Source organism: Talpa europaea, assembly GCF_964194135.1.
Source record: "Talpa europaea genome assembly, chromosome: 12".
In the NCBI taxonomy this organism is placed as follows: domain Eukaryota; kingdom Metazoa; phylum Chordata; class Mammalia; order Eulipotyphla; family Talpidae; genus Talpa; species Talpa europaea.
The window spans coordinates 937,892-1,005,733 of NC_140079.1; the positions used below are offsets into that span (position 1 = coordinate 937,892).

General features: G+C 70.2%; 2 protein-coding genes across 2 annotated transcripts; both read right to left on the reverse strand.

Moving 5' to 3' along the window:
* Nucleotides 1-11,901: 11,901 nt before the first annotated feature.
* On the reverse strand, nt 11,902-23,399 carry PANX1 (pannexin 1; the record flags this gene model as incomplete). The annotated part of the gene is made up of 5 exons (XM_084250429.1): nt 11,902-12,379; nt 16,064-16,701; nt 16,970-17,181; nt 20,033-20,172; nt 23,219-23,399. The coding sequence occupies 5 exons, from the start codon at nt 23,397-23,399 to the stop codon at nt 12,309-12,311; spliced, it is 1,242 nt and encodes a 413-aa protein (XP_084106555.1). The 3' UTR covers nt 11,902-12,308.
* Nucleotides 23,400-26,882: 3,483 nt separating this feature from the next.
* HEPHL1 (hephaestin like 1) lies at nt 26,883-55,533 on the reverse strand (the record flags this gene model as incomplete). Its single annotated transcript, XM_084248515.1, has 20 exons — nt 26,883-27,100; nt 27,205-27,276; nt 27,953-28,115; nt 29,946-30,085; nt 31,088-31,310; nt 31,863-31,969; nt 33,148-33,288; nt 34,427-34,566; nt 36,860-37,073; nt 38,277-38,489; nt 40,079-40,229; nt 41,061-41,272; nt 41,881-42,012; nt 42,109-42,248; nt 43,754-43,922; nt 44,399-44,653; nt 46,829-47,008; nt 47,778-47,990; nt 48,689-48,933; nt 55,364-55,533. 20 exons carry the CDS (start codon nt 55,531-55,533, stop codon nt 26,883-26,885), a joined length of 3,498 nt encoding a protein of 1,165 aa, XP_084104641.1.
* Nucleotides 55,534-67,842: the final 12,309 nt, after the last annotated feature.

Below are 67,842 nucleotides of genomic sequence, written 5' to 3' on the forward strand. Positions count from 1 at the left end.
TGCAGGCCCCGCCGGCAGAGCCGGATCCTGGAGCGGAAGCTGGGGGCGCAGACCACGAGGGAGCAGCCAGCACAGTCCCGCAGGGCACGGCCACCCAGGCTGCGGGGCCACCCCCCGGGCATGCTGCCCCCCTCGCTGTGCCTTCTGCCTACGCACCGGCCTTGGCACCCCCAGCCCAGGCCCGGCCTTCGGTCCTTGTATCCAGCTGCCTTTCGTGGTTTCCATGGAAATGGAGGGTCTGGCCGGGCCGTCCATTCCCATGGAAACTTTGAGCTGAGCAGACACCACTGCCAGATTCTGTTTCTCTCGCACTTTCTGGTTTGATAAAAACTCACGGTTCCGGCTCTCCTCAGCCTGCTGCCTGGGAGGGCGCGTCCTGCCCGCCAGCCTGGGGTGCAGAGCCCTGGAGGCCCACAGCTGAGCCGTCCCGCTGGCCGAGCGTGGGGGAAGGGCGCATCTCCGCGTGCCTGCTGCTCGCGCCGGCCCTGCCCTCCCGGGCCACCTGTGCCCCCACAGCCCCCACCCAAAGCCGGAGGGTGGGCAGCAGCCAGGCGGGCAGGACCCTGCGGGTGGTGGAGGGCCTGGGCACAGGGATGCCAAGGGGCCCTGCCTTGTGTCGCTCCCCCAGGCCTGGAAACGAATTACCCAGAACATACTGGCTCGGGGCTCCTGGAGGGTCTGGTGCTTCTTCCTGGGGTCTGACTCCAGCCGTCACCGGCGTGGAGCACGGCCTGGGGCACCGCTGTGCAGCCACCCGGCCACTGCAAGCCTCGGCTGCCCCTTGAGGGTGTGTGGCTCTGAGGGACCGGCTGACCCTGCAGCTGAGCCAGGTCCCCAGAGCAGCTGCGCCGCCGGGCGCCCCCGAGGCCATGTCGTCCTGAAGCTGACGTCAGGGGTGGCCCCTGTCACCTCGGCCCATTGTCCTGGCCAGGGGGCTGGAGCCCGGGCGCAGGTACCAGTGGCCACCCGCGCTGCCCGGGCATGAGCATCACAGTGAGTCACGGCGGCCTCCTCCTGCCTCTGCTGCTCTGCTGCCTCGCTCGGGGAGGCAGGCGGCACCGTCTCTGGAGCTGCTGGACGGCCCCTCCCAGGGCGCCCGGGCCCCATCAGAGTCAGCTGCCCGCTGTGGGCATCACAGAGGGGACTCGCCTCTGGTGTTTGCTCCTTGCGCTATTGCTTCTCCCGCGCGGGTCCCTGCAGGCCCGGAGCTGGGCCGTCTTCAGGCACCGCCGGCCTCGTCCCGCCCGGCAGGCCCTCTGCGTCGTCTGCAGCCCTGCAAGCGGCGGCATGTGCGTCTGGAGTCAGCGCACGGCCCTCGTAGGAGAGTTCAATGCCTGGAAGTCAGGCTGACCCACTTGCCGGAGGGCCGCGCAGACGGGTCTCGGCGTCTCTGCGAGGGGGCGGGTGCCTGTGGCCTCCGGTGCAGGGGTGTTTATGAACTTCGCGGACGTGCGGATCACATCCTGCTCCAAGAGGGGCTTGAGAGGACGCGTGCAAAGTGCCGGCAGGATCTGGAACCCAGCAAGGCCCTCGACGAGGAGCTGCTGCGGGCTGCACGGAAACCCGGGCATCGTGACTGCGGGCGGCGCGCGTGGCCAACGGCCGAAGGAACCGAGCGCCCAGAGCTCCCGAGTGGTGACCAGATCCGTGAGGACGGCTGCCCGGCCCCGTGACCCCCGCTCGGGAGGAGCACCTCGACTGGATGCAGGGCCGGTCGTGACGAGCGTGTCGTGTCAGCGAGACCCCGGGGCAGCGCCCCTGCGTCATCCCGAGTCCTGAGGGGACGTCTCGGCCACAGCCCAGCGGGGTGGGGCTGCTCCAGGGGGCTCCCCTGCGGGGCGGGGCCGTCCACGCCGCGCTGGGGACTGCGGCCCGGGTGGGCCGGGACACGGTCGCCCCTGGCCGGGGGCGGCACAGACCTTGCTTGGGAGGCACCAGGCGCTGGAGGCTTCAAGGACACGTGGAGGACAGGGCTGACCCGCGCGGGTGGAGGCGCGTCCACAGTGAGGGCTGGGCACGTGGGTCTGTCCATGGGCTGCACCAGCTGCTGAGGGTTTGGCCGTCTCCCCGCAATCCCTGCCAACCTGGCCTTTTCCTTTCAATTTTTAAAAATGATGTGTTTTTATGGTGGTAGCGGTGGCGTGAAACACGGCTCGGGGTCCAGGTTCACGCCGCTTCCGAGATGCCATCCGCCAGCCAAGCCCCCGCAGCCCCCCCGGCCCCTCCCCCTCACACCCCACCCACCCGCCCTCCAGTAGCCTCAGCTCTGAGGCCAGGTTTCAGGGTGTGCTGGGGTGATCTGTGTGTTCCTTTCCTCCTGCCAGGACACCGGCCGGCGTTTGTTTTTCTTTCTGATGTGTTTTGCCCGGCCTGCCCCCAGCGTCATCCACGGTGTCACAAAACGGCGGTTTCGTCCTCTGCATCGCGCCGGGCAGGTGGGACGAGCGCGGAGCCCGCGTCTCCGTAGGCTGCCCCCGGGCTGGGCGCGGGGCCGGCGGGGTGGCGGGAGCTGCGCGCAAGCTCGGCGGGCACAGGCGCGGGCTGGCGAGGCGGGGCTCTGCCTCCTCTGGGCCGGCACCTGCGGGGGAGCTGCCCATCGCCTCATCCGTCTGTTTCTGATAATCTGAGAAACCCGCTCGCTGGTTCCCGAGGCGGGGCCCGCCCGCACCCCCCGACAGCGCGCCAGGCTCCGTTTCGCCCCCTCCTTGCCGGCACCTGCTGGTTCCGGTCTCGTTGAAACTGGGCCCGCTGGGCCGTTCTCGGGGGGTGAGGCGGCACCTCACGCGGCTTGGGGGCGTTTCCCTGGCCACGGTGGCGAGCAGCTTTCCTGTGCCCGCGGCGTCTGAGCGGTTGGGGACCCGAGTAGCTTTCCTTCCCGCGCTTGGCTGGGGGGTGTGCTGTGCTGCTGAGCCGGAGGAGTTCTTCGCGGATCCGCCCCTTGTCAGACGTGCGGCCTTTCTTTTCTGCTGGTCTTGGCGCCATGACTGACCTGTGTCATTAGACTGGTGCCGCCGAGCTCCGCTGGGACCCGGCCCGAGCTCTGCCGTACCCGAGGGCGCGTCTGGCTGCACCTGCAGAAACCCGCTCCCCTGGCACGTCCCTGCTGGACCCACAGTCTACACTGTGGTCACTGAGGGTGGAGGGACAAAGCACAGAGGGTGGCTGCACTGGGCCAGGGGAGCGGCTGCCGTGGCCCCGCGAGTCCTCTGAGCGCCCGAGGGAGGGAACCGAGCGCCGGGGCCGGCGAGGCTAGGTCTGCCGGAGTGACTGACACCTCGAGACTGAGCTCAGGGCCCCGCAGAGTGGGCTGCGGAGCACCTGTCTCGCCGGCGCCCCGTCCTGTGGTCACTGATGAGAGACAAGGAAGCCACCGTCCCTACAAGGGTGACCGGCGTGGCAGCGTCCGGAGCGAGACCCACAGAGGCCAAGCAGCTGGGAATGCCCTAAGCTGCTGCCCTCCGAGCCCTCTGGAGCCCCGATAGCCTGGGGCGCGGGGCAGCCATCGCCGAGAGGACGGGTGTCCTGCAACGCCCTGGCCATCAGGGGCAAGAGCACCCACCCAGCGCGGGCAGGCCTTCGGGCAGAGCACAAGTGGACAGACGGGGGTGCTTGTGTGAACATCTGCGGCAGCCGCCGGGGCAGGCTTTGGAATGCTGGGTTCTCTCTTGGCATTTCAAAACTACTGTTATTTTCCTATTTGGAGGGAGACGGGAGGTAAACACCCCTGTGGTTTCGTGCAGCAGCACCGCTGTGGGGCGGACCCCGGGCTGCGGGGGCGCGTGCTCACCTGCTTCCTCTGCGCTGCTCACCGGGTGCTCCTCCTGACCCCGGCCCCCTGGTGCGGAGCAGGGAGGAGCAAGCAGGGTGTGGGGGGCTTCGCCGCACTAAGCTGTGAGGCGCCCCAGGGCGTGTGGGCCTGTGGCTGAGATGGGGGGGCAGGTAGCACGCTTTGGGGGCTTCAAGTCTGTGGACAAACTGTCATTGCTCCCCAGGCCCCCTCATCCTGCAGTGACCCCCCCCACCCCTCCCATCCTGCTCATCCTGCAGTAACAAATTATCTCCACGTCGCCCGTGCCACGGCAACCATCCAGAGTCTCCTGGACGGCGCTCTTGCTGCCTGTCCCCTGCGGCGGTGGCCGCGGTGCAGGGTCCAGGACAGCGGCCCCGTACGGACAGTGTGGGCTGCGGGCAGGAGCCCCCATGGGCTCCCGCTGGTCGAGGTCACGTGGCCCCGCGGCTCCGAGGGCCGGGCAGCTGCAGCCCTGGGCTGTGCGGCCGGCACCGCTGCTCAGAGGCAGGAACGCGCCGCCCTGGGAGCCGGGAGCCAGGACCTGCCCCAGAGGCGCTGTGGGGTGTGGGCCTTGGTGGGTCTGTCTGCCCTGGAGGCCGAGGGGCTGGGGTCACCGCGGGCCACTCACCAAGGGCAACAGTTTGGCGGCTGTGGCCCCGACACATCCAGCCAGATCCCTGGGAGAACGTGTTCATCTGACCCTCTTGTGTCTCATTTCCAGACAGAACCCTCAGGTCGCGGAATGAATATTTTCTAGAATTGCTGTAATCAGCGTGCATTGTACTTGCTGTCCTTGCACCGCTCCGCGGCCTGCTGGGGCCCACGCTGACGCTCCTCCCTGGGCACGGACTGCGGCTTCGCCCTCACTCTCCACGGAAGGCCCCGGGCAGCTGCTGGCCTGCCCTGGCGAGGTCGCCGTGGGTGGCCAGGCCCCACTGGCGAGTCCGAGGGGCCAGGAGCTGTGTCCTCCGCCCCCAGGGGCCCCTGAGACCCAGAAGCCATGCGAGGCAGAGCGGGCCGCGGCAGGTCTCGGACGTGCGGTGAAGGCCTGATGAGACGCACGTCCAGCGGTGGCGTCTGGGGTCTCCTGTCTGCGGCCGGGGATTCCAGGTCCCGCCTGCCTGGGCCGCCCTGTGACGCAGCGACTGAGGTGGACGGGGTGGGGGCGGGGGGCACTGTCCTGGGGGCTCGGCTCGCCGGGTGTGGAGGTCGTGCCGGGGTCATGCTCGGGCAGCCGGCCTGGGAGCGGCTGCAGCCTTGTGTCTCTGCCTCGCCTGATTTATTTTTGCAGCGAGTGAGTAATCACGAGGAACCGCATGATCTGTGCTCTCCAGCTCAAAAACACAGGGAGAAGGAGAAGGGGGCGCAGCAGCCGAGAGGGCGGCCTGCGGGGCGTGTCCCGTCACCGGCGTCCCTGGCGCCCGGGGCTGTGGCGGCGGCCCCCGCACAGGCCTGTGTGAGCCTGCCCGCCTCTGAGTCCCGCCCCCGGCCATCTGCTCCCGGGCTGAGCAGGACGGTCCTGGGCGTCTGTCTCGCTGTCGCTCTCCCGTCACCGCCGCCAGCTGGGTCCGGCGGCCGCGCAGGGGCCCGAGGATGGGCGTCCGGCGGCCCTTGAGGAGGTGGCAGCTTCCTGTATCACCGGCGTCCACCACTGCCCAGCCCAGCCCTGCCCAAGGGGCTGCCGGGCGCCAGGGCCGAGCCCCTCGTGCGGTGCGGGGGCGTGGACTTGGGGGCTCCGTGGCGCTGTCCCGGGCCCCTGCGGTGGGCATGTGGCCCCCGTGACTCTCCACGCCCAGAGGCAGCTTGGCACGGAGGAGGCTCGCCGAGGGCCTCCCACAGCCCGCCTCGCGAGCATTAGCGCCGAGACGCCCGTCGGACCTTCAGATCGGAACCCAAATTGAGTTTCTCGCTGCGCCAAATTGCCTGTTCGGTGGCAACAGCTCGAAACTGTCTCATCTTCAAACAGGGGCTATTTGGTGGCCACAGAAATCGCTGGAGACTGCAGGAAACGGACGGCGTGTTTTCGCTGGGGGCGCCCTGCGTCCGAGCCGTGATTCGGTTTCTCCTCCAGGCCTCGCTAAGGCCCCTGACTGTGGTGGGCGAGGGGGGCCGCCGGCCACATCACCAGGGCTGCCTCGCGCCCCCCCAGCCGTCTGCCCAGCCTGAGGGCAGGTGAGCCGGGGTGCTCCTTCTGGGGGGGTGGCACAGGGCGGGGGAGGAGTCCTGTCAGTGGCACAGGCGTCGCCCGCTGTGGAGGCTGTGCAGGGCCCCAAGATGCGTGTCCGCATGTGCAGGGCTTGGGGGAGCGGAGGCGCGTGGCCACTCACCGACAGGGACAGACGGACACGCGGCTCAGGGCCCACGGCCAAGAGCACAAGGACAGTGTCGTGGCCCCGGCGTTTTGAAACGAAAGGGCTTCTCTGCAAGCTGACCGCCAAGAAGACGGGCGAAAAACTCAAATCTGTGTGGCTGCCCCGGAAGGGGGAGGGTTTATATTGATTTTGGGGGAGTGAAAGTCCAGGGGGTGGGGGGAGGCCAGGGCGAAGGGATGCAGACCCAGTTTCAGGCCCTCACGTCTGCCTGCGGCCCCTGCGCGCCTTCTCCCCCGGCTTCTTGGCTCCGGGTCAGGCCGCCCTTGGCCCTGCGGCCGGGTTTCAGGGCCGTGACGTGCGTGCGCGGGGTGTGTCCCCACAGTCCAGCTGGCGTCACGGTCGGTTGCTTCCAGGAAGACAGGCGGAAGGGATGGTCGAGCAGCTCGGCCCTCGCGGCCGTGGTGGGTCCTCCTGCCCGACGGCGGCCACTCCGGTCAGGGCCGCGGCCGTCCAAGCGCGGACACAGGCCCTGCAGGCTCTGTGGCCCCAGCCCACGGGCTCCTGAGCCCCTACACAGGGTTGGTCGGGAAGGAGAGGAGCTCTACGTGCAGGGCACACCTGGACATACCTGGACATACCTGGACGCACCTGGACGCACCTGGAATGCCGGTCAGGGCCGGGAAACACGATGCCGCGCCCCTCTGACCGTGGTCACGGCTGACAGTGGCGTGTGGAGACGGCTGGTGAAGTCAGGAACGTCGCCTGGCATGTGCCCCCTTAGGTGGCCGCCGGGTATCTCCCCTCGTCTGGACCACCTGGCTCCGTCTGCTGCGGCCCCCGCAGCCAGAGCTCCAGGCAGTACTTTCCTCTCTTCTTAGATGCAGGTTGGCTTGTCCCAGGGGCGACGCGGTTCCCACGGACTCTGGCAGACCCTCGGGGCCCCTCGCGGCACCCCCTGTGCGGCAGGAGCTTCGGTGTTCGAAATGAGCAGATGAGAGCGAAGGGAGGATGGAGACGGCTCCCGCGTCCGGAATGACGACGACAGCGTCTTTGCAGCCTCAGGCCTCCGCGGGACCTGGCTGCCTGGGCTCTGGGGTGATTTGGGGTGCGGCAGTGCTGGCTCTTGCCCTCCTGCGTCTGAGCGCACACGCGGAGAGCCCGACGGGCTCCGGGGCGGCTCTGTGTCCTGGCCAAGGGGCGGCCTGGCCCTCCCCGGTCTGAGCCCGAGGGCACCTCCTGCCTCTCACCTGCCAGCTCAGAGCACGGGCGCCTCCAAGAGGGAGGGGTGTACGTTGGCCGTTCTCGTCTGCACCTCCGTTCTGTGTCAGGCTGTCAGGAGGGGCCCCTGGGTCACCCCATCCTCATCCCCGCCACTGTCTGGGGGCACCCAGAGTGCGCCCTCTCCTGGCCAGGCATTGCAGGGCAGGGCGGAGACCGTCCTGCCGCAGCGGGTGCAGGAGCCAAGCACACAGCAAGGCCCTGGGCCAGGCCTGCAGGAGCCTGACCCCGGAAGATGGGCCGAGGCCGCCAGACCGAAGGAGCAGATGGACAGACCCCAGGGCGTCCCTGGGTGTTCAGGAAGCCCCAGGCGTGGCCTCCATCCCTGACACAGGGGTGGAGGCTGGCATCAGGCAGCATGGAGGGGTGTGGGGGCCCGATGACCTCCTGGGGGGCCCTCCCTTCTAATGGGTGATCTCCCCCACCCTGGGCCTTCTGAAGATTGTCCTGGGGGCGGGAGGGTGCAGGCCGCCAAGACCAAGGATGCACATGGCGCCGAGCCCTGCAAGCCCGGGCTGGGAAGGGTGAGGGCTGGGAAGGGCTCAGCAGGAGACGGGAGCCCCACACGCAGCTCTGTCCCCCGAAGGTGGGGCGGGGCTGGGGGCACAGGAAGCGGTGCACATGCGTGTGGCACTATGCACGTGTGCACATGTAAACTCCTGCGCCCTGCACCACCGCCCTAGCGGCCTCCCGTTCAGTTCAAGCTCACGCCGCTGGACGGTGTCAGGCCGCCAGAGGCCGGGGTCACAGTGTCCCCACATCACAGAAATCCCGAGAGCTGCGTGCGAGCAAGACCCTTCCGTTTGGAGCCGGGGACAGCTGGGAACGGCTTCTGTCCACCCCGGCTGGTGGCACGCGCTGGCTTGGCCTGGTGGCTGACCATCGGGGCAGCTGGCAGCGCCGACAGGGGCTGCGTGGGGTCAGGCCGAGGCCGGCGCTAAGTGCCGCAAAGGCGCAGACTCTGGTGCAGCTCAGGGCCCGCTGGAGACAGTAGCCCAGGGGACGCGCTTCCATCAGGAAGCGGCTGCGGGGATGGGCCCCGGGCGCGGCGGGCAGGAGGCAGCGGTGCGGGCAGGCGTGGTGTGGGTGGGTGTGGGGCTGGCGGGGAGGAAGCGGCCGTGTGGGCAGGCGCAGGCGCGGGTGTGCGGGTGGGCGTGTGCGGGTGGGCGTGTGCGGGTGGGCGCAGGCGCGGGTGGGCGTGTGCGGGCGCTTCACTGTGGCCTGGAGCCGAGGAGGGGCCCCGGCTCCTGCGGTGAGTGCGACTGTCCTGGTCCTGCGTGGGGCTCCGGCCCCAAGGCCGCGGGCACGGCTGGGCACGGCTGGGCTGGAGGCGTTTCGGCGCGGCCTGGCTGTGCGGGCGAGGAGGCCGTGGGCGCCGCCATCTTAGCGCGTCCTGGGGCTGAAACGTGGGCCGGGCCGGGCCGGGGCCCTTCTGACTCTCCTCGGGGGGTGGAAGCGAATTCACAGTGAGCTGCTGCAAGGGCTGCTGTGCTGGAGGCCGCGGAGCCGCCCGCTGACCCGCCCCGGGAGGAGGCGCCGTCCTGGCGCACAGGCCTTAGCCCCGTGGAGGTCTCAGGGGTGCGGGCAGGCGCTGCGCTGGCGGCTCGGGCAGCCGGGGCTCCCGCACGGAAGGGCTTTGCGGGCAGGAAGCTGCTCCCTCCGGCCCTGTCACCTCCCGGTGGGTGAACGTGACCCGCTGCGGGGGATGGGCCGGGGACGGGCCGGGGAGGGGTCGGGTGGGCAGGAGCCGAGGCCTGCGGGGCCGGGGGTGAAGGCACAGCGCGGCCGGGCCGGGACGGCCTGACTTCCCGGGAGTGACTCCCGCCCTGCGGACAGGCTTCGCGACGCCGGCGTCTGCCCAGAGCCGGCCAGCACGGACGTGGGGCCTGGACGCAGGAGAGGCGCGAGGCGGGGGCTGCAGGTGAGGTGGACGCGGCTTGTTCTCGCAGGTATTGTGGGAAGCAAAGGGCAGAAGTTGCTGCTGGGCCCGCGACCCCGGCGGGAGTGCTCTGGAGGGCCGTGGGCTGAGGCCTCTGCGTGGGGCGCCCCGATTTTTCAGTTCCTAAGGCCAATGGCTGATGTTCAGTCCGTCAGACGGCGCCGGCGTGGCTGCAGGGCGAGGAGCTGGTTCCCGCCGGAGCTCGCCGCGGAGCTGCGGAAGAAGCGGCCTCCAGCCACCGGGTGTGCGGTTCTTTGTCACCAGCTGGGCGGAACCGCCCACCTCAGGTAGTGGTCAGCACCGGGGGTGGGGGCGGCGGGCTCAGCGGCAGGAGGCGGGGCGGAGGGGGCGGCCAGGGTCAGTGGCCGGACGGCTCCTCCTAAAAGCCCCGGGGGCGGCCACGTTGCAGGGTCGCGGCCCTGCTCGGCCCCTCCCGGGGCCTCCCCTCCCGCCCGGCCCACCCGGGGGCCGTGATTCTGCGCTGGGACCTGCGGCTTCTTCGTCCCGCTTCCTCCCGTGCGTCCCGCCGGCTGGGTGCCAGCAGGAGCCCGGAGCCCGGGCAGGCCTGGACTGCCGGGGCTGCGCTGCAGCCGACCAGGACGCGCCGTCCCCTGGGCGGGCAGGCAGCCGGACGCGCCGGGGGGCAGACGCTGCTCAGGGGACGCGCTCGAGCCGCCCGGCCGCGCCCCCTCAAGGGCCGTTTAGCCTCCGCAGTCAGTTCTGCCAGCCCCGCCCGTGCCCAGGCCGCCCCCTCCCCCGCGGCCCCGCAGCGCGTTCCTCTCTGAGAGCCCGGAGGAGACGTGGCCACAGCCGCGTCTGGGCTCCCTGCACCACCCCTGGCCGGGCCGCTGGGCGCAGGGCGGGCACTCAGAGCAGCAGCTTCCAGGGTGCGAATTCCTGCTCCTCAAGTGGGGCTCCCGGCGGCAGCGCCCCAGGCGGAGGACGGCGGGCACGGGCGGCCTTGCGTGGAGCAGGCGGGCGCGTCCTGGGCCGGCGTCCGGGCTCCGCCACCCTGGGCACCGCGCCTCTTCCAGAGCGTCCGCTCCACGCGGGGCCCAGACGCCGCCGCAGCCGCGCAGCCAGTGCAGCCCGCGCCGCCTCAGACGAGCCTGGGTGCGCGGGGATCGCACATTTCAGTCCGGCCGAGCTTGTCCCGGGAAATCACCCGGATCCGGCCTTCCGGGCCCCGCGCCCCCCGGGGAGGGTCAGCACGAGCCGGGTGGCCGCTCACTCCGGCGACCTGTCCTTGCAGAGACGCTGCTCGCCGCGGAGGCGCGTTTGCCTTTTGAAACCCCGGCGTGGGCGGCGCAGCGGGCCCGGAGCAGGGGGTGCCCGTCACACCGCGCAGCCGCCGCCAGCGCCCCGCCGGACCCACCTCAGGGAGGCAGCTGGGCCCCAGGTAGGGGCGGCGGCCTCACCTGTGCAGGGGCTGGGGACGGGCGTCTCACACGGGGGTGGGGGGTGGGACCCCTTGGCCTTCTCGCCCAGCCCCCCACTCCCCAGCGCAGGGGGGCGGGCGGGGCAGAGCAGGGGGTGCCGGGCTGGCCGGGGAGCGGGTGGGCGGCAGGGCTGAGGTGGCCGCTAAGGCCCCAGGCGCTGAGCGGGGTGGGGGGGGGCGCAGGTGTCTGGGGGCCGGGGGGCCAGAGCGTCCACCCCAGGAACATGCGAGGGGCCCCGAGAAGGGCCTCTGCCCTGGAGGCCACGGCTGCGTGGGGAGGGGAGCCCCGGGGCGGCGGGCATTGCTTCAGGGGATCCAGCCGCCCCCAGCCGCAGCGCTGGGGCCACAGGGGCTCGGGGCAGCCTGCTCCTGCTCGCTGACTTCGGTCAGTAACCCCCACGGTCCCCGGGCTGGGCGTCGCCTTTACAGTCACCCACCCCCTGCAAGCTGCTCCCCAGAGGGGCCCTCCGCCGACCCACAGGACGTCATGCTCCCTGGCTGCCCCCCACGGTGCCAGAACGGCGGCCAGCACCCCGCCAGGTCTGCTGAGGGGTCCCCAGCTGCCTCAGCCCCCTATTGTCCTGTCCTAGCTCAAGTCTAGGGGATTTTCCCCTAAAGAAGCTGAAGAGGGACAGCTGGGCCAGGGATGGCCGGGATGACCAGGACAACGGGGGACACCAGGACGGCGGGGGACACAGGAGGACGGCGGGGGACACCAGGACGGCGGGGGACACAGGACAACGGGGGACACCAGGACGGCGGGGGACACAGGAGGACGGGGGACACCAGGACGGCGGGGGACACAGGAGGACGGGGGACACCTGGACAGCGGGGGACACAGGAGGACGGGGGACACCTGGACGGCGGGGGACACAGGACGACGGGGGACACCTGGACGGCGGGGGACACAGGAGGACGGGGGACACCAGGACGGCGGGGGACACAGGAGGACGGGGGACACCTGGACGGCGGGGGACACAGGAGGACAACGCGGGACGCCCAGCACGTCAGGCCTGCCGCCGCCGCCGGGGAAAGGACGGCCCGTGTGTCCGGGGTGCGGCGCCGGCGCCCACCTGCGGCAGCTGCACGGGCCGGGGCGCAGGGGGCAGCAGAGCCCGGCCACGCGTGTTCTCCACCGTCTTTATTTATCACAAAAAGAAACCGCGCGCACGAGAGCGAAGGGCCCCCCAGAGGCGGCCAGGCCGACCCCTCAGGCCGCCGCCCTCTGACCCGCCGCGTCCCCCGTCGGTGCCCCCAGTGTCCCGCGAGGCCCGCGGCGGCAGCACGGGCAGCTCCGGCCTTCCCGGCCAGCCCCGGGCTCGGGCGCCCCGGCGGGCAGAGGCCCAGGGCCCGAGGGCGCCGCGGGCAGCTCCGCCAGCGTCCCGGGCCCGAGGGAGGCGGCGTGTCCCCAGCGGCTCCACGTCTTCCAGACGCGCCCGGAGCCCGTTGGTGTGTCCGGCGGCCGCAGGCCCGACAGCCGGGGCGCGCGGGGGGGCCCGTCCAGCAGGAGGGCCCGTCGTGGGCGGCGCCCCAGAAGCTCCCGGCGGCGGGTCAGGTCGGGGTGAGCAGCCGCTGCCGGGCGCCGTTTTCCTCGCTGGTGCCCCCGCCCGGCACGTGCAGCTCTGCGGGGAGACGGGGCGTCACAGCAGGCCCCCCGCCCACCCGGCCCCCGAGACCCTTGGGGGACCAAGACTGACACACGGGGAGACCCCCATCCCGACACCGCACCCCCCGCACCCCACGGAAGCGCCCCGGGGGCGGGAGGCGGAGGGAGGGGAGGACCGGGAGGGGGGGGAGGGGCAGGAGATGGGGGGAGGGCGAGAGGGAGGGGAGATGAGGGATTTGGGTGCGGCAGGAGGAGGAAAGGTGGGGGGACGGGAGGGTTGGGGGGACGGGAGGGGTTAGGGGGACGGGAGGGTTAGGGGGGACGGGAGGGGTTGGGGGACGGGAGGGGTTAGGGGAACGGGAGGGTTAGGGGGGACGGGAGGGGTTAGCGGGATGGAAGGGTTAGGGGGACGGGAGGGGTTGGGGACGGGGGGTTAGGGGGACGGGAGGGGTTAGGGGGACGGGGGGGTTAGGGGGACGGGAGGGGTTGGGGGACGGGGGGGTTAGGGGGATGGGCGGGTTAGGGGGACGGGGGGTTAGGGGGACGGGGGGTTAGGGGGACGGGAGGGGTTGGGGGGACGGGAGGGGTTAGGGGGACAGGGGTGTTAGGGGCACGGGAGGGGTTAGGGGGACGGGAGTGGTTGGGGGGACAGGAGGGGTTAGGGGGACGGGAGTGGTTGGGGGGACAGGAGGGGTTGGGGGGACGGGAGGGGTTGGGGGGACGGGAGGGTTAGGGGGGACGGGAGGGGTTAGCGGGATGGAAGGGTTAGGGGGACGGGAGGGGTTGGGGACGGGGGGTTAGGGGGACGGGAGGGGTTAGGGGGACGGGGGGGGTTAGGGGGACGGGAGGGGTTGGGGGACGGGGGGGTTAGGGGGATGGGCGGGTTAGGGGGACGGGGGGTTAGGGGGACGGGGGGTTAGGGGGACGGGAGGGGTTGGGGGGACGGGAGGGGTTAGGGGCACGGGAGGGGTTAGGGGGACGGGAGTGGTTGGGGGGACAGGAGGGGTTGGGGGGACGGGAGGGGTTGGGGGGACGGGAGGAGTTAGGGGGACGGGGGGTTAGGGGATGGGAGGGGTTGGGGGGACGGGAGGGGTTAGGGGGATGGGGGTGTTAGGGGGATGGGAGGGTGTTAGGGGGACGGGGGGGGGTTAGAGGGACGGGAGGGGTTAGGGGGACGGGAGGGATTAGGAGGGACGGGAGGGGTTAGGGGGGATGGGAGGGGTTGGGGGACGGGGGGGGGTCAGGGGGACGGGGGGTTAGTGGGACGGGAGGGGTTGGGGGGACGGGAGGGGTTGGGGGACGGGGGTGTTAGGGGGACGGGAGGGTGTTAGGGGGACGGGGGGGGGGTTAGAGGGACGGGAGGGGCTAGGGGGACGGGAGGGATTAGGAGGGACGGGAGGGGTTAGGGGGGATGGGAGGGGTTGGGGGACGGGGGGGGGGTTAGGGGGACGGGGGGTTAGGGGGACGGGAGGGGTTGGGGGGACGGGAGGGGTTAGGGGGACGGGGGTGTTAGGGGGACGGGAGGGTGTTAGGGGGACAGGGGGTTAGTGGGATGGGAGGGGTTAGGGGGACGGGGGGTTAGGGGGACGGGAAGCGTTAGGGGGACGGGAGGGGTTAGGGGGGACGGGAGGGGTTAGGGGGACGGGAGGGGTTAGGGGGATGGAGGGGTTGGGGGGAAGGGGGTTTAGGGGGACGGGAGGGCTTAGGGGGACGGGGGGGTTAGGGGGTTAGGGGGATGTGGGGGTTAGGGGGACGGGGGTTAGGGGGAAGTGGGGGTTAGGGGGCCGGGCGGTTAGGGGACGGGAGGGGTTAGAGGGACGGGGGGGGGTTAGGGGGACGGGGGGGGGATGGGGGGTTAGGAGACGGGGTGGTTAGGGGAATGGGGGGTTAGGGGGACGGGAGGGGTTAGAGGGACGGGGGGTTAGGGGGACGGGAGGGGTTAGGGGGACGGGAGGGGTTGGGGGACGGGGGGGTTAGAGGGACGTGGGAGTTAGCGGGACGGGAGGGTTAGGGGGACGGGGGGTTAGGGGGACGGGAGGGGTTAGGGGGACGGGAGGGATTAGGGGGGACGGGAGGGGTTAGGGGGACGGGAGGGTTAGGGGGACGGGGGGTTAGTGGGATGGGAGGGGTTAGGGGGACGGGAGGGATTAGGGGGGACGGGAGGGGTTGGGGGACGGGAGGGTTGGGGGGACGGGAGGGGTTAGGGGGACGGGGGGGTTAGAGGGACGTGGGAGTTAGGGGGACGGGAGGGTTAGGGGGACGGGAGGGGTTAGGGGGACAGGGGGTTTAGGGGGACGGGGGGGTTAGGGGGACGGGAGGGGTTGGGGGGACGGGAGGGGTTAGGGGGATGGGGGTTAGGGGGATGTGGAGGGGTTAGGGGGACGGGGGTTAGGGGGATGTGGAGGGGTTAGGGGGCCGGGCGGTTAGGGGACGGGAGGGGTTAGAGGGATGGGGGGGAGGTTAGGGGGACGGGAGGGGTTAGGGGGATGGGGGGTTTAGGGGGACGGGGGGGTTAGGGGGACGGGAGGGGTTGGGGGGACGGGAGGGGTTAGGGGGATGGGGGGTTGGGGGACGGGGTGGTTAGGGGAATGGGGGGTTAGGGGGACGGGAGGGGTTAGAGGGACGGGGGAGTTAGGGGGATGGGAGTGGTTAGGGGGATGGGAGGGGTTGGGCGGACGGGAGGGGTTAGGGGGATGGGAGGGGTTGGGGGGACAGGAGGGGTTAGGGGGATGGGGGTGTTAGGGGGACGGGGGCGTTGGGGGACGGGAGAGGTTGGGGGGACGGGAGGGGTTAGGAGGAGGGATGGGTTGGGGGACGGGGGGGTTAGCGGGACAGGAGGGTTAGGGGGACGGGGGGGTTAGAGGGACGTGGGAGTTAGGGGGACGGGAGGGTTAGGGGGACGGGTGGGTTAGGGGGACGGGGGTGTTAGGGGGATGGGAGGGATTAGGGGTGACGGGAGGGGTTGGGGGGACGAGAGGGGTTGGGGGAGGGGTTAGTGGGATGGGGCGTTCGCGGGACTGGAGGGATTAGGGGGGACGGGAGGATTAGGGGGCCGGGAGGGATTGGTGTGACAAGAGGGGTAGGGGGGACGGGAGGGGTTAGGGGGACGGAAGGTTAGGGGGACGGGGGGTTAGGGGGATGAGAGGGGTTAGGGGGGACTGGGGGGGTTAGGGGGACGGGAGGGATTAGGGGGGATGGGAGGGGTTAGGTGGCCGGGAGGGATTGGCGTGACAAGAGGGGTAGGGGGGACGGGAGGGGTAGGGGGGACGGGAGGGGTAGGGGTACAGGAGTGGTTGGGGGTCTGGAGGGTTAGTGGGGATATGAGGGTCGTGGGGGATGGCGGGTGGGGAGCGGGGTGCAGGAGGGTGGCGGGCGAGGGTGAGGGTATGCAGGGGGGCAGGTGGTGAGGTTGAGGGTGACGGGAAAGCGGTGCGGGGTGGGTGGGTGGTGCAGGGGGCAGGTGGGGGCAGGTGTGGGGAGCCGGCCGGGTCAGGATGAGAAGGTGGGTGGAGGGCAGGGGTGGGGCAGCGGAGGGGCGGGAAGGTGAAGGGGGACGGGAGAGGCAGGGTGGGGTGCCGTGGGTGGCAGAAGGGAGGGGAGGGCCCGGGAGGGGTGAAGCGGGAGGGGCGGGGGAGGGGTCGGGGCCGGCGGCCCCAAGGGGGGGCGGGCAGGGGCATCTCCCTCCGCGCCGGCAGCCCACCTTGCAGCTCCGTGGCCTGGGGCTCCTTGGGGGGCGCGCCGGGGGGCTTGCGGGCGCGGCCGTCCACGGCGTCCGTCCTGACGGTGCCCAGGCTGGCCAGCAGCTGCAGGGCCGGGGCGCCGCCCGCGATGCTCTCCAGCACCTGCAGGCACTTGTGGGACTTGAGCTCGCCCACGTTCTCCTCCAGGAACAGCCCGTAGAGGCTCAGGTCGTCGTAGCCGCGCGAGTGGAAGTAGCGGGTGTCCAGGGCGGGCAGCGCGCGGTACACGCCCAGCACGTCGGTGCGCCGGCGCGCGGGCACGAGCAGCGTGTAGAGCAGCACGGGCACCAGCAGCAGGTACACGGCCAGGTTGACCAGGCCGAGCAGCCGGAAGATGCCCGCGGCCACCAGCTTGCACTGCACGCGCGCGGGCACCGCGCTGTCGTTGCGCAGGACGCCGAAGCGCAGGCCGCACACGAACTCGTCGGAGCGCGGCGCCAGGCTGCAGTAGTAGCCCAGGAAGGCGCTGGCCAGCGCCACGGTGCCCAGCGTGAGCAGCCGGCAGCCCAGGTACTTGAGCATCAGGCCGCGGGACGCCCGCTTGGTCTTCAGGTACTGCTCCACGATGGGCGCCTGCACGTGGCTCTCGGGCGGCTCCCTGGGGGGCGGGGGGCGGAGGGTGAGCCCTGGCCGCCCCAGTGGGGACCCCGCCGCCCCGAGGCCCCCGGGGGAGGAGGGAGCCCCGCCGCCCCGGGTTGGCGCCGCTCAGGCCGGTCCCGAGCACCGAGAGGTTTCCCACCCGGAAGCGGGGCCCCCTCCCACGCGTGACTGCGCTCCAGCGCGAGGGAGCCCCGGCCCCGCCGTGACCCCGCGAGGGTCCCCCCACGTGCGCCTCCCCGGACCCCGAGCGGGCGGCGCGGGCTCACCTCTGGCCCCCGTTCTCAGTCACGCCCGGCGCCAGGCAGGCCGCGTCCTCCTGCGCGCTCTTGGCGGCCTTGATGGCGCGGTTGTAGGCCTTGTCCAGCTCCTCCATGATGAACTTGAGGTCCGCGCAGAGGTGCGGGGCGGCCGAGAAGCGCCAGAAGAGCGAGGGCAGGTACAGCAGGATGGCCACCAGCAGCAGGATGTAGGGGAAGAACTGGGGGGGGCGGCTGGGTGAGGCCACCGCGGCGGGTCCCCGGGGGACCCCCGCCCCACGGGCTGGGCCTGTGCCCGCTGACCCGGCCCTCCCCGGCGGCAGCGAGTCCCCTCTCGTCGGAGGGGGGACAGCGGCACGGCCCGCCACGCCGGGCCCGGACAGCGGCTGCGGGGCCGCAGGGGCACGCGTGACCCGGAGCCCAGGGAATCGCACCCTCAATCCTGTGGCGGGGGCAACGCGGGGCAACGCGGGCGCTGCGCCCCAGTTCCCGCTCCGAGACGGTCTCCCAGGCGGCCTGGGGAGGGCCGGCTGGTGTCCGCAGGGAGCAGCGCAAAACCCAGCGGCTAAGCCACAGGGGCTCCCGCAGGCGCAGAGCGGGGCCTGACACCGAGGGGAGGCCTGGCCGCTGCCCGGGGCTGCCCACGAGCCTGCACGCCCGGCTCCCGCGCCCCGGACCTGGCGCCGAGCGGGAGCCGGGCCTCAGCGCGCCTCCCGCCGCCGTGCTGTCCGGCGCCTGCTCCCCGGTGTCACCCGCGGGCACCTGCCAGCCCACGCCGGCCCGTGACCGTCCCGCCTCGCCTTTCCTGGCGAGGACTGTGCTCCGTGGCCAGCGCGAGCGCACGGCGGCCCCGGGGGCGTGCCAGGCTCCGCAGCACCGGCCACGCCGCCCGCGGTGGAGCCCACCAGCCCCTCCGGCTGAGGCAGAAGGCAGCGCCCGCGGCCGCACCGCCCCGCGTCCAGCTGGGGAGAAGCCTGCGGCCACCACGCTGGGGTCTCCCGGCCCCGCGCCCGCTGGCGGTGCTGTTGTCTCAGCCTGACCGAGGGTGGGGCTTCCGGGCGGAGACTCCCCGGGCACAAACCGGGGCCTGCCGCGGCTTCCCCTCCCGCGTGGTCCACGGAAGGGCACAGGCCGCCCCCCCACGAGAGCACCCTAATAAACCCTAAAGGGCAGAACCCTGCAGAGTCCTGTATGGCCACACACACACAGGGGCTCGGGCGGGGAGGCCAGCGCCCCAGGGACTCGCTCCCTCCCTGCAGCGAGACCATCCCGGGAACCCCCTCACACACAGGCCCGCGGGCCCCCCCAGCTGAGGCGGAGCCAAGGCCAGGGCTTGGGGAGCGAAGGGGGGGCCCCAGGGTGGGCCCAGCTCAGGCTCCGGGGCCGCGGGCGGGGCTGGGAGGGGGCGCTGGTGCCGCCAGAACAGGACGCGGTGACAGCGGGGTAGGACGCGGCAAGGCCGGGGCAGGGCACATCCCAGACGGGACGGGGTGGCCTCTGCGGGCCAGGGCAGGGCGAGGGTGCGAGGACAGGGGCAACCCGGGCCTGGGCGGGGCCCCCTCCTGTTTGGGGGGCCGGAAGGACAGCGTGGACCGGACAGAAGAGGAGGCCGGGGCGCGGGCAGAGCGAGAACAGGGTGCGCGTGCCAAGGAGAGGACGCGGGCCGGGCCTGGCTGTGTGTCCCCGCAGGCGCCCCGGGTCACGGCCTGCCCCCTGCGCCGCGTCCTCAGTCAGGGCCGCACGGACGGTGGCACACGAGGGAAGCTGGGACGCAGAGGGTGAGCTGAGAGCAAGAGGAGTGGGTCCTCCCAGGGACGAACCCAGGAGGGCAACGTGTCCTTCGGGAAGGCCGGGCCCTGTGCCGGCCGTAGGGCGTCCACAGCGGGAGCAGCCGGCCCGCTCGGAGGGGGCGCTGTCTGCCCCAGGCCATGGCGTGAGGCCCCATCCCAGGACACCCTCCAGACCGCGGCAGATGACCCGGGGCTGACACGTGGGGCGCCCCAGCAGCCCAGGGACGGAGGATGGGCTGTGCCATCCGCTCTGCACCTGAGGGAGGCACCCAAAGGAGGACTGGGTGCCGCGGGCGCTGGGGGTGCAGGAGAGCCGCGCAGGAGAGGCCCCGCCGCAGGAGAGGCCCCAGCTTGCGGCCGAGCCCGCTGGGAGGCGATGCTGACCGTGGACAGGAGCCCTCTGCAGCCGCCCGTGGGCCCAGCGCTCCAGCTCGGGGCCGGGAGGTCAGCTCGTGGTCGGCCGGTGGCCTCAGCCGCAGAGGCAGAAAGCGGGCCGGGCCCCGGTCAGCACGCAGGCCGGGCCGTGCCTCTCACTGTCCGCGCCAGCCAGTGACCACTGGGTCACTGCCCCACGGCCCCGGGCCTGCCTGTCGGACAGCAGCCCAGAGCCGCCGCCGAGGCCTCGGTGTCCGGGGCCTGCGGGATGGGAGCCGTGACGTCAGCAAGAGGCCCCGGGAGCCTGCGGCTAGTGGCCACGCTGGAGCCCACATCGGGCAGCAGCTTCGGGCTCTCCCCCCACACGCTCACTGCGCGGGGCCCCCGGGTCGGACACAGGCTGCTGTCCGGGCCCCGCCATGCGACGCGCTGGGCTGCCCCCCGTGTCTCTGCTCAAGGAAATGACAGAGACCGAGACGGTGACGGGGAACGGTCAGAGGGGAGCGGGAGCAGAGGGCCGGGTCAGGGCCGAGCAGGACGCGGGGCCCGGGGAGGAGCCCCTGGAGGAGGCAGAACGGCGGGGCTGATGGACAGGGCGACGTGGAGGAGCTCCCGGCACTGGGACTTCTGGCTGACGAGCCGGGGCGCCGGCGTCACCCGCCGAGTGAGAGGTCGGGGCTGGGCTGGGCGATGTGACCCTCCAAAGTCATTCGAGGTCCCTCTGGCCCCCAAGGACACGCCAGCGCCCTGGTCCTCTCCCAGAAGGCGCCGTGTCCCACCCTGACCCCCCACCCCGACATCACCGGGCTTCGCCGACCCTGATGCAGCCGGCCACGGGCGAGCAGGAGGCCTCAGGCTCCAGCTCCCACGGCCAGCGGGTGGGCGTGGGGTCGGCGCGGCCACTCACCTTGTGCAGCCAGAGGGGGAGGCTTTCCTGCTGGTCGGGCAAGGAGCTCTGCTGATGGACGGCGGCCCAGCAGTAGGAGTCCACGAAGGCGGCCTGGCGCCAGCTGAAGGAGCTGGGCGAGAAGCAGGCGATCTGCAAGCCTGGGAGGGAGAGCACCGCTGAAGACCCTGCGGCCGCGCCCCTGCCCGGCCCCTGCGGGCCCACGACGGGGCGGCGGCCGGGGCCGGCCGGGGCTCCTGGGAGAGGCAGCGCAGCCTGGAAGGACACCGTGGGCACCAGGCTGGCCCGGGGCGCGCTGCAGCTGCTGGCCCGGGGAGGGCTCGGGGGCCGGGTCCACCGGAAGGCGGGCCTTCAGCTGACCTTCGACAGACGCCGGCTCCAGGGCCGGCTGCGGCCGCCAGTCCCGCGTCGCCCGCCCCGAGGGCTGCCGGGCCCTGGGCTCCCCGTGCCGCTCCCCAGACCGCCACGGGAGGGGCCGGGACGCAGGGCTAAGGAGGCCCACCCCGCCCGTCCAGAGCCCGAGGGCCCCGGGGACCCGGCTCAGGGGCTCCCGAGGTCAGCTGTGTCTGAACCCGCCACGCACAGCTGGGGGGCCTGGGCTCACTTCGCTGCCACAGCCTCCACGCCGGGAGCACGCACCCCCGGCCGGGCCTCTCCTCCCACCCACAGCAGGGCCGGGCGGCAGGAAGCCGCTGGTCTCGCGGCAGGCGCCCTGACAGCACCAGGCTCTAGCACCAGGAGCCCCGGCCCTCCGGCTGCCCAGAGGGTGTCCACAGGAGGGCCCCACAGCGGGGTGCTGCTGGCCACAGTGCAGAGAGCCACGTCTGCCGGACACGCGTGCCACAGACCAGCCTGGGCCTCCTCCTGTGTGGACTGGGCACCAGTCAGGACAGCAAGGGGACACGGGCCTGTGGCAGGGGCAGCAGGAGCGATACAGACAAAGATGCAGGTGTGCTGAAAGAGGCCGGTGCACCCCGAAAGAAGCCAGTATACCCTAAGTGAGGTCAGAGCACCCCAAGAAACTAGTGTACCCCAAAAGAGGTCAGTGCACCCGGAGAGGAGAGTATACCCAAAAAGAGGCCAGTGGACCCTGAAAGAGGCCAGTGCACCCCGAAAGGGCCCCACAGATGAACCAGGCAGGAAAGGGTCAGACCCAGGGGAGCCGGCCACGAAGTCGAGGTGCTTCTCACACGGGCGCTCTCTACCCTGCACCCCACGCGCAGGCAGAGCCGGCCCCAGCGGGCAGCCGCACTGACTGTCCAGGCCGCTGCCGGCTTCTCAAAGGGAAGCTGTTCCTCGAGTGAAAACCCGTCTCCTGGCCCGACAGACGCGGCTGTGGGGACCTCGCTCCGGAAGGCGCCGGGAGAGCAGGTGCGCCTCCCCGCTCGCGAGCCCGACCCCTCGAGGTGACCGAGGCGCGAGGCGGCAGGGAGCTGCGGGCGCCGCGGGACGGCCGTGTTGGTGGGTGACGCAGAAGCGCAGACCCTGGACACATCACCTGGACAGTGACACCAAGGCCCCGGACGTGACCCCATTTCTGCGGGACGTGCCCCAAAGCCCCCAGCTCCCCCGCCTCCCCCTGCCGCAAGCCCCAGAACCGGCTGCGCTTTCCTCCGCCTGGACCCGGGGCAGCACGCGGCTTCTCGCCTGCCCTGACCCCTGACCCCGCCGCCCGCAGGGGCTCTGGGGGACTCTGCCCTGCAGCTTCCGGGTGGGCCTGTCCTCCCAGCAGGGCGGCTGCGGGCCACGAGGCCACACGGCTTCCCCGCGGCGCCAGGCCAGCTCCAGCACCAGGGAGATAAGCGTGTGGGCGCGGCGGCACGCTCAGAGGTCACCCCGCAACGTGGCGGATGGGGCGGCGCGAGCCGACGGGGCAGGATGCTCCCCGGAGGGCCAGGCCAGCCCTCACCCCTGCGGCTGCCCCGCCCCTGCCGTCCCTCCGCCGCCGCTTCCGGCTCAGGCACAGGAGCTGAACCTGCACAGCGCTGACCGCTGCGGGCGGCTGCGGCGGGCCCCTCACGGGCACTCAGCGCGGAGGTGGCCCGGCCAGCGTCACCCCAGTTCCCGGCCCGGGAAGTCCTGAGCCCCGGGGGAGACAGGTTTGCCCCCCGCTGCGCCCAGGTCCTCTCCAGCCTTCCTGCCCCGAGTCGTGTGCCCCTCGGTGGGCGATGCGCCCAGCGGTCAAGGGGAGGACCAGGACCAGCCCCCCTCCTGGCTGCTCCCCTCAGCACACAGCGTGCGCCGGCCTCTGCCCACACCCCCACCCCCAGCGCCAGCAGCGTCCCTGGCCGGGCAGGCGGGTGCAGCGGCCGGCGGGGCGTGGTCGCGGGGTAACCTCCAGGGACGCGGCCGCCCTCGGGGCCAGGGCACCCCGGGTTTCCTCCCCACCGCGGCCAGCGCCCCCCGGCTGGGAGGCGGAAGGAAGCCGGGAGGCCCGTCCGGACACAAGGAAAAGTGAAAGCTGCTTTTCTCCGAGTTTGGTCACTTCCCGTCACGCTGGATGACTCGGTGCCGGGCGGCCTCGCACCCACTAGGCGCCGCGGAGACGGGCGGGCCCCCCACAGCTCTCCCGGGGCGGGCAGGGCAGCTGCAGCCGGCGGCCACCCTCCTCCAGCCGCCCGCTGGCGCCCAGGCCCGAGCGGCTCCCACCCTCCCCGCAGCCGGGGACCATCAGGGGACCACGTCTCAGGCCTCTGCCCACCGGGTGCCGCCCATCCTCATGCCCACCGCGGCCCCGCCTGCCCGGGTCGCCGCCTCCGCCCGCCGCTCAGCCAGGACAGCCGTGTCTCCACCCGCCCGGGCATGGCAGCACCTTGGCACCGGCTGAGCCCACGCACGGGCTCCAGGCTGCGCCGGCCCCTTCTCTCCCCCAGTCCCTCCCCGGGCTCAGACAGTCTGGGGCGGAGATGCCACCAGGTGACCCACCGGCTGCCGCTGGGTGCCCAGTGCCGGCCGCCAGGGGCCCTCCGGGCTGTGCACGCGCAGGGAGGCGGCAGGGGCCGCCCAGCCGGGCGCACGTGGGAGCTGGCGGGGTGGCCGCGGGGGAGGCCCGGCCGCGCTGCCGGGGATGGGGGGACTGACGGGCGGGGGGCGGGGGATGGACGGGGGAGGGGGGGGCGGCCGGGGACGGGGGGCGGCCGGGTCTGGCAGAGCCGCGGCGGGACGCGCGCGGACAGAGGGCCTCACCCGTGGAGATCTCCTGCGCGAAGGCCAGCGAGATGAGCAGCAGCGGCAGCCCCACGGCCACGCAGGCGACCATCTTGTCCGCGGCCAGCTCGAGCCGCAGCCCCTTGAGCGCGGGCCCGGCCGGCTCCTTCAGCAGGAAGTCGGAGAACACGTACTCGCTGGCCAGGTGCGCGATGGCCATGGCGGCGCGGGGCGCGGGGCGCGGGGCGCGCGGGGCGCGGGGGGCGGCGCGGGGCGCGGGGCGCGGGGCGCGCGGGGCGCGGGGGGCGGCGCGGGGCGCGGGGCGCGGGGCGCGGGGCGCGGGGGGCGCGGGGGGCGCGGGGGGCGCGCGGGGCGCGCGGGGCGCGGGGGGCGCGGCGAGCCGGGGGCGCAGCCGTCAGGGCCCGGGCCCGTGGGCGTCGCTGCCCCGCGGCCGGCGCGCGGGCGGATCCCCCATCCCGGCCGGCGGGGCGGCCCCGCGTCCCTCCGCCTGCGCCCGCGAAGCCGGACGCGCCCCGCGAGGAGCCCCCGACAAAGCGCCCGCGCGGCCGCGCTCCGCGCTCTTCCGGGCGGGCTCGGGGGGCGGGAGCTTCCGGGGGGCGCGGCGGGGGAGGGGCGGGCGCGGGGAGGGGCGCGGCGGACGGGGGAGGGGCGGGGAGGGGCGGGGAGGGGCGGGGGAGGGGCGGGCGCGGGGAGGGGCGCGGCGGGCGGGGGAGGGGCGGGGAGGGGCGGGCGGGGGCGGGGAGGGGCGCGGCGGGCGGGTGGGGCAGCCACACCCGGGCCCGTCCCGCCGGGGGTCCCGCCCGCCTCCAGGCCCGACGCCCCGGGCGCCCCGGCCGGCGCCGCCGCGGGCGGGAGCAGATCGGGGCGCACGCGCCCCCCTCCGGGCCAGGCGCCCCGAGCGCGGAGCCGCCCCGGGGCCCGGCCGGGCGGGATCGGGGGCCGCAGCCGGGAGCGCGCGCCGAGCCGGGGGCCCGGGCGGTTCGTCCGCACCCGCGAGCTCGGGAGACGCGCCCGGGGAAGCCGGGGCCGCCGGGGCCGAACCCAGTTTCGGAACCGAGTCCGGGCGCAGCGGCGCGCGGCGGGGGCGCACCCCGGGCTCGCGTCCCCTCCCGCCCCAGAGCCGCGGCCGGTCCGGGGGCGCCGGGGGGACCGTCCAGGAGAACGACATGACCGCGCCGCCCTGGACGTGACCGCGCCGCCCGGCCCTTCTCCCCGGGAAGCCGGGCCGGGCGGATGGGGGTCTCCGGGGGGCTGTTCTGCGTCCCTGCGGGGGAGAGGACAGGGCTGGTGGCCCCGGGGCAGCTGCGGGGCGCAGGGGGAGGCGCGCGGTCAGGACGGGAGGCCGGGGCCGCCCCGGAGCAGCGCAGGGGCCTGGCAGAGCCGCTGCTTTGGCAGGAGCAGGGGGGCTGGGGCAGGACAGCGGACTGAGGACTCTGGAAGGGGCGAGGGGCACAGGCCGGGGGACGGTGCTCTCTGCTCCGCAGGCAGAGGCCGGTGGAGGGCGCGGGGTGAGGCCAGGCTGCTGGCGGCCTGCTCTGTCCACGGGGGAGCCAGGCCAGCAGCATGAAGCTGGGGAGCGAGACCTCGGACAGCCAGAGGACCAGGGCCAGGCGGAGGGCCAGGCTGGCCTTCGGGGGGCGGGGCCCCTTCTTCCACAGCCCAGGAGTGTGTAAGTGCCGGTTTCCTCGGAGGAGGAGGCTGAGCTCCGAGTGGAGGCAGCACTGGAGGCAAGTCCCCTGTGGACACGCCGTGTGGCCTTGTTTCGCCCTGTCCCCCTGCAGTGCTAACCCGGGCTGTTCCCCCAGACGCCCAGGGCAGCTCCCCTTTAACCCGTGCCCCTCCTTGTAGGTAATTTTGACTGGAAAAGAACCATCCAGGGGCCTCCCTGGGGGCGCAAGGGGTTAAGCACCGCGCTGTGAAGCAACCCACAGCCTCTGCAGCACGAGTTCGATCCCCAGCCGGCCAAGGAGCTGACCCACAGGGCGCAGCAGACTCTCCTGCCTCCCCGCTGCCCCCCTCAGCAGTGTATTCAGTCAGCCCGCCTGTTCTGCTCCCCGCTCTGTCTCTGGGGAGTCCTCTCACCCCCGCATCTCTCGCCTGTCCCCCTGCTCTTGTGTGCATGAATAAATAAATCTTTTTTAAAAAAAGAGCTATGCAGGTAACCACCTCATAGTATGTGAAACTTTATTAAAAACAGAAGTGGTTCAGCTAAACTACTGCGTGGTTTTCATTAAAAAATAAACTAAGAGAAAAGGAAGAACACGACTAGGTAATTTGTTCTCTGAGTGAGTTATAAATAAGGCACTTATCATTAACAGGACATTAAACCACCTATGCAGGGAAGAAAACCACAAAATCACATTATCAGTGGCTCGCGGGCTGGAGCGCAGCTTGCTGGGTCCCCGCGACGTGACGTCCAGACAAGGACGGAGTAGAGGCGTCCCCTCCCCGTTAGGTCTACGGCTGCCAGCACAGTCCCCGCACCCACCACGGCCACGAGAGAAAGCATGAAGGGCCCTCCACCAGAGTATCCCCCAGTCCCACGTCCGTGCGCCACGGACCCCACGGGGCGAGGCAGGCGTGGCCGCCGCTCAGCCGGGGCTGGGCTCCCGGGTCCGCCTGGCCTGGGGCGGCGTCTTGGTCTAGCCGCGAACAATGTTGCTTTTATCCCCTCGCAGGGCAGGTGTCAGGCCTGGGGCGCCTGCTGCCTCTGCTCGGCTGAGGTTGGCTGTTCCATATTTTGTTTTTGCGTCTGAGCCTTGAAAGCTGGTTGACAGATTTGCCACCGGGACTCCTCCCAGCCGCTCCATCCTTCCTCTCCCCCGCGAGGGGCCCGTCCTGAGAAGATGCGACATGGAGGAGCCTGTCCAGGCCCTTCTCCCAGCCGTTCTCGGGGTTCTCACATGACGAGGCGTCTCCTTTCCTCGGTGGTGGACACTTGGAAACGTCCTCCGAAGGGATGGAACGGTGCCTTGAGGCCAAGCCGGGAGGGCGCTGCAGCTCCCCCCCACCTCCCTCCCCCCCAGGCCATGCCCCGCCTGCCTCGCCAACCCCCTCCCTACGCTGGCACGGAGCGGGGTTCCTGGCTGATCTGTGAAAACACGAACGTGGCCACAAGACGTGGCAGGAACGCACATGCAGTGAGGTGTAGCTAGTCAGGCGTCGCAGGAGGTCTGCGTGGAAGCAGCAGCATCAGAGAGCGTGGGTGTGGGTGTGGGTGTGGCTTGGCCGCGGCAGCCAGCAGCGTGCAGGCTCGACGCGGCCCGGCCGGGAGGGCTCAGCCTGGCCCTCAGCAGATTCCGACCTGGACGTTTTCACAAAATCTTCCGGAAGTTCTTTCCCCCGGCGCAGCTGGGCCAAGGCCTTCGGGGCGGTCCTGCGCCCCACCCTGAGGCGTGGAGGGCCACTGATGGCCGGCTGGGCGCCGCCGCCTCATCCGAGGGTCATGAGAGCCCCACAAAGCACCTTGGGGGGCCCGCAGCAAAGGCGCTCAGAGAGCACCCTGAATCCAGCTCGCGGCCTCGCGCCTGCTCCCGTCCTGCATTCTGTCCTTCAGGATCATTCACAGCCCGATTAGAAATAAATAAATAAAAGCACATTGCTCCGTGTCCCCGAGGATCCGGGCCTGGCTCCGGGCGGCGCGGCCTCCCCGTGCCCCTGCCGGCCGCCCCGGCAGCGCCGCTCACAGCACGTCCGTGGGGAGCTCGCGGGTCCGCACCTGCCGGTACTGCACCTGCTGGTACCGGCCCTGCCGCCCGGCGGAGCGCAGCTTGAGCGCCAGCACCACGGCGGCCGCCAGCAGCAGGAGGCCCACGGCGAAGAGGGTGACCAGGGCGCTCTTGGCTCCTCGGGGGCCCAGCTTCCTGCCGAAGAAATAGAGCTGCTCCCGGCTGCCTTCTTCTGTGGGGGAGAAGCCAGGAGTCAGGGGTGCCGGCCGGGGGACAGGGTGTGGGGGTGCAGGGGGCGTTACTGTTGGCTGGGAGTGGGGGTGCAGGGGGCGTTACCGTTGGCTGGGCCTGAGTCTGGGGGCGGCGGTCCTCCCGCAGGGGACCTGGTGGAGTACGGGGTCCTGTTGTCTGCACGGAGAAGACAAGGGGGCATGGAGTAAACGACAGAAGCAGATTCTTCTCCTGACTGAGGGAGAGTCATGCGTCCCTTGGCCATTAGCGAAAAGCCAAGAGAGTCCGTGCGGGTGAGGGCGGGGAGACAGGCCCTCGTGCCCGGGGACAGCGTGGAAACGCGGGTCCGTGGACGGGAACACAGCTGCCACGCGGCCAGGTCTCTACCGAGGCCACGAAACTGACTCAGTAAGACCCCCCCCCAGTGCCCCCTGCACCCCCCACGGCAGGAGCCGCAGCAGCTGGGCGTGGAGAAGCTGCCGGGGCAGCTGGAGGGGCCGGGACACAACTCGGCCAGAAAGCAGACGAAATCCTGCGCGATCTGACGACGCGGGTGAACGGCGGGGCACGTGCTCGGGCAACAACTCACATTACCCCGATAAGTAGAAGAACAGTTCTGTCTTCCACTAAGGAGACCTCGCCAGTGCTGGGGAGATGCGGGCCCTGCCCCGCCACCTCCCCCAGGACCCCCACGCGGCCCCTGGCTCTCAGCTGCTGCTCCCGTCCCCACCCTCGAGCCCTCAAGGCCCCGGTCGCCCTCAGGGCCCCACCACAGGGGCCCCGCCCTCTGCCGACCCCAGCCCGCACCCCGCCCGCAGGCCCGGCGCTGGCGCCTCAGGCGCGCGGGCCATACCGATGTTGCGCAGCACGGTGTAGGTGGTCTCCATGCCCGCGTGGATGTGGTCGGACACGTGGCAGTGCAGCAGCCACGTGCCTGGGTGGTCCGCAAACAGCTCGATGGTCTGGAACGTCCCGGGGAAGAGGTCGTACACGTCTTCCCGGTAAGACTTATCTATCTGGAGAGGGACGGGGAAAGCAGGGGACAGAGATCAGGAAAATTCGGAACGGAAACAGCAGAGCCGGCTCAAGGAAACCAGAGCTGGTCCCTGGCAGAGACGGACAGCACCGCTGGCCCAGCAGTGCCCTCTGTGTGCGGCTGTGCCGTGCGGCCCACAGCCTCCAGGGCCGGGGGTGACAGACCGAGGCTCCCGTCTCGCTCGGGGGGTCACTCTGCGGGCAGCCCCAGGCCGAGCGGTCCTGAAGCCCGCGGTCTAGCAACAACCCCTGATGGGGCTTGGGGTGGATCCTCCGGCCCCGATGAACCCGTGACGGCAGCCTCGGGAGAGACCCCGAATCACCCCCGGCAGTGTGTGCCACTCGAGACCGCCGAGGCCCACAGTCCCTGGCGAAGCAGCAGCAGTCGTGGCACCGCCCTCCAGACAGGCCGGCCACGACGGGTGCAGGGAAGGAGAATCACGACGGTGACCGTCAGAGGGGCTGTCCGAGGACTCACTGACATCGAAAGGTGATAAGGGGACCCCCCCCGGACAACTCTCTGTCCCTGAACTCCACAACCTAGACAGCAGGGGCGGGGTCTCGACGGCAGGGGCTGCTGACGGCGCAGGCCGGGCCCGCTAGCTCGGGAAGCCCAAGTCTCGGGCCCCGCGGACACGGAGGCCAAGGCCTCCGACCACACCAGACTCCACGTGGCTTCCTCTGCAGATTCTACCGAACGTGCGAGGAAAAGCGCCAGTCCCGAGCCCTCTCTCCCAGACTCATGGTGCCCGGGGATCCGCCCGGCGGCGCCGCCGCTCACGCGGGACAGGAGAAGCCACAAAGGGTCCGAGAAAACCAAACCAGTGGCAAACCCCGGGACTCGGAGGCCAGCATTGCGGGCGGGGCCCAGGGGCGCGCGGAGGCCGGGTGCCTGGAGGGGCCTGGGGGAGACGCCCCGCGCAGGGGCCGCCGCTGCTCCGGACCCCACGCCTGAGTGTTGCCGCAATCAGGAAACGAGCCGGACGGTGTGTGGGGCAGGAAGGCCGGTCCCGGGCAGAGGCCTGGCTCAACACTTCAGAGCCCAGCACGTGATTTGCCCGTGAGCTAAAGAAACGGCCGGCAGCCCCAGAGGAGGGGACGTCCCAGCGGGTGCAGGGAGAGCGCTGGCATGTCACCCGGGGGGTGAGAACGCCCTCAGCAAACGGAGAGGGAAATGTCTGATTCTGTACGTCTTGTTCAGTCCCACATTTTAACACAGGTTTTAAATGTGGGCTGGAAAAGCCGAGCCCCGACGGCTGGTGTCGCCTCCGGGTGCCGCGCGGGGCGCGGGGGCAGTGGACAGGTGGGGGTCTCCTGCGGGCGACCGTTTCTTCCCGCGTAAGGAAAGGACTTCCCTTGGGTCGGCGCCCTCGGTGGCAGCGCACGTGACGACGGCTGGACCTTACCCCGAGGCGCTGAGACAGCTCAGCCTGGGGCGGGAGCCACGCCCGGCCCGGCCCAGCTCGCGGGGGCAGAAGCAGAGCTGGGCTTCGGGCCAAGCCGACCTGAGTGTCCTCTCACCGGCCGGGTCCCTGAGCTGGCGGCCTCGCAGGAAAGGCGGCAACACAGGAGAGGGACGGGGCGGGCACGGGACATTTGCCGTGAGCTTTCACCGCCTGAGGACGCAGGGCCCAGCGCGGCCCGGCCGTCCCACAGCGGACGGGGAGCACTCGGGCCTCTGAGGCCTGCACGAGCACCCCGGGGCGCCCACTGCGAAGAGATCCCCGGGGTCCCCTCCCGCTGTTCTGCGTACCCCGCCCCTCCCTCCGCCTCGGGGCCGGGGCCAGGCCTCCCCAGCGCCGCCCGCCCACCTTGAAGAGGAAGCTCTCGGCGTGGTAGTGGATGGTGTGGATGTCCACCTCGCTGCCCAGCCCCAGCAGGTACCAGTTCGTCATGGAGTCCTCGCTCATGATGAGGCCGTGCAGGTTCCCGAAGATCTTTCCGTTGATGGCTGAGGAGGTGAGGAGACAGGAGCCGGGGTGAGGCGCCGCGGCAGCCGGGCAGAGGCGGCTGGGGGGGGGGGGGGTGGGCTGGGGCCAGCGGCATTTCCGGCGGGGCCGACGCCTGATGAACGTTTACCAGCGTCCCGGCGCCTCGGAGCAAGCGCTAAGTGGCAGGTGCGGGGCCTCTTAAAGTCCTCACACCAGGAGCGTCCAGCTCAGGCTGCTCCTCTTCTGAGGCCACGCCGGGGTGGACGGGGGCACGTCCGGCGCGGGTCACAGGCTCGCGGGGCCCGACGCGCCACGCCTAGGCACGCGGTCATGTCACAGGTTGAGTGAGGTGGCAGCGACCCCCTCCCTGCGTGTCTTCTGGGACGCGTCTGGGGCACGGGCCAGGCCTGGCTCAGGCTCCTGAGTGGGGAGCATCCGGGGGCTGGGCCAGGCCCCCAGAGACCGCAGCCCAGTCGGGTGCGGCCGGTCCCTGACCGGTCCCTCCCTGCATTGGACACAGCCACGCAGCCGCATTCATGAGGCACAGAGCACGGCCAGAGGCTCTGCGGGAGGAGCAGCCGCGCCAGAAACCAGGCCGCGGATGAGGCTATGGCCATGTTACCCTGACCCGTTGGGGCCTTTTTGTGCTTGTGGGGCCACAGCAGAGCTTGGGATGTGTCCGGCGGAGCTCGCCGCTCCTGCTCAAAGCAAGAACCCTCCTGCGGTGCCACTGGGCTCAGCCACGTGGACACGGGGAAGGATGTTGGCAGAGGGAGCTGCGTCCACCCAGGCAGACAAGCAGGCCCTTGCCCAGAGCGCTGGACGTCACGGTGTCACCGGCAAGGGGCCCGCGCTGGCCAGGGGCCCGCATTCGGGTGGTGGCCCTGGGGACGCAGCCCGAGGCTGGGAGTGGCCGGGGTGGGGCGAGGGGTCCGTGTGCCCCTGCTCACCGCGCAGACCTGCCCCGCAGCCGCTCCCAGAGGGCCCCCGAGGCCTCGCGAGCCCCGGCCCCGCCCGCGTACCGTGCATCTTGTTGCTCTCCTCAAAGTCGTCCGAGCGCTTGAAGTCCCGGGGGTCCTTGTTGAGGTACTTCTTGATGTTGTCGTCCAGGTACCAGGACTCGTTCTCGTTGAAGACCAGAAACAGGAGCACAAACTCGTAGTCCACGTCGCTCCTTCGCCCCTTCTCGTCCAGCACCCCTTCTCTGCACGTGATCAGGGGCCCCATCAGGCCGCTGTACATGTCCTGGGGGAGCAGAGCAGACGGGGCAGCCCTGAGGGTGTGCGAGGCTGCTGGAGGCGGGGACGGGAGCACCGCCCAGCCCTGCGGCCGGGGGGCTTGGGGCCAACATGGGACCGATCTTGGCCTTTCGTTGCCAGGACGGCGGCTGCCAGGCCGCAGCTGTGCGCCAGCCGCTCAGCTTGGCCTTCTGGGCCCGGACGGCGGCGGAGACAACTTTACAAGGGATGGGTTTCAGACACCTCCAAATGGCGTGACACGTAAGAACGTTCTCCCGGCTGGTTACCTCTGCACAGCTCCTCTGCAGTCCAGCCGTGCGGCTCTAGGTGTGGCAACTGAAGCTTTGGGGTTGGCTTGGTGCCCTCGCCCCCGGCCCACACTTGAGAGCGAGGGTCAGCACATGCTTAGCGCGGGCAGCGACTGTGCCCGCCACGCCGGCCGTCGGGGCCTGGACCACGCCCGGGACGCAGAAGGCAGGGCCCAGAGCAAGGCCCGCTCCCACCCACGCCCTCCGCATGCGCCGCCAGCCGTGGCCGAGGCCCCCAGGCCCCCTCTCACCTTCACAAAGTCGACCGTGGAGTAGTAAACCCACGGGATGCAGTTGGGGTCAGAGGGCCCGGGGCCGGAGCGCTTCGGGACGTTCCAGCGGTACGTTTTTATCTCCCCTGGAACAGAGGGGGAGTGGGCGGCGCTCGCGGAGAAGCCCGCAGGCCCGGGCAGGTCTGTCGTGCGGCTGCCGGGGCAGAGGCGCCCCCAGCGGCTCTCGCCGCACGTGCCAGCTCCGCCCGTGTCACCAGCTGACGTTCGTCCAGGACACAAAGGCCGTGGGGGCCACACTCCCTGCACACGCGCCGCCTCGCGCCGCCCCGGCCCCGGAGGGGCCCCTCGGCCTCGGCACCCTGGTCAGCCCGGCCTCCCCGCCAGTGACTCCCCATCTACCACCCAGCCAGGCTTCTCGGCCCTTGGTAAGCCCCGCGCGCTCCGAGGCGTCTCATCACGCACACCCTGGGGACGGGACGGGGTTCACTGCTCCCCTCCAAACACACGCGGGAGAAACGTGGGGCAGAGCTGGATGCTGGAGGCAGACAGGACCCCCCTAGGGATCAGGCCCGCCGGGCCCCTGCCCCCTGGCCCGGGTCACCTGTCCCAAGGACGTAAGGGCCACTGCCCTTCCGCACAGGGCGCCCGCGTTCATGCAGCTGCACCCAGCGAGCACCACGAGCCTGGGCAGGTGACAGTCCTGAGCCACACCGCCCCCGCGGGTGACCCGAGACGGCCGTAGCCGCTCCGTCTCCAGCCATGGAAAGAGGACGGGCGTCTCCCCACCTTCGGGCCGGCGCACTGCGCCCGGCTAGTCTGGCCATTGTAGCTTCCTGCCCCTGCGGCAAACGCCGGCACCTCCTGACTCTCCAAGCACGACTCCCGGGGCTGGGTGTCCGTCTGCCCCGAGCCCGCCTGGCCGCAGCCGTCACTAACAGCCTGTCCTTACTCTCCTACCGCCCCCTCAGGCCCCGCTTGCCTCGGCGGGTCCGCGGCAGCGACGGGGCGGTGGTGACGGCCCGTGGTGTTAGACTACGCTGGCATCCGTCTCGCGGCTTACTTGAAGGACAGACGGGCCTTAAAAAACACACGAAGCGCGGCCCTGCGCCAGGTCAGCTACTACGACCTCCTACCGTCGCAGGTCCCCACCGGAGCCTGGACGCTGCATAAACACGGTCATCGTGAGTGACCGTCTACCTCGTCTGGGAGTGAGCAGCCACTGGCTGGCGCTTGGCGCTGTGGGGTGAGTGTCCAGGATCCGGGGATGGCCCAGACCAGCAGGGAGCGCGCCAGCGGGGCTTACCCGGCTTTGTGGCGGGCACTTGGAGACGCTGGCCGCCGTCCACATCCTCCACACCCTGGGCTGCGATGGAGTAGGGCCGCTGGGCTTTGTTCTTGAATATGACCAGGATGGAGTCGCCCACCTCGGCGTGGATCATCGGGCCTGAGGGCGAAACACGGGCCTGGTCGCCGCTGCTCTCCTCAGCACCCACAGACGCCGCAGGAGCGCAGGCGCGCTTGGCAAAGAGCAGAGGCTGCCCCCAGGTGTGCGTCCCCAGAGGCGCAGCGTCCATGGAGGGCTTGGCACCAGGCGAGCCTAGTTCGAGTCCAGCCTCCCTGGGTGGGTGGGCCCAACTCAGCCCTCTCCCGGGGAATGCGGTCACGCTGCCTGCTCGCAGCTGGAGCGAGGGGCAGCCAGAGTCAGCGCAGGGGCACGGCAGGGGCACGGCAGGGCTCAGGAAGCCCACGCTCTGCTCTGCGGGACCCCCAGGGAAAGTCACACCCACGCACTCTGGTGGGAACAGCCACCGGGGCAGCCTTTTGTCCACACGGTCACCATCTGCTCCGGGGTCCAGGAGTCAGTGACACGGCGAGCCTGGCAGGCGCTGGAGGGACACGGGCAGAGGCAGAGCCACGTGCCCAGCTGCGCAGACTCAGTGGCTCAGACACATGCTCTGTGCATGCTGGGGCGCTGGTGGGGGGTGGGGTGCAGCTGCCTGCCTGGCGTTTCTGTGAGAAGTCCCAGGCTTCTGGGGGAATCTGTGCCCCACGATGGTGGGTGCCCCTTGCACACGCGGGCACCCCTTGGTGCCAACTGCGCACCCGCAGCCTTTGCCATGCACACCTCACAACGGGCGTGGCCCCGTGGGAGCCCCGTGGTGCAGCCCTGACCCTGGCCCTGCGGGTCCTGGCTCGTGGGAGTTGCACCCCCGGGGGCCGCACCCACCCTTCAGGGTCCCCACCAGGCTGGGGAAGGCCAGAGAGATTTTAAATTCCAGGGCCCGCTGCAGGAGAGGCGCGTCCTGGCATGTTGAAGCAAGAAAAGGGGGTGTAGCCAGGCGGGGGCAGGCAGCCTGTGCCCTGTCCTGTAGGAGCTGCGCCCCGTCCTACAGCCCCCGGGGACAGGGCCTCCCTGTGGGGGCTGGTGGCCACTCTCCCTGACCAGATGCAGAGCCGCTGGGCTCAGCTGAGGCAAAGGTGACCCATGGCGACATCTTACTGGGGCCCAGCCCTGGTGGGGAGCTCAGGGCCTGCGTGTGCCCCGCGTGCCCGTGTGCCCATGTACCCGCCAAGCCGCCTACCCAGGAGCTCCAGGTGCTGCTCCCGCGGCGGCCGGGCCTTGATCTCCACGAACTCGCCGTCGGTGTACTCCCGGTAAACCACCTTCTTGTACTGGGAGCCGATCCAGTTCTCAGTGTGGTTCATGAATATGTCTCCGTGTCTGCCAGGCACAAGCCCCAGAAATTAAAGTTGTCGGAGGCGGGGTGCCTGGTGCTTCTGCAAGACTCGGGGGCCCCGGAGCAGGCGCCCAGGCCACCGCATTGGGCCTGGCGCTGGGGACCTGCTGCAGCAGTGCCGGGGGCCTGTCCGGGCGGGCGGTGGGGGCTGGGGGCCCGCAGAGGTGCCTCTCCTGGCTGACCTCACTATGGCACACGCACACCCCAGCCCCAGCCCCTCCCCCGCGCCTGCTCCGTGTCACGCCTCCCACCCTGCAGATCCCGAGAGCCTGGGCCGTGGCCTGCATGCACATCGGGGACAGGACAGATGCGGCTGACCTGTGGGTCCAGCAGGCTGCCGGGCCCAGCCCTCTGCTCCGGGGGCAGGCCAGGCCTCTGGGCCCCAGGCTCCTATTCCTCAGCAGATCCGCACAGAACCCGGCTCCACGTGTTTCTGTTCAGGACGTTTTACTTGACATAACGCTGAGGGGCTGACTGCCCTCCGGCCAGCGCTGTCCCCACAGCCTCCAGGCCCCAGCCCAGCCCCCCCACCCTGGACACTTCATGCTCCACGGGGGCCCTTCCCCCCCCCCCACCCACTCCACGCGCAGCCGCAAAACGGGCAGGTGGCACTCATGGTCCATGAACAGGCTCTGCCCCCGAGCCCGAGGGCGGGCTGTGCTGGCCGCTGGGGCGTGTGTGTCAGCGCCGCAGACTGCCTGCTGCCTAACGCAGGGGTGCAGACGGCCCCAAAGCACCCCGGGACCGGATCTGGGGTGACCAGCAGCGGCAGGAGTGGGCAGTCCCCAGACACTCATCACACAGAAGCAAACTGCTGGCTGCGTCCCCAAGGCCCGGCGTGAGCACCGACCCACCCGCCCCTCCTGCGACCCTGCACGCCCCCGCGCCCTGCAGCACCTACCTGTAGCGGGGCCTCCCTGCCTGCTCCACCCTGCCTGCTGGCCCCTATTCTGGACCCTGCAGGTGCCATGACTGTCCACCCTGGCAGGTTGTCCTCATGGGGACCCTTTCACGGCGTCCCAGGGCCAGGCTGCACTCTCTGCCCGTCCTGCCCACTCAGCTGCTGGGTGATACCACGGCCACCCCTCCTGCCCTCCGCCTGCTGCTCTCCTGTCCAGCCCAGCCCGGAGCCCGGACACGTGGACGCCCCCTTCACTCGCTGCCACGCCGTGGGCAGCTGCAAGCTCAGTGGCCACCCACGCAGGCCCACGCGCCTCCACCTGCTCTTGGGGGAAGCCCTGGGGACCCCGTGGGCGCTTCCCTCCAGCCGGTGTGGGGGCTTCAGGCGGAAGCTGCTCTGGGCTTCGGGGACAGTGAAGCCAGGCCCGACACCCCCAGGGAGGTGGCTGGGACAGGCTCCCACGGTCACTTCCTCGGTGACGGCACCATCCAGTGAAATGAGCATCGCGAAAAAGGCCGCACGTCACCGCACGTTTCCTCCCACGGCTCGCACCACCCTCTGCGGGTGCGGCTCAGGCTTTGGGCGAGGGGCGCTGGCGGGTGAGGAGGTGAGAGACCACAGGGGGCCCTGAGTCCCCCAGGCCGCGGGGCTCTGCGCGGCAGGCCAGCCGGCTCTGTGTCCACCACGAGGTGGCGGGGCGACAGTGCGTGTCCAGGGCCCGCCCTCTGAACAGGCCACACTGGGACAGGGCAGAGAGTCCGGATCAGCACAGGCTGCACAGACAGATGAGCGAGTGAGGTGCGGGGCGGGTGATGAAGGAGGATGAGGGACGTGTGGGGCGGACGGGAGCCCCAGGAACGGCTCAGTGCCCAGCCAGCCCCTCGCGGGACGCCCCAGGGTGTGGGCGGTGGTTCCGGGCGGCTGTGTGTGGGGGCTGAGCTTGGAGGGGCCTGCTGGTCTGCCTGGGCAGGCGATGCCCTGCTGGAGCAGCCGAGGCAGCCCTGGGGGCCAGGCCTGGGTCTGGCCCGGGCAGTGGAGCAGTCACAGCCAGGGCTGGTCACCCAGTGGGGCAGCGGCTGGTGCTGGGCGGGAGGTCAGCCCCGAGCAGGCCTGGTCCCGCCTGGCAGAGAGGCCTGTGCATCCGCTCCTGCGGCGGCCCCAGGCGGCAGCCCGTCCTCCGACCCACCACACCTGGCTTCCCTGGAGCATCCAAGGCCCCGGCCACGTCCGCCCCCGGGAGGCCTGCTCCCTGGTCCTCCGGGCCCCAGGGCCGTGTGTCTGCAGAGCAGGACTCCAGGGCGTATGGGGCCCGCCGAACCCCGCACGGCGCGCAAACGACCCCCCCGCCCAGAGCCAAGTTGGCGAGGCCGCGGTACCTTTCCCCTCCTGCGTCCAAGTGCTGCTTTTCGAACTCCCAGTTTTTGTTAGGGGCATAATCCCATTCTACCTCCTCCACGGCGATGTAAAAGGTTCTTATCATCCCGTACGGCTGCTCGGGGGGGTCCTTGTTGCCGCAGCTGGTGACCTCGTAGAGCTGGTTCATGCCTCGCGCGAAGTGGTGCAAGGTGGAGCAGAACACCCTGAAGAGGCCTGCAAGAGAGACCGTCGCTGCCGCCGCCCGCCGGCCCGCGCCCGACCCCAGGCAGGTGCCAGGGAGGTGGGCCGGCAGGGAGATGTCGTGCCACCTCGTGTTTCAAAGTCACACCCCACGGAGGGCCCTTCGCTTGGAGTATATTCCCTTGTGGAAAACAACAGCCTGAGATTCATTTGAAATGAAGAATTAAAACTGGCAGGTTCGCCGCCAAGAAACGCCCTCTCTGCGAGTTCCCTGCCGAACGCGTCGGCCAGCAAAGCTCGGCCCCGGAAGTCGCCGGCGGGGGGCTGGCTGGGGAGGCTGGGGGGGCTATCTCAGCCCAGCCCAACCGAAAAAGAACCAATTCCCTGGAAGAGTCATCGCCCCGACAAAGTTCAAATTGGGCCACTCGTACGCAGTCGTGCATTTTGCCCTGAAGGAGTCATGAACCGGACGGAGCAGCGCGCACAGGCACGGCCACCCGGAGCCGACGGCGACCTCATCGCCCGGGAGCCGAGGAGGCTCTCGCCACCCACGGCAGGTCAACAGGCGCCCGGCGGAAAGGAAGGTAAACTGACGTGCCATCACGGCGACGGGCACAGCCGAGAGAGAGTCGGGCCATTTTAAGGAGAAACTCTCTGGGGAGCGGGCGCAGGCAGGTGGGTCTTCGCTGGCTCAGGGGAGGCCACGTGCGCCGATGCACGGGAGACACGAGGTGGCGGGGACGGGGGCGGTGGGTCGGGCGTCCGCGCGGGCTCAGTCTCCAGAGCTGCCCCGGCAGAGGTGGCCCCCACCAGCCACCCGCGGCTCCGCCAGCTGCCCCTGAAGGGCCCGTGGCGCCCAGGACCCGGCTGTCGCGGCCACGCAGGGAGGGGTCTCGGGAACCGGGAGGAGCTCTCTGGAGACAGCGAGGAAGGCTCCCCGCGGCCCCTCCTGGGCCAGGCCTCCCGTGCCTCGGCAGTGGAGGGGCCGCCTCTTGGAGGACCAGGGGGTGTGGGGCCTTGACAGTGGCGACGCCTGCATGGAAGCACCTGCACCCCAAGCTCGTGCACCTGCACAAAGGCTCCGCCGCCCCTCAGAGCCTGGCTTTGCAGCAGAGAGAGCATGTGTCTTGTCCCGGGCCTGCCGGGCCCATGTTCCAGCTCACGGCAGGCTGGCGGGGCTGCAGCAGCGTCAGGGACACATGAGCTCCAGGCCTCCCGTGGCCGCGCCACACTCACCTGCGCGGTCCGGCTGCATGAAGGCCGTGGTGGAGACGTGCGGGAACAGGGCCAGGCTGTCGCGGTGGGTGCCCCGGAGATGCAGGGTGTTCCCTTGGAAGTAGACCCCGTGCATGTCGGTGTCGGTGCCCATCCCCACCAGGTGCCAGGACACCCTGTCATTCCTGCACATCTGGAGGCCAGGCTGGTTGCCGTACATGTAGCCGTTGACGGCTGCAGGGAGGAGAGAGACGGTCAGGCCCAAGCATCACGGGGGCACGCAAGGGATGTGTGCAGGGCAGGGGCCGGGGCCAGGCCTGTGGGGAGCCCTGTCCTCAGAGGCCAGGTTGCCCTGGGAGCCTCTCAGCGGCCACTTATAACGGAGGCGCCGCTCACAGGAGCACTGAACATGCACCAGTGCGCCATGTCCAAGCCACCTGCTCAGGCTGCTGGCTCGGCTTGAGCAAGGCGTCCGGTCTCTGACAAGATGGCTTGACGGCGCGGGACGGCCACCCTGCCCTGTGCACTGCTGCTGCCCGGGCTCCCCAGAGCGCCCCCAGCACCTCGCACAGCTGTCCCCCTCGAGGGTCTCTCCTGCCAGCTCCCCAGCTGCGGGGCTCGATCTCGTGGCCAGCGAGTCCGCGGGTGGCTCTGGGTCGGGTCCAGAGGCCGGCAGGTGACCACGGAGCGGCTGCTGTCTGCTGGCTGCTGGGGCGGGGGGCGGGGTGTTTACAAGAGATGGCTCTGCCCTGCGATGACGCTTATCTGCCCGTCCTAATAAAGCGACCGGAGGGGCTCTGGATAGTGACTCTACACACGGGAGGCCTTGGTCTCCAGAAATGCCTTCGCCGCAGTCCGCTGACCGACAGTGGCGCCTGGGGCTGACCTTGAGGGCGGCCCCCACAGGTGCAGCCTGCAGGGCCCTCAGCAGGGACGGGCCCCCACCCGATGCCGAGCGTGGAGAGGACGGCGCAGGGTGTGGACCTGCCAGCACCCAGGCCAGCACGGTGCCTTCCCGCTGTGTCGGGAGCCAGCGGTGCTGGGGTCTTGCTTGAGCATCAAGCTGCCTGCTGGAGCGTCCAGGAGACCCTGGGACGTTAGACAAGAGCGGCCTATTTTCTGAAAACCCTTTGCTCAGGCTTTGGTCAGTGCACGACCTGAGGCTTGTCCACTGACCGCGGACGCGACCGGACGCTGCTGAATTGCTCTGCTCCACGGTCAGCCGCGATGGGGGCTCGAGTCGGGCACTGGGCCGGGCTCTGGGCTGCCTGTGTGGGCCTGGGGCTTGCTGGGGGAGGACAGCGCTTGGGGGCGCGTGTGCCACCCCCGTGTCTTCAAGGCCATGCCCATGGGATGCTCCGTCCTGGACCCGCCGCCCAGCGATGGTCTCCAGCTCACCGGCCGCTCCTGGGCTGGTCTATGCGCCCTGCGGGGTTGGACCCCCGGGCTCTGGCAGGGCGGGAGACCCCCGCGTGGGCTGTGGCGCCGCGTGGAGCCGAGGGGCAAGGGTGCCGCGCTTCAGCCCCGGTTAGCACCAGCAGCCGCCCACACTGCCTGCGGCGGCCCCCACAGCCCGCAGTCATCAGGCGACCCCGAGGGGTGTTTGTCGTCACTGTCTAACCCGCCCTGCGCCGTGACCGCCTCCGGGCTGGCCCCACGTCCATCTAGGGCTGGCCCCATGGCACAGCATCGCTGGGACACGAGGAGGTTTCACCAGACCTTGAGCGTCTTACAGCCAAGAACAAACCCCAAGCGGCCAGCCCTGGGGCGGTGGAGACCCCGCGCCCGCCGCCCTGGCGCCACGTCAGACGCGGGCTTCCTACCGTGCATGCGGTTGGACTTCACGAAGGCCTTGTCCTCCTTGTCGACACTGAGGGGGCGCCGGGTGAACTTCTGGATGTTCTCATCGAGGTACTGGCTCAGGTTCTCATCGAAGACTGTGAAGAGCAGGTGGAACTCCTTGTCTATCTCCTTCTGGAGAGCGGAGAGGGAGGATGCCTCAGAGCACAGCCGGGGGGTTCTGAGTCCTGCTCCCCTTTCAAAGGGGACTCGGGCTAGCGCAGGAGCCTCGCGGGGTCCGAGCACGATGTGGTCGGCGTGACCCGCACCGACGCGTCTCCCTGCCCACCCGCGTGTGGACGTGCACGGCAGGGCTGGCTGGTCACTCAGTGGGGCCAGGGAGGGCCCCACTTTAATGCTGGAGAGACACCCAGAGACGTCGGGCCTGTCAGTGGGCACAGCCACCCAGGCAGGGCCCCGGGAGCCCCCTGTTCTCCTTCCAGGACGCCCCACGGCTGCTGCTAACACCTGAGCCCAGGAAAGGCAGCGCCAGGAAACCTTAGCTGCCCTGTCGCACCCACTCGAAGGGACCTTGGGGTTTGCTGCAGGCGGCCAGGGTCGCGGCCAGCCAAGCACCGCTCACAGCAGCCCCCTCAGGACTCGGGACGGGCACGGCGGCCAGAAACACGGGGCTGTGCTGAGACAGAAAGTTATCTTCAGTGCAAGAAATACTCTGAAATTCGCATGAAGCCAGGCCCTCGGGAGCACGAGCCGGGCCTCCCCAGCAGGCAGAGAGCCCGGTGGGCGTCCACGCACATCTCGGGAGACCCCAGCATCAAAGCCAAGCCCAGGGAGCGCCCCCAGACCCGCTGCCGCCAGAGGAAATCCTGGGCTCCTGACGGGCATCTGCAGCTGGACAGTCAGAGCTGGAACCTGCCAAATCAAGCTCCCCTGATGCAGAGAGCGGACTCGGCGGGCTGTGTCCGGCTCACCTGCATGGCCCCGGGGGGAGGCGCCCGTGCCTACCTGCGTGCCGTCCGCGTTGAGCGCCCCCTTCCTGCAGAGCAGCAAGGGCCCCACCAGGCCGGAGCTGGTGTCCTTGATGGGGTCGACCGCCGAGAAGTAGAGGTAGGTCAGGCATGGGGGGTCGTCGGCCGTGGGGCCCACGCTCTCGGGCACCGTCCACCTGTACACGAAGGTCTCCCCTGGCTTCACGTGTGCGCCCGGCTTCAGGAAGCCTGAGGGGGGAGGCAGTGCTTCGCACGGGGCAGGGCAGTGGCTATGTCTCGGCGCGGCCCCCCTACGCGCGCTCTGGGGCGGTGCTGCCGCACGGGACAGCACAGACCACCTCGCTGTCCTCACGCGCCCCGACGCCACGCGGCACACGTGTCGGGAGCCGCGGCTGCCCGGTCGCCACCTGCAAGTCCCCGAGACGTCCGAGCGGCCTGCGGAGCTCGCGCCCGGCCCTGCAGAGGACACCCAGGAAGGCCAGACGGGCCACGCTCTGAGGTGTCCGGAATCTGAGAGGCGGAATGAGGACATGGCCACTCCCTGGGTCACCAGGCTGTGCGTGGCTGCTGGAGGACTCACACTAGGGCTGTGCCAGGATGGTGCCCGAGCCCCGCGCGGCCTGGCAAGAGAACCCGGAGCCTCTCCAGCCCCACGGCCAGACGTGCTGGGGCCTGAGCACGCCTTACCTGCGGGCGCCCAAGCCTGCCCCGAGACACCCCGGGGCCAGGCCCTGTCCTGACCGCCTCCTCCCGCAGCCCGTGTCCCTGCCCGCACGTACGGGGGCGACAGGGAGTTCTTAGCCCTCGCCCGCCCACCCGGCACAGGCTGGACTCACCGTCCACGTTGGGGGCCGCATCGGACGCCTTGTCGTACATCACGCCGTGGGGCAGGACGCTGTAGGCCCTGTCCGCCCTGTTGGCGAAGGTCACCAGCAGGGTGTCGCCCACCTCCGCCCTGATGACGGGGCCTGGAGGGAGCAGGGGTGGGGTGAGGGGTGAGAAGGCGCAGCGTGGGGCTGGGGCCCCGTGGGCCGCCCCCCCCCCATGCGCGTGGGCCACTCTACCCAGAATTCCGAGGTGGGCGTCCGCCTCCGAGAGGCGCTTTCTTTGCGTGAACGACGCGTCCGTGTACTCCGTGTACCGGGCCTTCCAGTACCTCCCGCCTATCCTGGAGTCCCCTTGCGTGAAGTAGACCTCGGAGTCGCTGAGGGGAGAGGGTCTGGCTGAGCGCACCCGCCCTGGTCCCGGCCCGCACCGCCCGCGCCCGGCCAGCCCGGCGGGCTCGGAGCTGGGTGACCTGAGCTCCCCACCCGGAGGGCCGGCAGACGCCTGCGCCCCCGGGAGCCGCCCGGCCCACAAGGTCGCGGAGGGCAGAGCGCACCCCGCAGCGCCAGCCCCCGAGTGCGGCCAGTGGCGGGGCGGCCAGGCTGGGCGCGCAGTAGGCACTTTGAGGCCGGCAAGGGCGCGGAGCGCGGGTCGGGTCCGTCTGTAGTGAGGGCAGGGACTGCGCATGAAATGCCAGGGCAGGGGACGGGACGGCCCGGCGGGCGCCACCTCGACACAGCGTCCCTCGGGCCCGGCCAGCGGCGGTCGGCTGCTCCTTCCTGTGTCGGCGCCTTTCCCTGACCTTTGAACCCCCCTTTCTGCACCCTTTGGCCTCTGTTCTCCCTCCTCCCGCCGCCGGGCACAGCGCAGGCCCTGGTGGCCTCGCGCCCCTGCGCCCCCACCACAAGAGCCGCTGGGGGCCCCGCTGCAGCTCCTGGCCTGTCCAGAGCGCCCCGCTGCCCATGGCGCCGCTGCCCGCCCCCGAGCCCCGACTCAGCCCTGGCGAGCGCACTCACCGCAGGGCGGGCCTCTGCGCCCGACGCCGGCGTCCGTCCACCAGCGCCCAGGGCGGACGGATGAGTGAGGGGTCTTGCGAGTCACCCCCAGCACCCTCAGGCCCTCAGGCCCAAGCAACCCGCAGGTAGCAGCGGGGCGGCTCCCGGCCCCGCCCCTCCAAGCCCGCCCCAGGCCCCCCTCCTGGCCCCCCTCCTGGGCCCCCTCCAGGCCCCCCTCCAGGCCCCCCTCCAGGCCACCCCTCCAGGCCCCCCTCCAGGCCACCCCTCCAGGCCACTCCTCCGGACCACACCCCTCCAGGTCACACCCTCTGGCCACGCCCCCATCCGGCCTCGCCTCCGGTCTGAGGTGTCCATTCGCCACCTGTGGTTCTGCAGTCAGGCCCTGCGCGCTGCGGTCAGACCTGGGGCGCCACCCACTGTGGGCCCCGAGGGGCAATGCGGACTCGGGGGTCCAGGGAGGCCTACCCCGAAGGTGACCTCAGAGCAGGACCGGGAAGGTCAGGGTCAGGGAGGAGGGGCCGGTCTGGAGAGAGGCCTCCGTCTGCACCAGACAATCCGTGGGCGCAGATAGGCGACCTCAGGGCCAGCTCACCCCGCTTTTCCTGGCAGGCCTGCCCGCCCCCTCCCCCGCTGGCCGCGGCCGGCTGGTCGCCATGGGACGATACCCCAGCACCCAGCACTGCCGCTTGCGCCCAGCAGCCGCTCAACAAAGTCTGGCGACAAGCGTGGCCCAGGCGGTGGGCGCGTCTCCCCCCTGCCCCGTCCCTGCCGGCTCTGCTCTCCCGCCACGTGCAGCTCAGGCCGGCAGGGCCCACAGCGGCCACCGCAGGGAAGGCCCCGCGCACCAGGGAACAGCAGCTGAGCTCACCTGCCGGTCGCGTTGAGGGGGAGGCCGCTGAACCTGTTGTAGTCTTGAGGGGCGTAGTCCCAGAGCACCTTCTCGGCCGCGATGAAGTAGTGCCTCTGCTGGCCCTTCAGGGCCGGGTGGGAAGCGTGGCCTCTGCAGTGGCCCACGTTGTACTGGCCCAGCATGCCCGCTGCGGACAGAGCAGGGCCTGGGTGAGCCCGCAGGAGGGGCAGGACCCCGAGCACGTGTGGCTCTGGCTGTGGTTGCCCGTGAGCAGTGAAAAGCAAAGGTAAACGGTGGCCTTCCCACACACGAGGCCAGCTCCCCTCCCAGCACGAAACAGGCAGGGGCCTCCGGGAAGAGACCCGAGGGGCATCTGTCTTTCTGCCTCAAATTTGCCTCTCTCTGAAAACGTCCAGCTCTGTGCAACTGCCGCATCGCAGCCCCTGGAGACCCCTCATTTCTTTTCATCGCCTCTGTCTGTTTACAGGGAGGTGGTCGGTAAATAAATACCTGCTCACGGGGCGCCAGGTGAGCGGCGCCACCCCTGTCCCTGCGTGTTCACTGTAATTGCTGTAACACACTCAAGACGCGGCCAGCGGTCGGCGCGGAGCGAGCCCGTCCCGGCAGCCGCCCTGCCCTCCGCCCGGACCCCAGCCCACTCACCTTGCAGGTGGTCGCTGACCTGGCAGGTGATCATCCACTTCCCAGGGTTCTGGACGATCATCTCCGCCGTGAGGAAGGTGGCGGGGAAGAGGTTGACCACGTCCGTGCGGTGCCCCCTGCTGACGAAGGTGTTGCCGTAGAAGTAGATGGAGTGGATGTCGATCTCGTTCCCCATCCCGAACAGGTGCCAGGACACCGACTCGCCGACGCACATCTGGGGCTCGGGGAAGTTTCCGAACAGGTAGCCGTTGAGGGCTGAAAGCAGACACAGGCTGGCACAGGCGCCTGCGGGGTCCGGGCGCGCGTCCCCCGGCGCGGCAGGGCCAGGGCGGTGGGTCGCCACGGCCTGTGAAGAGGCCTCGGTCCTCACAGAGGAGACAGCCCAGGACGGGCGGTGGGGCTTGGTCTTTCCAAGAGAAAAGCGCCCGACAGAGCGGAGGCCGGCAGGGACGCGGGGCAGCCGTGGGGACGCGGACACGGGCGGAAACGGAGCCGCTGGGCCGACACCCTGCAGGCCGCCCCGGGGACTGCCGTGGGGACCCGTCCACGCATCTCACGGCCACCAGGACCCAGCGGAAGACCTGACGTCAGCGAGTGGTAGCGGGAGGGAGAAGGAAGGCCCCGGCCCCAGCAGAAGGGGAGTAGAGGGTGTGGTTTTGTTCTGACTTTTACGGAAGGGGACGGACTGTCCACCAGGCCCTGCTGGCTCAGACTTCCGGCTGGAGCTGCAGCCGTCAGCCAAGACCCGAGGCCTCTGCCCCGTCTACACAGCGGTGTGACTTGGGCCAGCGCAGAAAAACGGGGTTTTACAAAGTTATACTGTCCCTTCTCAATTTCAGACCGAGCGCGAAAGTGATTATGACTAAGTTAAGAATGACTCAGGCAGCGCAACTGTTGGCGCTAATTTAGATGAACGCTCGGTTACGGGGTCTCTCGAGCAGTCCCGCAGACCAGTTGTCCTCGGGCCCTGGCTGCGTCGCTCCGCCAGGGGCAGGCGTGGAGGCGCGAGAGGGCCGCTCCGAGCAGCCGGCGGCCCGGGGCACGTGGGGTGCTGGTGGGCGCACGCTGCCCCTTCCCACTCCAACCGCAAGAGGAAGCAGGAGGCCAGCGAGGCCCCGACCGCCGCGCGAGGCGCTCCCGGGAGGGCGGAGGCCAACCCCTATCCGCCAGGGATAAACGTGAGCCGCTCACAGCGAGGAGCAGGGCTTGGGTCCGTACACGAGCCCGAAAGGAAACCCGTGCGCCACCCGCAGCGCAGCGCAGCGCATCACAGCAGCCCAGGCGGGAAACAAGCCGCGTGCCCGCCAGACAGGGGGTCAGGGCCCGGCCTGTCTACGCAGGGGAGCGCTGCGCGCAGAGAACAGACGCGCGGCAGTTGCGCAGCCTGGGTGGCGCTGGCAGGGGTGGGGCTCGGAGGAACAAGGCAATTTCGGATGGTTTCACTCCCACGGGGAACACGGGGAAACCGAGCACGGGGCCGGGAGAAAGACAGAACCTGCAGACCCACCCTGGGTCTGCGCGTCCCGCAGGGGAGAGGGGGCCACGACGGGGGAGGGGAGCAGGGGACGGTGGTGACGGTCACGGGGGCTGCGGTGGTGGTGGGAGAGCTACGGGGGCTACACCTGGGGCAACAACGATGTAAGAAAATAAACTTTAAAAAATTAGGTTTTATTTACGCTGCGCATCTCATCCCCCGCCCCCCTCTCTCCTGAGCACGCGGTGCCGGAGCAGCACCCAGAGGAGATGCCCGGACACACGCAGAAATGGGGCCCTGGCGTCTGCGCCCCAACACTGAGCTATGCAGCAGGGGCGCCCCACCGCCCCCACTCATAGCGCCCCCTCCCTGCTCCGGCCGCTCCAGCCGGACAGCACTTTGGCCTGAGGCAGGACACAGACCCGCGGCGCCCCAGCTCCGTCCCACGTGAGGGCGCCTGCCGGCTGGGGCAGCCCCAGGAAAACTTGGGCGCGACCCCCTGCGAGCCCCACCCCCTGGATCCCGCAGACCGGGCGGGAGCCGCTGTCTGGCGACACGAGGACTCGGAGAGTCACCGCTTCCCGCGGCAGCGTCTGGCACGCTGCCCTGTGCTCACTTGTCTGGGAAACACGTCGCATCTGGCTGCGTGTGGAAGCTACACACAGGGGACGATCTTTTGGGCCACTCGAAAGTGGGGACCAGCTAAAGCTAGAAGTTGCCATCGGGGGCTCTGCCCAGCATGGTGCTGTGCCCGTCTCACCCTCGCATAACCCCCAGCCCGAGGCGGGCCTCCCGAGCGTCCCCGCCGCCACACGCACCCCGTTTCTGTGCCTGGCTTTGTCCCTGGGTCACGCCCAGCGCAGCTCAGGCTACTGTCCTTCCGCAGGCGACCCGCACGCTCCCCGGCGCTCGCCCATCACGAGCTGCGGCCCGCGGGCGGCCGGCCCGACACTCACCGTGCATCTTGTTGCTCCTCTGGAAGACGGGGTCCTCCTTGTCCACGGAGGCGGGGTCGGTGCAGAAGTGCCGGATGTTGTCGTCCAGGTACCAGCTCTGGTTCTCGTCCACCAGCGTGAACATGATCACGAACTCGCGGTCCACGTCGGTCCTGGTCCCCGAGTACTTGTTCAGGACACCTGCGGGCACATTCGCGAGAGAACAGCCAGCGGGTGGCAGAGGCCGGGCCCGACGGAGGCGCCGGCTGCCCTCGCGGGTCAGGAGGCCCACGTGTGAGTGGCCACAACACGCAGGGGCCCTGGTGGGGGGCGCACCGGGGCCCCAGGGCAGACGGCCCTGGCTCCGGGAAGCTGGCTGTCCCCGGGGAAGCCGCCCGGCGGGCGTGGATATGCCGGCTCCGTCCCCCGGGGACACAGTGGCTGAGGTCACGTGGTCAGAGGCTGAGCGGAGCGTCCCGGCCACCGGACCACGCTTCTCACCTCCCCGGGGCTTGGGCGGAAGGGTCGGGCCCTGTGGTGGCGCAGAGGAAGCCACTCCCGCCACCGCCCTGGCTCGCTGGTCTGAGCAAGAGCCCTGTGCAGCTTTCTGGCCACAGCAGCACCCCAGGCTTCCAGGGAGACCCGCACACGTGACATCCAAGCACCACCGGCATCACTCGTCCCTTCTCCCACCGTGGAGTCCAGCTCCGGCCGCAGGTGCCAGAGCTGCAGCGCAGGGTCACGGCGGGACGCCACCGGGGTGCCCCCACGCCCCTCACGCTGGGACCCAGGACCCGTTGTGACCCCACGTGCTCGTTTCTGAGACGCGGGAGGCGCCCAGAGTCCCGGAGGCCCAGCGCATCGCGGGCAGCGTCACCCCACAGACGGCCCAGTGGGTCCTTCAGCTCACGGCTGCTCTGTGACCCCGTGGGGCCCGCGGGCTCCCCCAGGCACTGGCCGGCGACCTCACCTTCCTTGCACACCAGCAGCGGCCCAATCAGCCCCGAGCAGATGTCCTTGGGGGCGTCGATGTGCGAGTGGTACACCCAGGTCAGGCAGTTGGCGTCCGCGGGGGCCGGCGCGTATTCCTCCCTCACCGGCCACACGTACGTGTAGTTTTTGCCGGGGGGGACCATGTCGTCATCCTTGTTCCTTCCAGACGTGCCGTCAGGGTACAGGGCTCCTTCCAAGGCAAGCAAAGGGAAGTCGAAACCCGGCCTGGCCGGGGCCGCTGCGCTCCAGGCTCCCTTCCCGGGGGCTGAGGCTCCAGGCTCCCTCCGCCATGAGCCGAGGGGGTGTCGGGGAGACGCCAGCAAGGGCAGGGCCAGAGTCCAGGCCCTGGGAGGGGGGTCAGGGCCTTCGTCAGACCGGGCGGGGCAGCCGGGGCGGTGGCCATCCCACCCTCCTGCTCCAGGCCGCGGGCTCGGCAGTGACCATGGGCTGCAGCCAGGGCCCGGAGCCAGCGGTGCGGCGGCGTCCGCCGGGGCCTCCTGGTGCGCAGGAGCGCAGCCGGTGTACGGGACACGCTTCCGAGAAACGCGTGTGTCTCCGAAGTCTGAGACAGTTAACAAAATAACCAGCAGGGACCAGGGGAGTCTGTGCTGCCGCGTCAGAGAGGCGGAGGCCGGGCAGGCCCTGGGGGATGCTCCCTCCTGACGGCGCCCTCCAGCCCCTCCTGGCGGGGCTCTCCACGTCCCCGCGGTCACCCAGCTCTACCTGCGCCCCCGCCGAGGAGGGAGGCGCTAGTGTGCCGCCCCTCTGTGCGGGCGAGACTGAGAGGGCGGCAGGGAGGAAGGGAGAGGAGACAGGGAGCCTGCCAGGGGGGCGCTACTGCCGCGGTCCCACCCCTGCACCGGGCCAGCCGCCACCAGCTGCACCCACCTTCCGAGTCCTTGTTGTAGAAGACGCCGTGCGGGTGCAGGGAGTAGGGCCGGGAAGCGAAGTTCTTCAAGTGGATGACAATCACGTCCCCCACCTCCGCCCTCAGGATGGGGCCCAGAAACCCAAGCCAGGGGGGCTTGGGGATCTCCGTGGAGTAGGTGGCATCGGTGTAGTGTCTGTACACCGCCTTTTTGTAGAGGCCGCCTATCCGGTTGGGCCCCCTTTCAAGAAATAAGGTCGCGAGTCTGAAAGTGAGAAGGAACACGCGTCACCCTTGCAGTCCCGAGAGAGACCCCGGCGCTCACCTCAGCAGCTCACCAAGCTCGTGCGGGTGTGACGCCCCCGCGGCCCCCCAAGCCCTGTAACCCTGCAGCGCAGCGGGAACCTCAGTCCACCCATGAGGACGCCCAGGCTGAGGGCGCAGGGGGCGGGCGCAGCCTCCAGCAGGAACCCAAACTGAACCAATGACCCCCGGCCAGGACAGAGGCACCCCAACTTTTGCAACTGACGCATGTAGTGTGCGCGTGCTGCATGTAGGGCTCTAGGCGTGGCGGAGAGACACGATTCATGCCCCAATAATGGTAGAACCAAGTGCACGGAGCAGTGGGTGCCAGGGTGCCAGGAGAGCAGCTGACGCCCCGCCCAGCCTCCAGGGGCCACGGCTCAGGGAACCCCGTGGCCGGCACCCCACGCAAAACACATGAGTGAAGGCAACTAGGGCTGGAGCAAGGTGGGAATGAGGCCGCCCAGAGCCAGCAGGAGCAGGAGGAGGCATGTTGGGGGGTGCCCAGGTCAGGAGGGGGAGCCCCGCCAGGAGGCAGGCAGGGAGGGCGCAGGCTGGGGAGGCAGGCGTGAGCGCCACCGGGGAAGGCGGGCGAGGAGCCGGGCAGCGCGACCTCGCAGGCTGGCACACGGGGCTTTCACGCACTGGGGACACGGCGGCGGCAGAGGTGAGGGCAGAGCCAGGGGCGTGTGTGGGGAGCGGGCACAGCCAGGAAGCGCGGGTGCGCGTGAGGACAGGAGTCCTGACACCGCTTGACCGGGGCCCCCAGCCGCCTGGGGCGTGGGAGGGCAGGACAGCAGCGCTGGGGGAGGGACAGCTGGGCAGGGTGGGTGCGCGGGGGGCCCGTAGATCTGGGGCTCGTGCTTTCGGCGCCGACCCAGACTGGCAGAGACGGCAAGCCTGGCGGGAAGACCCTGCCCGCGCCGCCCTGCTCGCCCGTCCCCCGCGATTCCAGGGCCGCGGCCGCGTTTCCTGCGAGGGGTCCGGCCGGCGGGAGCAGCCGTGAGGAGCCGCGAGGACACGGGCACCAAGAGGGGCAGCGCCCGGCAACCCCCGCGGCGGAGCCGGCTTCCCACGCGGCCTTGCTCCCCTGCCCGCCCCCGTGCGCCCGAGCACCCCAGACCGCACAGGAGCAGCTCCTCGGGGGGCCGCGCAGCCCGCCCCGCCCCGCCAGGGCCCCCGCGCCCCGCAGGCTCCGCTCACCCAGGGCGCAAAGGCTGGGCCGTAAAACTACCTCGACGTGTCCCACCCCCACTGGCAAGTTATTGCGACAGTTTTGCAAAGTCTGCGGGATGCAAGTGGAGGGAGGAGGAAGCGGAACAGGCAGGGGGAGCTGCGCCCCCCACGCTGGCCGTGCAGCCCAAGCAGGCGGGTGCGGGCTCCGAGGGCGCGCAGGCCCTGGTGTCTGCTCGGGGCGCCTGACGCGGCTCTGGAGGGGGCAGTCACAGCCGCCGGGGAGGACGGGTACCTGAGCACACGCTCTGCCCTGGGCGCCCGTGCACGCGTGTGCACAAGGACACACGCATGCACACAGAGCACACGCACACACGCGTCCGCACGCAATCTGGGCAGCAGCTCCTCGCCAGGAGCAGCCCGCAGAGGTGGCACGGGGCGAGGGAGGCGCTCCCCCACAGGCTGCCTGCCGTGGCCCTGACGACACGCCTGGATGTGGGTCAGCCCGGCCTCCCACGCTGCAGTCACCGGAGGCACGAGGCTTCCTGGAGCCCGGCTCGCTGCCTGCCCACGAGCCACGGCGTGGGCGTCGTCGGGCCCTGCCCAGCGCCAAGCTCCGCTCCGCTCCCCTGGAGCAGACAAGGGCAGCGCATGGCCTAGGAGTTTTCTGGGCTCCGCGTCCTGTGCTCCAGCCGAGGGCCAGAGCCCCCCAGGCCACCGCGAGGCCCCAGCCGCCCGCTCCACATTCCCCCGGCGTGCGCGCGCGGGAACCACCAGGCACCAGCACCGCGGGAGCCCCCGGGCCACAGCAGCCACCGGGAGAGCGGAGGCCGGGCGCGCTTGAGTACGAGCAGCTGCCTCTTTGGTGTCTGCCGGGCGGCCACCCCGGCTCCTGACCCTTTCTGGCAGCCGGACAGGCGCCCGCCCCGCCCCGCTGCGGGTCTTGCCCGGGAAACAGAGCGAGGGTGCCCCGGGGTGCCGAGCAGCAGCCCCCAGCGGCCTGGACGCTCCCCGCGGCCTCTGTGGGCGGCCATGGCCCAGCGCGCACCCACGGCCTCCAGCCACCCCAGCCACGTGCTAGTGCCGCCGAGCCAGGAGGTGTCTGTTTCCTGGGGAGGTGCCAGTGGGCTGGGGAGTCCCCCTCACCTGCTTGAAAGACAAAACGGGGGTGCAGGAGGCCGTGATGCCAAGGCCGGGTGGCCATGGGAGGGGACAACTTCGAGGTCTGGCCTGTTGAGCCCCGCCACGGAGCCGAGGGGGCCCCGAGGGCTCACGCGGAGTGCACCTCACCACCCCCACCCTGGAGCGCGAAGGGTCCCCTCACCCCCTACCCCGGAGGACCAGGCTGTGGAGCCGGGGAGGGCGCGGGGCGGGGGCTCGGCCGGGGAGACGAGGCGCGCGCCGGGCCGGCCAGCAGCACTGTCCACGCGGGGCCCACCCTCCGCCTCGGGAGCGTGCAGGGGAGGCGGCGCGCAGGGCAGTGGCAGGACGGGCCCCTGCACCAGGAGGGCGCAGGACGGACGGGCACCGCTGGCACCGCTGGCAGGGAGGGCGGGACGCGCGTGGATGTCTCGCCCGGCGCCGCCACGCCCTCCCTAATTGAATTAATGGTTTTTAAAGCCGGCCATGCAGGCCCCGCCCCGGCCAGCGCCTGCCCGGCTCCCCCTTCACCGCCCAGGCTCGGGCAGGTCAGCTGGGGCGCGGGGAGGAGCCAGGACCCGCCCCCTCTCCCCGGTCAGGTCGCCCCCAGACCCTCAGGGCGGGGCGCCAGGTCCCCGGCTCCTGCTGTCCAGCAGGCCTGTGCTGGGCAGGGGCCCATGGCAGGTAGACTGGAGCCCCCAGGGCTGGGCTCTGTCTAGAACTGGGGGTGCAGTCCGTTCTGCAAAGCTCTGAGTGGAAGGAGGAACCCCCACCCCAGTGGGCCTTCCCAGAGGCCAGAGACCCCGAGTCGGGCCTCCACACCCACACGGGGTCACAGACCTGGGGCTCCAGGCCCCTAACTGGAGACAGGGTCCCTACAGGCAAGAAGAGGGGAAGGCCTCTGAGACCAGGAGAATTTCTGGGGTGGCCTGGGGGGGCGGGGAGGGGCCCACAAGCCACCGAAAGTGTCCTTCAAAGGGAGAAGCCGTGGGAAGGTGGAGACCGGTGGGGGCCACAGCCCAGCGGCCAGGGAGGCGCAGGGCACGTGTGGCCTGTGGAGCTGAGAACCTGGCGCTGACGTCTGAGAACCCCGAGTTGTGACCGTCAGTCACAGCAGCGCCGGACCCTCACGCGGCCTGAAGCCGGCCGTTCTCCCCACTGCCAAGGCAGGGGCAGGAGCTCTGGGCTTGCCTGGGACACCAGAGACCCACTCCGCCGCGAGCCAGGCCTCCGTCCCCCCCCGCCCCCCGCCCCCCGCCCCCAGCCCCCGGCCCCCAGCCTGCTGGTGCCCTCTGGGCCTGCCGCGCGGTGAGGCCCGAGACAGCGGCCCAGTACGTCGTGCCCGAGTCTCCCCAGCCCACATCCAGGCCTGTCTCTGCAGGTGGGCGGGAGAGGGGGCTCCCCCGAGAGAGCCCCAAACCTCAGCTTCCTCCGCGGGCAGAGCTGTGGCCTGTTACACTGTCGCCAAGCGGAGGCACCACCAGCTGCCACGGATTCCTGGGACCAGGCTCTGCCCGCCTCGCCCGCCTCGCCCGCACTCACAGGCCCTGCCCGCCTCACCTGGCCGCCCAGGCTCCTCACGCTCCCCAGCCCTGGTGCCACCCTCTGTCCTCCTGGGTTTTGTGGGCTCCCCTGGCCGCGACCACAGGGGCCCTGACTCGCTTCACTGTCACCGGCCCGATCTTGGTGCCCGGGCGCCAGAGCCGGGAGGGCAGCGGAGCCACCTGGCCTCCCCGCCCTGGCGGCACAGCAGGGCCGAGGGAGCCGGGCGAGCTGGGCTCAGGGTGTCCGTGGAGAGCTCTGGGCCTCGGGGAGGGCCCGGCCAGAGTTCTCAGAGGCAGGGGAGTGGACAGAGGCAAACGCAGGCTTTTCAAGAACTGCCCTCGGACCCATTCCCAGCCCGGCCTCCTCCAGCCCCTGCTCTGCACACGGCACCCCCTCGCTCCTTCCGCAGGAAGAGGTCGAGACGCAGCCGTCAGGTGCCGCCCTCTCTCCGTCTGGGGGCTCGCTCCTGTGGCTGGGGGGCGCCTGCCACACGGCCTGGGGCGCCGGCGCGGGAGCACGGTGCACGCCTCGAGGCCCGACGGTCCCCAGACCAGGGCCACAGTCCAAGATGCCGCCCTCGCCAGGAAACGCGTGAGCACGTGGGGAGTTGCACCCACGCTCCCCAGTATCCCTCGGTACCCTCCAGTGTCCCCCAGGGCCCCCCGGCCCCCCGCAGCGACCCCCGCCCCCCACCGCTACGGCCTGTGGCATGGTGCCTGTGTCCGTGGCGCAAGCCAGGTCAGCACCCACCCGGCACCCCTCGGGGCTTGCCCAGCGCCCCCTGCAGCCACTCGGCCAGAGCAGGAGCAGCTCGGGGCTCCTCATGCCTGCAGGGAGCCGGGACCGGGGCGCCAGGGGTGCTGCCCGAGGACTCGCTCCATGGCCCTGCCCCAGCACCTCCCGGTCACCTCTCCTCCTAGGACACGGGGCCTGCTCCAGGCGGGGCTGGCCAGGCCTGCGGGGGCACCCGACCCGCGGCTCCCGGACTCCCCTGGCTTGGACACCGACTCGGCCGGTCAGTGCCTCCTAGAGGAGTGACCGAGCCGCCCTAACCTGCCTTTGCTAAGAAGTGGGACTTTCCAGAACGTTCCTGTTGCTGGGGCTGCCTGCCTCCCCTCAACGCTGAGCTTGACTCCACGGGAAAGGGTCACCCGTGCCAGAAGCAGGCCGTGTGGGGGCAGGAAACGTGGGCTCTGGGGCGGGCCAGCGAGCCGCCGAGGCCTGCGCCCTGGGACGGGTGCCCCAGAGCCAGCTCCTGGCGGGAGGCGGGCAGCACCTGCAGCCGCGGGAGCAGCGCCTCTGGGAGGGCCTGGGTGGGGCAGACGCCCTCCGACGGCGCCCCTGGTGCGAGCAGCTCAGGGACAGAGCCCTGAGTCTCCCTCTAGCACACGGACAAGCCGGCCCCGGGGACTCCCAGGCCTGGTTGCCAGGACGCCCCGAGGTCTTCCTGGGCCTGTGCCGGTGGCTGCCCGGCGTCCCTGAGCCTTTGAGCCCTTCTGAGGAGAGCAGGCCTGGTTCCGGGAGGCGGGCGGCAGTGGGGGGCCCCCTCCAGCCCCATGCACCGGCGCGGGTGAGTGCGAGGGAGGGTGAGGGGAGCCCCGCTGTCCCTGGAAGCAGCCCCTGGACGGGCCCTTTCCTGGAACCACGGTTCTGGCGACGCCACCTGGGCAGCCTGCCCGGGCGCTGCCCTTCCTCAGCACAGCAGCCTGCCCGCGCCACCCCGCGTGGCTGGAAAGCTGGAGGCCGCGTGGCCAAGGGGGCCGTCCCTCCCTCTGGCCTGGCGGGTCTGGCCCCGGGGGCGCGGGCAGACCCCGTGCTGCCGGGAAGGGCAGCGGCCTTGTCTTTAGAAGGTGGCAGCTGAAGCGCAGGTTCTCCCTGCCTGAAAAGCAGCTGGCACCCGAGGGCCCGCCGGGCCTGCCAGGACGCTTCCCGGGATGTTCTAAGAACAAAGCTGAGGTGCAACCGAGTCGGAGCCAGCAGAGGTCGGGGGAGCCCCAGGGGACGAGTCAGATCCAGAGGATCCTGGCTCCTGAGGGGGGCGGGGAAGGTGCTGCTTCCTGCAAACCCAGGAAAGCCAGGGAGGGGCCCGGCGCCAGCACCTCGCCCTCGGCCGCCAACAGGGACCTGCCCTTCGAGGAGGGCTCCCGGGAGCGCTGAAGAGCCCCCCCTTCCTGAGCAGCGCAGGCCGGGGACCAGCGGCGTCTTCGCCTCCGAGGGTTCGTTCCAGACCACAGACTTGTTTCGCGAAACCGCTGAACCCTCACCGGGGCTCCCAGCGTCCGTAGGAAAGCCGCCACCTGGACACGGCCCTCGGCCGTCCCGCCGGCCTCCGGCCCCCCTCCCGGAGCCCCCCGCGGGCCCAGGCGCCCTCACCACCCGCCGCGACCCCGGGGCTCGGGCTCGTCCCACGCGCCACGCGCCAGGGCTCCTGGGCAGGGGCCCCGCGAGCACCAGCCCCCCCTTCCGGATGCAGCCTCCAGACCACAGCCAGAGGCAGGCGAGCCGGGGCGCCTCCGGGGACCCCGTTCACTCACTTGTCCTCCGAGAAGCTTCTCCCGGTGATGACGTTCTTGCCTTGGGGCACATAGTCCCAGTACTCCTCCCCGATGCCGATGTGGTAGGTCCTGGTGGCTGCGCCCGCCGGCCCCGCCGGCCCCAGGAGAGCCAGGAGCAGGGTGCAGGCGGCCAGCCGCGCGCGAGGCATTTGTGGATGTGAGCAGAGCCGGGCGCAGCGGCCTCCCCCGCCCAGCTGTTATGAGGGAGGCGTGGCGGCCGGCTCCTCCTCCCGGGGTGCCGGGGTTGGGACCCAGGCCGCCGCTGTGCGCGCAGAGGGGCGCGGGGGCATGGGGGGGCGCCAGGTGCAGCGCGCGGCCAGCGCCGGGGAGCCTCGGCCGTCCACCCTCTGCCTGGCCGCCGCCTGTTTCTCTGCGCTCCGGGGCTCTGCTGGCAGCGGTCACTCACCCTCGCCGGGAGCGGAGGGGCAGCCGGGCCGAGGGGCGCCCCTCCCCCTCCACACCTGTTCCAGGAACACACGAAGCCGGGCGCCTGGTGGGGCATCGGGGACGAGGAGGGCAGAGGCTGACTCATCGCCATCACCGTCGCCGGCTTGTTTTATAAGGCGACATGAAACCATCCCCAGCATCGTAAAGTCCTGAGAACATCGTGAAACCTCGCCCGTTCCCCATTTGCTCATCGCCAGCTCCCCCAAATTCTCGGCAGCCCCACCGGCAAAGAGGAGGCTCTCCCCCGTCCGTGCAGGCAAAAGCCCAGAGGCCGGCACCCCCGAGAGGGCGCGCCCGACTCAGCCGAATCAGATAAGGGAGGCGCCGCCGCCGGGCGCAGGAAGCCGCGCTGGCAGGCCCCGGGTCAGCGGGCGAGGGCGGGGGCCGCTGCCCAGGCCTGACCTAGAATGCGGCTGCCTGGCCTGTCCCGCCCGGGAGAGCGCCAGCCCCTCCCCCCGTGGAGCAGCTCCCGGGGGACCCGGCTCCCCGCCTTCTGCGGCCCCCCGAGCGCACAAGAACCATCGGCCCCCGAGCCGGGGTCTGCGGGCCAGGCCGGACGGGCGCGGTGAAGACCCACGCGTGGATTCTCCGCTCTGCGAAGACGACGGCAGCGAGGACGCGCAGCCACGGCCGGGAGAGGCCTGCGGGACGCGGGGCAGCGCCGTCCAGGGCGCACCGGGCGCTCCCGCGGCCCGAGAGGAGACGAGCAACCGGGTCGGAAGGGCCGAACCCTCGACGCACACACAGGAGGCAGGTGGCGAGCCCGGGAGACGGCTCCACGCACCTCAACGCCAGGGCAACGCACCGGAGACGCCACCCTCGCCCGCCCTGGGGCCGGGACAGCCCCTGCCGCGGCCTCAGGGCTGCCCTGCGAAGGGGGCGCGCTGTGCAGGGCACTGGGGCGGCTGGTGCTGCGATTCCGTGTCAGTGTAAAGGCGCCGTCACGCAGGGCTCAGCGCCACGCTCTTTGGCTCTACCCAGAGCCTTGACGCCTCAGCCCCACGCAGACGCCCGCGGTACCGCTCACTGGCCAGACCTGGGGCGGCCTGACCGCGGCCCAGCAGACCGGGGGGTATTGCTCAGCACTGAAAAGAGAAGCCCCCCCAGGGGCCTGCGATGACCTGGCTGGGCGGGGGCCCCTCTGGGAAGGCTCCGGGCTCCACTGGTGTCACGTTCTGGAAAAGGCAAAACTTTGGGGACCGTCAAAATATTGCGGGGGCGGGAGGCTGAGTGGGCAGCCCACGGGGGCTATTTCGAGCGGCGAGGCTGCTCCGTGGGGCTGTGAGGGCAGTGAGGTGCCGCTGCCATCTGCCCAGACCCCCGGGTGGACAAGAGCAGCGTGAGTGTCCGGCGCCGTGGCCCGGGGCTTGGCGGGGTGCTCACGTGGGCGGGGTCCCCGGGAGGGTCGCCCCCTGCTCGGCGCTGCTGTGCACCTATGAGAAAGACGCCTGCCAAGGCCCCCGCCGGGCGGAGCAGATAGAGGTCAGCCGCAGCCTGTGGGCTGTGGACAGGCCTGGATGGACGCGGCCTCCCTGCCCAGCACGCGCCGCCCGCACCCAGAGCCCGGCTCTTGACGCCCCTGGTCCTGGAGGGGCATCGCCTGGGCCGGACGCGGCCCCTCACCGTGACTGCGGAAGCTTCGTGTGAGCTTGGCAGCTGCATGGAGGCGCGAGCCTGAGGCCTTCGAGAGCTCCTAGAACCCGGAGACGTGAGACCCGCGCGGCTCGCGGACACCTCAGGGCCCAGGAGGAGCCGCGTGGCCGAGGGCCGGGCGGCACGGGGCAGGGGCTGCAGCGGACGCTGAGCACCGTGGACACTGAGCACAGCCTCTGAGGAAGGGGCAGCCGGGGACTCAAAACCAGGCGCGGGAGCGGGAGGAGCACCGCGGCCGGCAGGGGGTCGGGGCCCCACCGCTGGGCACGTGGCTGCTGAGGAGGACACGCCAGGGGCTTTGGTGCCTCTGAGCCTTCCTCACGCCAGGCCGAGCAGGGTGCTGGCCGTGGGCACCCCGGCTCCCCCGAGCCAGGGGGAGAGAGACGGGGTGGGGAGCAGGCCCCCGCCACGCTTCCGAACCGCAGCGGAGCCGGGCGGCCCGGACGGCGAGGCCGGGGTCTGGGCGGTGACCGGCCTGAGCGATCCTGTCAGCGTCCCGGGACGGGGTCCCAGGAGCCCCACACCCACAGCCCCAGGCCGGGGGCACCCCAGCCCCCCTCCACACCCACCAGGCAGAGACCGAGTCACAGGGGAGGGTCCCCTTGGGGCAAATCGCATTTCTCTGAAACAGGCGATTCGACTCTTAGTGGGGAAGCCCATTCAGACCCATGGCATCCGCGCCCCGCCGGGCGTCGCTGTACGTGGTAAATAAAGAGCAAATGACAGGATTGGCTGCTGCACCCTTTGGCTTTTGTGCGTGTTTTATGGGAAACATCAAGTGCTCATTAAAAGATTCTTGATATCCCGAACTCTGACCAAATGTCCCCTCTGCCCCACCCACGCGAGCGGCTGGCCACCCCCGTCCCCACGGGCACCCCAGTTCCTCAGGCGCCTGTCCTTCCTCCCCAGGAGCCGCTCGGCCGCCTCCCGCCCTCCCTCCTGGCACAGGCAGGACCTGCTCCCTCTGCGGCCCAAGGGCCCGGCTGTCGGGGGGCCCCGGCCCCTCCAGCCCGGCCGCCAGCCCGGGCCAAGTCTTCATCATCCCAGGAACTTGAAGCCACCCAGATTCCTGCCTGCTTCCTCCTGCCCTTCACACCCCAGCCCTCCGCCCACTAAATTCCTCCCGAGTCCTTCCTGCAGAGTCCTAGGCCGGCCTCTCAGAAGCCTTCCTGGGTTCCTGCCGCACCCGCCACGCCTGCCTCCCCGCCCCGCGCCCGCCCCGCCGCCTGTCCGTGCTGGCGGAGCCCCGGGCACATGCCCAGCCCGTGCTGCTGCCCCTGAGCCCCCCAGCCACACAGACACTGTCATATACACAGACACACACGCTTGCGGCCCCTCCTGGCTGGGGCTCCGCCTCCCCCGGTCTCCCGCCCCTGCCATCCCCCCTTCGCGTGTCCTGAGCAGGTGCCCAGGCCTCCAGCCCCTCCTGCCTTGCCAGCACGCCGGGGGCTGGGGCCCAGGCCTCATCCTGCTCAGGACAGGGATGTGCGCGGGGTAGGGGCCGGGCGAGGAGACGCAGGAACCCCAGGCGTGCCCGGCTCCCGCGAGCAGCCCCCCACCACGCCTCACTCCGCAGCCCCAGCATGGCGAGTGGCCGCCCTGTCCTGGCTGGCAGGTGGGGAACGAGGAGCAGCAGGCCCTGCCCGACACCCGGGGCTGGGAGACCGCGGCCGGGCCCAGGCCAAAGCGTGGGCGCCACAGTCCACCGACGGCTCGCAGGACGGCAGGGGCCGGCCCGGACAGCCACAGTCAGGGAGGAAGCATCCGCCCGGCGGGAGCTCCTCGGACATAAACGTGGCCTCAGAGTCGAGAGGGAGCAGCCTGGAGGGTGCACGGGGGACACCACACCCCACGCCGGGCGCGATGTTCCCTTGACGGTGTGAAACACCTGCCACCGCCGGTTCTAGTCCTCCGAGGAGCGCGGGAGCCTGCCCCGGGGAGCTGACGTTTAGGGCCCCGGCGGGGACGGCCAGCGAGCCTGGACACAGCCACGAGACATGGACCGGACCCCGTGCAGCTCGGTGAGCTTCTGGCGGGCCTGTGGGGGTGACTCGCACGGCTGCTCACAGCGCACTTTGTAGGGGCGCGAGGGGACCCAAGCCTCGTCCCTGCTGCCCGCTCGCTGCCCGTGGGCAGAGCCTGAGCTCCTCAAGGGGCCCAGGCCCCGCCTTGCCCCGCCCTGCCCCTCGGATCTTGTCTGCCCCCTTCACTCTCCTCCCAGCAATGCAGCCCCGGGGTCCCCAGGTGTTGGGCCCCCCAGGCTCAGGCAGGGCTCCCGGGCGTGCGAGGGTGCCAGGGGCCAGCGGGCAGCAGGGGCTGGCACTGACCCGCAGCAGCCCCGCAGTTCTGCAGAGCAAGCCCTGGGCCTGCCACCTGGCAGGTCACTCCCGGAGGGGTCCAGAGCCGCCTCCCGAGCAGGCCAGGGCCAGGGCCAGCCGGCGGGGGCCTCTCAGTCCAGAGCGCGTGGGGGAGGTGCACGGCGTGCGCTAGTGTGTGGGTGTGCGTGTGCAAGTCTCTGTGGGCATGTGGGGCTGTGTGACCGTGAGTGCAGGAGAGCGTGAGTGTCCGTGCACGTGTGTGTCTGTGTATATGACAGTGTCCGTGTGCGTGTGGCGAGGGTGTTGGAGGGGAGGGGACAGCCCAGCACTGTGCTCTGGACACGGCCCCACAGCACGTCGCCGGTGACCATCCTAGACCCTCTCGGGAGACCCCCTGCTCCTCACTCACTCGGGGCCCCCGGAGGAAGAGCCGTGGGTCCCAGAGACCCCCCATCTGCCCCTGACCCGGCCCGGCTCGCCTTCCATCAGCTCTCCCCAGTCTGGAGCCCTCTGGGGTCTCGCCTCGTCCCGACGACACCGGCCACGCGGGAGGCAGCGGCGCTGTCAGGGAGCACAGGGCGGGAATCGCAGCTTCTCCAAACCCCAGGCCCTGAGAGCTTTTGGGGCTCCCCGTGGGGTCCCAGCTCAGAAACCCGGCAGTGGCTGACAGCCGCGCCTGTGACAGAACCGCAGGGCTCCGGGCGGGCCCCGGGGGGCCTGTGTGCCTGGAGCTCCCAGAGCCCGGCGTGGAGGGTGATGGTCTCGCACAGGACAGGCCGGGCTGCAGCCCCCTCGCTGGGGACCTGAGCTGAGACACCACGGAGAAGCCTGGCCTGAGGCCCCGGGCCACGGGGTGCCCAGGGGAGGTGCGGGGGGCGCTCGGCGGCCAGCGGGGTCCTCTGTGGCCGAGCGGCAGGAGGGATGCCGGGGGCGGGGCACAGGCCAGCGGTTGCTCCTGGGCGGCTCGGCCGGAGCAGGCATCAAAGACGCGGCTGCCCCTGCGTGGGCGCTGGGGGGAGACCCGGCGGAGGGGGGCGGGGGCGAGACCCCCGGGACACACATTCCTGGGAGGAACCGGGGACATCAAAGCACCCGGCGCCCGGCAGGGAGGGCCCGTGGGTGGGGCCGCCGCACCCAGGCCGGGGCAGGCAGGCACACGCCGCTCCTGGAGCCCGGCCCGGCCCCACCATCGGGCGCCCGGCTGCGGTCAGCCCTGCAACCTCGGGGTGCACGCAAGGCCCCACAGCAGGCCCAGGTGGAGGGAGGGGCCTGGGGGCTCCCGCAGTTCTAGGGTCCGCCAGGTACCCGGGGGGGGGGGTCTCCGCAGGGGCACTGCACCCCTCACTCCCTCGTACGCACTCCCGGGGAAAAGGGTTTCTCTTTAGACATTGGTGTCACCGGCACGCGCTCCCGGGCGTGGTGCTCACCTGTCTTCTTCCACAGCGAAGGAGCCGTCGTAACTGCTGTGTTCATCCCCCGGGTCGTGCAGACGGGAGAGAAGCCCCCGGGAGCCCCCTCTGCAGCCGCCCACGAGCTGTCAGAGCACAGAGCGCGGAGCGTGAGAGCGGCTGAGCAGCCCCGCGGGCAGACAACGGCTCCCCCAGCGCCTGGGCCCTCCGGGCGAGCGTCCGTCCAACAGCGAAGCTGCCGTTTCTCTTAGAGGGAGAAGCAAGCCGAGCCCCGCATTTGCCTCTGCGACGCCCACCATGGGCCGTGAGACCCGTCCTGGAGGCTGCGCCTGCCCCACGGCCGCGCCCGGGCTCTGGAGGCCGACACTGGGGCCGCGTTACTGGACGGTGGTCAGCCTGCAGACTGTCCCCGCACCCCTCGGTGCCCCCCACCGCCCCCAACTCTCACTCAGCCACGTGGAGCCGCCGTCCGCACGCCTCGGACCCCACCGCCAGCCCGTGTGTCCCCACTCTGTCCGGCAGGGACATTTCCTCAAGAGGACTCTGGCCACCAGCCGCTGGCTCGGCCTCGTCCCACCAGAGGAGGCCGTGGGAACCCAGCCCCGGGGACCGGGCATCTCGCGACATCACGCGCCCCTTGGCCAGCGTCTCCAAGCCCACGGCCAGGAGCATCTCAGAGCCTCTCAACGCTGCGTCCAGACCCCTCCAGCCCGAGGACACGTCCCTCCTGCTGGCCGACCTGGACACGTCCACTGTCCAGTCTCAGCCCGGAGCTCCCCTCGGGGGACACCCCCCTCCGGAGCGGCTCCGGACAGAGCTGCGCGTCCACTACAGCACACAGCCCACCTCGCCTGGACATGTCGCTCTGTGGGGCCGTCGTGAGCTGCGGCGGGAGTGTCCCCCCCGCAGGGACCGGGCTGTGGCCCTGGGCTCCGGTCACCCTGCAGGTCAGGGACGGGCAGCAGTGAAGGTGCGTGACCTCGAGGCTTGACCCAGACATTGACTTTCTCTTTTTTTTTTTTTTAAAGTTTTTTTTTTTTTAGAGGCATGTTTTATTTATTTATTTATTTGTTTGTTTGTTTTTTTTATTTACACAAGCACTGGGCACAGTCAGAAGCGCGGGAGGGTGAGAGGATTCCCCAGAGCCAGAGCGGGGAGCAGAACAGGCAGAAGGACCGAAGTACACTGCTGAGGGGGCAGCGGGCGGCAGGAGAGGTCTGCGCGCCATGTGGGACCCTCCTCCGGTGGCCGGGGAGCAGCCGGGGATCGAACCGGCGCCGCAGAGGCCGCGGGCAGCTTCGCAACCCAGCGCTCAACCGCTGCGCCACCGGGGAGGCCCGACATTGACTTTCTCTTGATGCGACTTTAGTGTCCACTGTCTAGCTGCTGCGGGGGGTGAGGGCAAGACGACGTCTGGCTGTGGCCGCGGCTCTGGCTGGCTCTGCCTCAGGCGTCGGCGCAGAAGGCGCTGAGTGAGCTACACACGCATCACCCCCACTTTCTCGTTAAAGCAGCACCCCTTTGCCGCGGGAACCCGCCGGCTCTCTCCGCCAGAGTCAACACAGATGGGCGCATCGAGGTGGGGCCTGTGCCCGGTGGGAGACCCGGCTCCGTGTTCTCACCCACAGAGGAAACTGCGGGAGGAAGAGCCAGCCTCGCCGCGTCCCTGAGGCCTTGGGACTTGCCAGTGACCGCAGATGCGACGTCTCGAAGCCGAATCCAAGAGCTCTGAGCACAGAGGCCCGCGCGCCCACAGGGGAGGCCTGCACGCTCCCAGGACACCGCCCCCGTGGCCCGCGCCAGGTCCCCTTCTGTGCTGGGAAGGCCCTGCCCACCCTCCTCCTGTCCTGCCGGGCTCAGGCGGGCCCTGCCTTCCCGGAAGCAGCTTACGGGAACCTCAGGCCGAGGTCCGAGAGCCCTTGACCCCGGGCACGGACCTGACCTTAGGATCTCAGTCTCCTCCTGTCAGGTAGAATAATAACAGCTTCGGCCTCACGGTTTATCGGGATGATCACCTGAGATCGGGTGACATGCTCAGAGTGGCGCCAGCATGCGCCGGCCCCCCCAGCGAGAGGGGCTGCCCCACGCACCTGTGCCTGACCTGGGCGGCTGAGGCCTGGTCCCTGGCCCTGGCCCTGGGCCCGCAGCTCCCTGGACACTCACTCGCGTGCTCTGGCGACAGGGACTCCGCTCTGTCCCGGCGTCATGATGGGCAGAAGAGGGCGCAGCCCCACACGCTGGCCTCTCTGCTCACACCACGTGGCGGCGGCACGAGCGGGGTCGCTTCTAGGGGTCGTGGAAAAGCCACACAAAGGACCAGAGACAAACGTTAAAACCAACCCTTGAAAGCGGACCGTAGACCCCGGGCTTTCGGGGGTGGAGGGAGAGGACGGTGGGCGAGCACAGTGGACCACGGAGGAGACGAGCACCAGGGAGACGGGACGGCGGGAGGGCCGGGCGGGGCCTGGCTGTGGGATCTCCGGCGAGGGCCGGGGCCGTGCAGGACGGGACAGCGGCCAAACCAAAAAAGAATGTTGGAAAGACGGAAGGGAAATGTCTGCAGACAGCAGGCGATTCGTTAGTGGTGACTGTAGAGTGTGTTTCAGAGACAAACAGCTGCAAATGGAGAAAACCAAAGGGCCTTGTGCCGTTCTCAGCAGCGATACACGGGCTTTTCGGTTCCCGTTATGTTTCCGGAATCGGTTTCATTGTCTTCCGCATTTAAAAAAGACGCGTTTGGAGAATCAGAAAGAATTAGCCAAAGAAAACAGAAGTGAAATCGCAGGCCGTGGGAGCAGGGGGCGGCGACCGGGAGCAGGGGAGGGTGGCAAAGAGTGTCGAAGGGGTCGGAGGCTCGTGGGCGGGCTGGGCCCGTCGGTGACCTTGACCTTGGAGGGTGACCTTGACCTTGGAGGGCGTGTGCAGGCGCGGGAGAGGCTACGGCCCAGAAGCCTGGCGGGTCTTGCGAGGCGAGGCTACTTCAGGAAGACAGAAAAATAATACAGAAGAAGCGGTCATGGCCGGCAGCAGGGAGCGCTGGGTGGAAACACAAACCCACCTTTACTGTCCTCGGGACGAGCCCTCCCCGGCCCCCCCACCTCAGGGGCCCACGACCCCCGCGAGCTCGCTCCCCCCAGCCCGGTCCACACTGGGCTCTCCCGGGTTGTGTTACTCTAAGGGCGTGTCAGCACCTCCCAGCGCTTTCCGCCTGCCTGTGTCATCGCCAGCGGGGAGGCTTCGCCACGGGCAAGCGCCATCTTCCTTCCGCACCGGACATCTCTGTTCACTCCACCGCCGAGGGCCACAGGTGGACCTGGTGCGTTTCCTTCGGGCCTTCATGTGTCGTCAGGACTCAAGAGTCCTCGGCTCCTGCCCTCCCTGGGGATGTGCATTTGAGAGCATTTCCTGGGCGCCTGGACTCACGCCCGTACGCACAGGGCAGGGTGGCCGCGAGGGCCTGTCCAGTCACACTGAGCAGCCACTGCAGTGCCACAGGCCGTTGCCGTCTGTCCTGCAGCTCCAGAGGGTCAGGTCTCACACAGCGCTGCCCGGGCCAGTCCAGCATCGCACGGCCCAGACAGCACAGGCCCTCACCCGCTGGGTCCTGTGTCCGTTGCAGCCCGGGCTGGGTCCTGCAGCTTCCTTCATTGTGCTGCCGCTGCCGCGCCTGCCCAGGGCCAGCTCTGACCGCTGCTGCTGGGACACACTCGGCCAGTCTGCAGGTGAGGATGCTGTTACTGATCTAAGTGACTGTGACGTTTCTTGCTCGGGGTGGGGAAGGTGGATGGCGAGGGCCAGAGGCCCGGGACAGCCCAGGGCACCTGAGCTGGGGGTCCCACCTGCCTGGCCCCACAAGCGTCTGGCCCTCGAGGCGGCGCTGATGTCCACCGAGTCTTGAACTGGAGCGTGTGCAGGTGAAGCCACTGACAGCGCCTCTGCCTCCTCCCCTGGCCTCCTTATCTCAGTCTCACCTGCTGGCACTTGCAGTCATGCTTGAGCCCCTGGCAGGAGCCGTCTGCCCAGGCCCTGAGACGAGGGCCAGTCCCAGAGGCCAGCGCCCCTCCTAGCAGCTCTGCCCACTGAGGAGCTGTGGCTCCCGACCGGGGAGGGCGCTGGGGATCTTGCCACCCCACCCCGTGGCACAAGGCGGGCACCAGCGAGGGTTCCCAGCTGTTGGCACAGCGCAGTCTCTGCTGTTTAGTGAAACTGGAGAAACCGGAAGGGAGGAGCCCTGAGCTACCGCGTGTCCAGCAGCCGCAGCGGCGCGAGCCGGAAAGCACAACACGGACCCACACAAGAGCAGGACAAAGCAGAGGAAAAAGAGCCTGAAAAAGAACATGTCAGAGCCTCCGGGACAGCGGCCTGGGGACACACCCAAGACGGCAGGAAGCGGCCGACACCCCAGGGTGCCGGACTCGCGCTGGGACGAGGATCACAGCCGGGCCTGAGGACGGGAGCCGCAGTGGCATGGGTCCGGCGCGTCTTCGCTGCTTCTTCGCTGGGTCCAGAGCCCCCACGCCAACCAGTCCTCGTCCTGGGCCCCACCCTGGCTCCCCACACGGCAACACGGGTGTGAAGGGGCGTCGTCTGGGTGGGGGCGCTCGCGTGGAGACCGCATGTGTGGGGACGAGCGTGGGGCAGCAGACACAGCCCAGGCCTTGAAAACACACAGGACACGTCGGGCACGGGGCTGGACAGAGACCCCGCCCGGTGGGCTGGAGCTGAGCGGGGAGACAAGGGGACAGACCCTAAAAGACAAGCAGAAGGGCGTCCAGGTTGTGAGGAAGTAAAACCCCAGGAGGAACGATGAGAAGCAGTGAGGAGACGTTGAAACAGGCTCCTGGCAGTGAGCACACTCAGCCCCTGAGCCACGGCGAGGCCCGGGCCGCGGAGGAGCTGGGGAGAGGGAGGAAACCACACGGGAGGTGGAGCTTCGAACGCGCGCAGGAGCCGCCCTGGACCCAGGAAGGAGGCCCCGCCAGTGCTGAGCGCCCGGGGTGGCGGGGGGCTGCGGCCGAGTCCAGGCCTGCTGTCCATGAGGTGGCGCTGGGCCCAGGGCCGGCTGCCTGACCACTGAGACCTGGGTTCTGCATCGGCGTTTGCTGCAGCAGGGCCCAGTCTTGGGGTGAACGTGTGCTCGGATCTGGGCAGCCAAGAGCTAAAAGACATGTCCCTGGCCCACTGCTGTGAGCCCGCCCTAGCCCGGAGATGCCAGCGGTGCCCACGAGACTCTCCCAGTGACCGTTTCAAGAGCGGTCGGGGCGATGGCTGCACTCAGGCCCAGGGCACAGACCTCACACGCCGTCCTGCTACACGCCCGGACACGCAGCTCAGCTTCCAGGCCACATAGGGAGAGTGCGGGTGAACGCAGCCAGCCCCTACGGCTGGCCAGAAACCTACAGCAACTTGCTATTTGGATTTAGTTCAAGAACTACCCGTCAGGGGGCCTCCCGGGTGGCACAAGGGGTTATGTCTCAACACTACGAAGCTGTCCGAGGCCACTGCAGCACCCCGGCCCGGGAGCTACCCACAGGGCGCAGCAGACCCCTCCTGTCTCCCTGCTGCTCCCCTCAGCAGTGGATTTCAGTGAATCCACCTGTTCTGCTCCCCACTCTGTCTCTGGTGAGTCCTCTCCTCCGCACCTCTGGCCTGCACCCAGCTCTTGCATGCATAAATAAAACTACTCATCAGAATAAACCATATCATCAAAGTTGCACAACGGTGCTTTGAAATAAGCTGGACTGTGGCATATGCAGAATTTCCAGTGCATTTCTTTTTAAGTACCAATAAAACCTTAACATAACCTTTTAATTTTCCTTAATTTATAAGATAGTAATTATTCCAATCATTGCCAATCACTTTTGAACACACTTTTCCACAAAATAATCGTCCAGAACATGGAAACTAAAGAAAGGCCACGTCTCTTTCCCGGTCAAATTTTGCTAACTTGTCCGAGCCGGGCACTCGCCCCTCCACGTGTGCGCTGCCGCCCTCACCCGCCATTGCTCTGTAAGCACAATGCAGGTCACGCCCAAAGCAACAGGATGTTTGTGGGTTGAAAACTGCATCCCACACAACTTGACTAAACAGTTTTATGCTTTATTTTTAGGTTTGTGGTAATTAATAGTCCATGTGGTTAATGTTTGATTGCTTAGAATAATAACAGAACAAAGGACCATCAGCTAAGGAGAAAGATAAGCCGTAAAGAGAATTAAAATGCAGGAAATTTTTTTTAAAGATTTATTTATTTATGGGCCTCCCCGGTGGCGCAGCAGTCGAGCGCTGGGATGCGAAGCTGCCCGCGGCCTCTGCAGCACCGGTTCGATCCCCGGCCACTGGGGAGGGTCCCGCAAGGCGCGCAGACCTCTCCTGCCGCCCGCTGCTCCCCTCGGCAGTGCCCTTCGGTCCTTCTGCCTGCTCTGCTCCCCGCTCTGGCTCTGGTGGATTCTCTCACCCTCCCGCGCTTCTGACTGTGCCCAGTGCTTGTGTAAATAAATAGATCTTAAAAAAAAAAAGATTTATTTATTTATGCATATAAGAGCTGGGGTACAGGCCAGAGGTGTGGGGGGTGAGAGGACTCACCAGAGACAGAGTGGGGAGCAGAACAGGCAGATCTACTGAAATACGCTGC